General features: G+C 32.1%; 1 protein-coding gene across 1 annotated transcript; it reads right to left on the bottom strand.

Annotated features, from left to right (window-relative positions):
- Positions 1-16,161: 16,161 nt before the first annotated feature.
- LOC118199175 (uncharacterized) lies at positions 16,162-66,199 on the bottom strand. The gene is made up of 5 exons (XM_035370977.2): positions 65,968-66,199; positions 61,003-61,146; positions 59,334-60,878; positions 56,068-56,313; positions 16,162-16,670 (listed from the first exon to the last, which is right to left on the bottom strand). The coding sequence occupies exons 1-5, from the start codon at positions 66,197-66,199 to the stop codon at positions 16,531-16,533; spliced, it is 2,307 nt and encodes a 768-aa protein (XP_035226868.1). The 3' UTR covers positions 16,162-16,530.
- Positions 66,200-72,089: the final 5,890 nt, after the last annotated feature.

Raw genomic sequence — 72,089 nt, 5'->3', positions numbered from 1 at the left:
TATTTTGTCTTTCTTCTCTCCTATTAAGTACATTTGTGAAGAATTTTCACTTTCATCAAGCGCTGAAAGGAAATGAGCGTGGTAAACGTGCTTGCGATTAAATACATTAACCCGCTGAACTCAGTGACATTAAGAAATTTATTATGTTTTCAACTTTTATATTCTATGGTCACTTAATTAAAATATATATATACAATTATTATGATGTGAAAAACCTTTAGAGAGAAACGTCTTTAAGAAGACCACTCTTCCGGCCAGAAGGCATTGATCTACTGTAAAATTATGATTATTCTACCAATGGGATGCTTAAGGCTATTGCTTATTTATTTCTTTCCAAAGTCATTTTCAGAGGTCATCGTCTATGGAAAATATAACCTCTAATGAAGTTTCATTGCAGATTTTGTCGCATGTTTCTATTTGGCTTCTGTTTCTCACATAATATTTTGCTAATAAGTTCTTATGATCTAGGCATTCATAAATCTAATATCTTAATGTGATATTAAGTAATTTCTAAGTCATTATTCTGAACCGTTAATTTCCTTTAATTTGTTTGCTTTCTGTAGGAAGAAATGTAGAAGAAATCAGCGGTGCCCCCGAACGTCTTTTAAATAGAATTCTTATTGTTATGAGTAGCAAAATATTTTACCAGAAAACATTACAGAGAAATTTCGCTCAGTGGTCATTCTAGTCATCTTAAAAATGTATGGTTATCTTAGAGAGGATTTACTGAATTTTAAAAATCATATCCATTAAAGTTGGAATTGAAATAAATGTGTTATTACATAAGCAAAAAAATAATTAATGGGAATAATTTTACTAGTTTTTTTTTTTTTAACTGGTAGGTAAAAACAAGACAGTATATATTTAGTTCAATGGAGCTCTGTTCCTAAAGGACTATTGTTTTCGTTTCGCGATTTTGCGTTGGTTCACTATAAATGTCCGTTTCACTTTTCAAACTGTTGCCACCAAATGTTAGAGTCCTGCATTATATTTGAAAAAATTAAATAATGAAAAATCTGCATAAATGTATGTATATTTCTCGCACTGTGATAAAACAACGGTACATAGAGCCATCGAATTTTGAATGACATAATCCTACTGCTAATATGGGCATGTGGAAGCCCAAATTTGAAATTTGGAATTTGTTTTATGATCGATTTCATATTTTGTAAATCTTTAACGAATTTTTGATTAACAATCTCAAGGATTTCAAAGCGAACCATGGCAACGTTGTACAGAAAAAATTTTTTTATCTCCAGCGCGTGAGATTGCGTATCAGAAATTCTAAAGATATGCTCAACTTAAAATTATTTTGCGATATTGCTCTTGAACTGAATTTTATGGTTTAAGAGCGAAGAACGTGATATTTAATCAATAACGGTAGCAGACAAAATGTTAAAAAAACGCACCTTTGGACGTAATTTAAAATCTCAAAACCTTTCAGATTTTTATCGCTTTTTTATTTCACTGTAATAGAGAAACAAAAAGTAATAGAAATACACATAACATTAATGCACTTATATCTTTAATTTAAGATAAAGTTTGAATACCAATTAAGTGTCATCGTCTCCATGTAATAAAATTGTTTACTGACCTGAGGCCGTTATGCATTTTTAATTCCTTGTGCGAAGTAAAAAGGAAGTATTGTAATCGTGAAAAATTTCGGCTATGATATTTCAGCGGAATACCCATTTTGACCCTTTCCGAACCCATTTCGACTTTCTTTTTTTTTTTTTTTTTTTTTTGGCGTGACGTCTGTACGTATGGACAGAGTAAAGAACTCTTTTATTCCAAAACGGATTGTGAAATGGATATAATGGATTCATAAAGGATTTTTTTATTACGTTTGATGCGTGTACGGTATGTATAACTCAAACTAGAAGTTTATAGTGAACAACTTTGCCGTCTAAACTCAGAATGGATCAAAAAACGCCCACGATGGGTGAACATCAAGAAAGTGTTGTTTCATCATGATAACGCTAGGCAGCATACGGCTCGAACAAAATGAGTGAATTTAATTGGGAGCTTTTGCCACATCCTGCTTACTCCCCAGATACTGCCCCAAGTGATTTTCACTTATTTCGTGCCTTACAAAATATTTTACTGGGAAAAAAATTAAATTCTAAACAGGATGTACACAATGAACTTTCAAGTTTTTTTTGCATCAAAACCACTTTCTACAGCAATGGCATAAAAAAGCTGCCTGTAAGATGGCGAGACATTGCAGATAATGGAGGAAAATATATAATTGATTAAAATGTTAAATTGTGTTTTTTTTATATTATTTAAAAATTTACCAAAAAATGCGCCCGAATTTATGGACTGACCCAATATTAACTTAAACTATAAGTATGTTAAAAATATGCTAAAAAAGTTACAAGTATGTACAAAAAAAGTTGCAGGTATATAAATTACAAGTATGCGAAAAACATTCTCAAGCTATGTATATATATTCGATAAATTATTGTAATCAGTTGTTTTGTAAAAATAATATGTCTTCTCTCACAATTATTATTAAGATTCGAATATATTTGAAGAGTTATAAAAGAGTACGCTGAATAATTTATTCAGTTACATTGATGATTGTTTATTGGGAATCAAAATATTTAAATGTCACCCAACTGAATTTTTCGCCATAAATTTAATGTCTATTAAAATAATAAAAGCACAGCAAGGTGAGAGCCTTTAATCTACGGAGTTTATCGATTTATCGATTAAAAGCGTACAGGAAGCAGATGTTTCATTGAATAACCGCTACAGTCGCTCAAATGCCACAAAAAGAACTTCTAATATCACGATTTTCTGACACGGAAGGTTAAAAATGGCTATGTATTGACTTTTTTTTTTTTTCTTCTTTTAAACCCTTGGGAAGTTTAAATAAAGTAAACATGTTCTTCTCTTTAAGCATAAGTAGCAACGTGGTGATGACAGCTTATATCTAATTCAGTTAATGCTGAATAATGTCTTTAAATTAATATTATTGCATTTTTAAATGTACTATAACAATGATTTTCAACCAGAGGGTAATCCAGTAGTTTCAGGGAGACTTAATCAGCCTTTTATTTAGCTTGTACAGCTGTTATCTTAATTAAACTGTTATTGTGATTTAGAGCTTTACTATAACTTCTCCTTAACGCGCTTCTGCTTCTTGTAGGTCACGTTACTAGATTTCTGATAAGACTATAATTCTTTGACTTTGCGTTATTGCTACCGACATATAATTGTTACGCCTGTGAGAAAATTTCTGAGCCAACTTAGAACTGTGTAGTCTTTGACTACTAGGTTAAGTTTTAATTTGAATTTGACTGTTACTTTAAGCTACATCGCCACAAGTGATGGTCTATCCTGTTAGCGTGAAAAGTACTTTTATAATTCTGATGTAATAAAAAGCCTTCTTGAATCTCTGTCGTTAAATTCAGACACAGCGATAATTGTTCTAAGTCTGTTAGGAGTTTGATGTTAGTTTATGATATCATAGCAAGTTAAATTCTATAAGCCGTTAAGTATTTAGTTCTAGTTTGGGAGTAAAAAACTACTTTTATTCAGCTTTTGGTATTTACCAACATTTTATGTTCTTCTTTTGTTTGCAGAGACATTAGGTATTTTTGGAAGCAGGCAAGAGAGATTGAATAATTAGCAACTCCTTCGCCGGGAATCGAACCGCAGACCTCTGGAATACGTGCCCAGTGTGCATACCACCACACCTCTAAGGCATGCCAAGAAGGCGGGAGAAATACCTTATATGTTTAATTTATAAAACTCATTAAAAATAATCTAAATTCAAATAAATATATATATGTAATTTTAAAGTTTTGAAAAGGAGGAGGAAATGGTCTTCTAGCAATGGTGGAAAAGAGTGGATGGGCCAAAAATGATTGCAAACCACTGTTCTATAGAATTATTTACTGGCAAAAAAGTATTTTAAAGCAGTGGACTGGATGAGAGGTTCTCAACCTTTTGACTAACGCGAACCATCTAAAGAAAAATTGAAAACCTTTAGTACTACCACTACATCTTACAATGATTTTGTTCAATAAAAATACTTAAAAAATACATTTTGCTATTTGTATAACCTGTTGGCTGTTTGTATTACATATGCACACATAAAAATATTAGATTAAAAATTGTTTACCATTTTAATTATAAAAGTTTAAGTTAAATACCTTAATTCTAAAATTTGTTATGAAATTCGGAACTGTTTAAGAGAAATCAAATTATATGGTCATATTTCATTTAGCTTTAACCATAAAATAGGATCCATTTTTAATTTTGTTATTTTTTTTCCAAATATAACATGGAGAAAAATCCTTGTTCACATAAATAGGTTGTACAAAAAGGGTATAAAAATTTAATCACTTTATTTGAAATGCCTTTAAATTCTCTTTTTTCAGCTCGGTATAACGTGTTAACAAGTTATGCCGAACTGAAAAAATTTCACAAGTTAAGTTAACAAGTATGTTGTTTTTGAAATCTTCAGTTAGAGTTCAATCGCAGAAAATTTCTATCAATTGTTTTTTTTTTTTTTTTTCTTCACGAGATTTTTGAATTCAATAGCTAATAGGCGTTGCTCATTTTTTATCTCTCCGGCCTCGAAATAACCTAATGTCTCTACAAGTTATAGTTCCACAAAATAAAAAACGCAAAAAATACGGAAAATGTTAAAGATAATCGCCATATCTACCAAATAATACAGAAGGAACTTGTCAATGAATCTCCATGTGTATATAAAATTATTCTTGAAGAACTGCAGATGAAAAAATGAGTTTTTCGTTGGGTCCCCAGCAAAATTAACACAACAGCAAAAGCCGGATAGGTCAGAATCAGTAAAAAATCCTTAAAATTACTTATTGATGGTGGGTACTACATTATATCTGAAATCATAATTGGGAATGAAATTTATATACCGTTCTCTGACGTTTCAAAGCATTAAAAAATAAAGTATATATCTTTGAAGACGAGCCTTAACCAATAACGTTAAAAGACAATACACAATGATAAAAGTTGTAGAGATATTAGGCATTTTGGAGGCAAGAGAGATGAAAAATGAGCAAACGCCTTCGCCCAGAATCGAACCGCGGACCTCTGGAATACCGGCCCAGCGTGCAGAACCGCTACCCCACGAAGGCACGCTAGGAAAGCGGGAGAAATACCTTATATACTTCGCCTTATAAAGGGCGGCTGGAGTTTTTAGGGGACCCAATCTTCAAATCTTGGGTGAGGAGAATCATCATCCGACACCCTTTTAGTTCGGGCGCCACTGTCGAGACATTGGGATTTTTTTGGGAGGCCAGAAAGATGAAAAATGAGCAATCGCCTTCGCCAAGACTCCAACCACGGACCTCTGGAATACCGGACCAGCGTGCAGAACCACTACACCACGAAGGTACGCTAGCAAGGCGGGAGAAATATCTCGTAAAGTAATGTATGCTGTTTTCTTCAGAAGTACATGATGTGTGTGCATTATATCCTTTGACTCACAGCTCAGGCGTTTTAAGTTCGTAATTCTCTATCTAGCACAGTTTCAAAGAAAATTAGACTCAATCTTGATTATCATCACTCTTACCTATTACGTAACATTTTCGCTTCAGGTTTACTTTCCAAAGACTCAAAGCAGAATGGCTAAAAGAAAAAACGTGAGTGATTAATATCCTGGCTCAAGTGCAGAACACAGGTGCAGGGTTAATCATGTCTTCGCCAATTTATACCTTAGCTCATGTTCGATCCACGCATCTAAGTTCATTATGTAAAGAATATACTAAAGTATTCTAACAATGCAGGACTGATAAAAGCATATGGTTAGAGAGACAGTTACAGCTAACTGGTGCACCACCAAGTGTTTCAAGAAATTCTTCAAAAAATGAATATTAGGGAATTCTTACTTCACTGCGAAAATAGTCATTCAGCAAGACAGGAAGTCGTATTTCTTGAACAAAAATACATCAGAGTCATAGAACATCCACCCTATTCTCCTGATCTTGCAATGTTGGATCTTTGACTGTTTTTTAATCTAAAACAAATTTTATGTAGCCGTCGTTTTCATTCCGAAGATGAAGCTGATGAATAACACATGGCTTTTTACTCTCTGTTACTCAATATGTTAATCAATCAAGTCAAGCAGATGCAATTATTGCTCGCGTTAGTGTGATTGAATATGGGTATGATGAGTACTGTAGAATTATAAGCTAAAATTCTCATTATCTTCAGTGGTATACGGTGCTTTATAGATAGGCAGTACCGGAAAAAGTGTATCTGCCACTCTTCTTCTGGCGCTTTATAGGTGGTCGCGGCGCATACTTCTATTACCGATTTGAGGAAGTATTATAGGAATGGTCTATCTGGGCTATTTGTCGCCGTACCATGTTTACGAATCTATTTGCTGGTTTTCATGCAGGTAAATTTTCCTACAAAATCAGTCAACAATCATACTGCACATCAGATAAGCGAGTCAGATAGAGATTGAAATATTTTCCTCTTTAAGACACAATAACACGCCGAATAAATACTAATTCAGAAGTCAAACAACAAAAATCAGCGTTATATTTACAAAAATTTTCACAGGACAGTCCTGTGAAAATTTTGTAAATATAACGCTGATTTTTGTTATTTGGCTTTTGAATTAGTATTTTCCTCTTTCTTTGCCATTTGGGTTTGATTTGGAAATATTTCACTTTTTCAGTATGAAAAGGCAAATCTCATAAAATAAATTGATTTTTCACCTTCCGCATGGTTTGGTTCAAAGATCTTTCAAACTTTGAAGTAGCTAGGAATTTGAGTTTTGAATCTTAATTTTAAGGTGCCTAGTGTACTTTGCCATAATCAAACAAACAAACCAAATTAATTCCTATAATTGTCTCAGTTCCCCCCCCTCCAGAATCTCATTCGCTGCTTGGGGGGGAAATCTAAAAGATGCAGCTAACAGAAAATAGCTGAGCAGTTATTAAATGATGAGATTCAGAGTGACGCATATACGTAAGTGACTGGTTGTTTGATCGCTTTGATGCATTTATTTTCTCAATGGGTGACCAATGGGGTTTTCTCAATGGGATTAAATATCTCTCTCTCTATATATATATATAGATATATATATATATTTAATCCCATTAAGTTAACTATATACATATATAGTTCTTGAATATAAATTATATACCATTAACTATATATATAGTTATTAACTATATATATAGTTAATTTATTACAATGAAGCGTTCAAGGAATATTTTTTAAAGTATGAGTCCTGTAGACAAGGAAGGACTGTTTCCGGTACTGCAACCATCCCGTTCTTTGCTGGAATCGAAATAGAAATTGTGTTAAATTGTTGCGAATTTTGAGCAACGCTTACATTCGTATCTACCGCCAAGAGGTTATTTTTTTGGATATAAGGAAATAGAAAGGTCTGCTAGTAGAAATCACTTATTTTTTTCTGTGTCTTAGAATTTAGATATTTTTTACTTTGATGGTTTTTTTCTCTCTTTTACTTTTTCGTATTTAATTGACTTATTTTTGCTTTACTTATAAGTTCTTTTTGTAGTCAAAGTATTTAATAAATATGCTTTTTATTATTTTACATTTATCTCATATTTGAGGAGTTCGATTTTGTGTTATTAAATATTCCTTGAGCTCAGCTTTCGCGAAGCATTTCGATTTTCTCTTGAAATATGATACAAGATTTCAGCGAAATACAAAATCTGAATGAAGCTTCAATAGTACTTTTTTGATATTGATTTTCTCTTTGCTAGATCATGTGCTAATGAACAATGATATGAAATTCCATTCCTGCTTGAAAGGGTTTAGTCGGTGCTAAGTTTAGAGGAAATAAAAAGAGAAACCTCATGGAATTCTCGCCTTATTTTCTTATTACCATTTTCTTTCTTAACTCTGTGACTAAACCTGTTTTATGCAATCAAAACTAGCCTTATACTAGCTCTGTCCCCAAAGACACATTTTAAGATTCCATTCTAGAAATAGTTATGCTTAGGAATTTCTTCTCAGCACAAATTTAGATTTACTGAAATTTTTACATCCATGATAAAAATTTCACAAAAATAAAACATCTCTGAAAATTTTTACCAAAATTAAATTTCTTTAATTAATAATCAAAATCAGTTTTTATTCAAATGTTATTAAAAGATATTGAAAATCTCTAACTAGAATGATTCTCTAAAAAATTGAAAAAAAAATTTTAACATTGTTTTTTAACTGAAATAAGATGCCCAGAAAATTTCAGTCTAAGTTTCTAAATTTATATTGGTTAATTTATAATTTAACACTGAATCTCAAACACAGATATTCACTTTTATTGCGTATTTTTTGCCAACTAAACTGTGCTTTTTTATTCACATGGAATGAATATGTTTTAAATGTATTATTTCAAAATACACATTTCTAAATTATGATTAAATTACGATTACATATTTCAATAACAATTTAAAATACGAAAATAGAGCAATTTTCATAATGTGCATGTAGCATGTTAGTTCTAGTTAGATAATTTAATTGATTCTTCTCAGGAAAGAAAAATTGATTTGTGCCTTGGATAGATTTCTTTCGAATCAAACGTCTTGTAGTTCAGTTACGTTGCAGTGTATAATCCAGGTTAACCGAAATGCTGGCCATTTTGAATGAACAAGCCATAAAATAAGTCATTTCTACTTTTCAAAGCAATTTAATTTAAAAATTTATTTTTATTAACCCAAAGGACGTTAGCACAGAAGGACTATTAATTTCGTTTCGGCATTTTGCGTTGAAAACTTTAAATGTCGGTTTACTTTTCCTGTTTACTTTAAATGTCGGTTTAAGTGTTGCCACCAAATATTTCAGCCCTGTATTATATTTAAAGAAATTAAATTAAATAAGGCAGAATCTGCATAAATGTATGTATATTTCTCGCATGTGATAAAACGACGAAACCTAGAGCCATTAAATTTTGAATAGCGCGTACATTTCCACACAAATATCGACATCGGAAAGCGGAAATTTAAAATTTGTTTTATTATCTATTTCATATTTTATCAGATATTAAATACTTTTTTGATTAAGAAACTCAACGATTTTAAAGCGAGAAATGGCAACACTGTACGGGGAAAAATTATCTGCAGCTCGCGCGACTGTGTATCGGAAAATTTAAAGGTAAGCTCATTTTAAAATTATTTTGCGATACTGCCGTTGAATTGAATTTTATGGTTTAAGTGTGAAGAACATGATGTTTAAAAAATAAAGGTAAAAAACAACACATTAGAAAAACGATCTTTGGCCTTTGGAAACTTTTACTTCCTTGTACGAAGTAAAAAGGTAGTACTGTAATCGCGAAAAAGTTTAGGCAGCATATTTCAACGAAAATATCCATTTTGACCGCTATCGAACGCGCTTTAACGATGTTTTTGCATGACATCTGTACGTAAGGACAGAATAAAAGACTCTTTTCCTCCAAAAAAATTATAAAACTGTTTTAAATCGAAATCTGAAGAGAATTTTTCGTGGCGTCTGTACGTACCTACGTATCTCGCATAACTAAAAAACGAGTAGTTTCAGAACGTTGAAATTTTGTATATAGGACAGCTATAACATGTAGATGTGTACCTCGTATTTTGGTTGCAATCGGCCGCTCCAAACGTATATAAATATATTTATATATCTATCCACTGTGTTACCCGCCTCAGTGATCTCAGTTACTTTACTCTTATATGTTTGTAAATTGTACATTTTTTGCTTTAAAAATGATTGAATTATGTTGTTCTTATCTTAGTAAATTTTTATGCAATATTTTTAGAATTATCAACAATTTTAAAGTTGTTTAAATGCCGCTAAGCCTATTAATTTTTTTGATGGCGGCCGTTGCTTGTTTACATTTGAAACAGCAGAATAGTGGATTTGTTACCAATCTAGAGAAATTTAACTTGGCAACAACAAAGATAACGCCTTCATTTATTATTGCGAATTAAATCATGCTTAATCCTTTCTGGAAATTTTCCCTGAGATAAGTGTTTAAGATTTACTTCATAATTTTTAATACAGATATATTGAGTTTTTATGTATTTTTGTCTTGTTGCGAAGTGAGAACTTAATTAATTGAATGAGAAATACTCAATCGTCTGTGAAAAACTGTTTCTTTTTTGTTTTGTTTGTTTAATTTCTTTTATGCATCGTTTTAGCTTTACTATAGTATTTAAATATAACATGTGGCAACGATTAGATAATTCTTTAAATGATATAAATATTGTGCATTTTGAGTTATAATATGAAGCAAATATAATACTGTTAAGTAAACCTAGCCAGAGTGTCGCTATAGTAAACAAATATAGTGAATTTTAAAGAGTGCATTTATACTATTGTGGTTTATGCGCTGTCGACAAAGTAGATTTAATTCAATCCAATAAGTTTAAATGAAATGCAAGAAAATGTGCGTATAATTTAATATTCCGTACAAGGAAGTCGTGGTGTACTCATGAGATTTTGTTTTTATTTTTGGAGACTTTTTCTGTATTATTTCTATATTTTTCTTTTATTTGTTTCATTCTTATTTAAAATTGTGCACTGCAAACAAGTGATGTTTCTCTTCTGTAGATAAAAATGATGAAATGCGAAATATCTGTTAAAAAATGTCTTTCACGTGGGCCCATCAGTACACAGTTGCTAAAAGGAAAAACTGGTGAAAGGAGGCATTCGTAATTCTAAGCTCTAATAATATGTAAAATGCATTGTAATACAGTTATTGGAATGGCCTGTAATACATGGTTTTTCACATCTTTGTTATCCTTTTTTCATTTCTAAATTAAATCGAGGCGGATTTTATCCAAGAGGTATTGAAAAAAACATGACTGTTCCATTCCCTTTAGTTCGGATGAACAAATATAGTGAATTCTATAGATATGAGTTATATCAAACTGGTAACTTCCAGTAGTTCGTAAATAATTTCAAATTTATATTCAAATCCCGATGAATGAGGAATTGCATTTAAGCTTTCGTCGCGTTCCCGCACGTAACGTAAATACGAGACAGTTTTCCCTTAAATATTTTCCAGAAAGGCATTTTTTCTTACGACAGATAGTCCTTACGTGCTTTGCATAATCCAGGTAATACAACAACTTAGCTTTTTTTTTTCTTTGTTTTTTGTTAATGAGATTTATAAGAATAGTTTCTAATGCATCACTAAAAATTTTGGAAGTTGCAAAGAGAAGGAGAACTTACTTTCAGTTTACATCGCCGAGTCAGATTCCAGGTTGTAAGCCAAAATCTTATTTATGATCCAGTTGTTGCTCCTTAGCCAAAATGAGATCACATTGCAAACACTTCTTCATTGCGTTTGATGGGATTTTACAAGGGCAGTCTATTTATAAAAGTACTTTAAAATTCGGTTAAATCGTCATGACTTTTCGTGATGGTCAATCAAAACAAATTATCTGAATAACGCACTAAATAAATACCAAGTAAGCTTTCGGTCAATAAAAAAAGTGTGTTGTCTTTCACCACCATTACGCTTGACCGCGTTTAATAAGAGTAAATCATTTGATAACAAAATTCATGTGTCTACTCATTCAACAAATTACTATTTAGAGCTTTCGAATAATTTTTATTTGATAAAAGTTAAGGAGGTAGTTAGAACATCAGATATGGCTTCTTGGAACTTGAGTTAAGACTCATTTTTTTTCATAAAATGTCGAATATGAGGATAACAACTTCTACAAACACAAACAAAGCGTAAATTATTGAATAACGAAATCTTCATACGAACTGAAATACTATTTGAAAACCCAATGTGTATCTATCTATACATGCAAATTTTTTCTTTTAATAATCTATTAAACGTATACCAATGGCAACATCGCGGGTATAAAATATCAACTTTTTAGGTGGGATGGAAGTTAATTTACTCAGTTAGTATGTGTTATGTTGATAAAAGTTGTGGTGAGGCCTTTTACGTTTCGCAAATGCTTGTCATATACTTCTTGTTTGTTATAAAACTGCTTTAAATGAGGAAAATATTCATATTACAACACTTCAAAACTTTAAAAACCAATTTCCTAAAATTTACGAATTTTAACTTTCTCTACTACGGTTACCCTTGTTCAGTAACATTCATACTTATTCTAAAAAAAATAAATAAATAAAAAAAAAAAAAAAAAACTCCTGTTACGACAAAAATTGAAGAAGATATTTAAAGTCTGAGAGCATATTCGACGTCGTTTGCAAATGGAAGCTCGAAATATTTGCATTTGTACTAAACTGAAAAAGATATATCTATTTTGTAAATTCTTTCTGAAGTTAATAGGTTAAGTCACGAACATTGCTGTGCAGACTTTGTGATAAGCATTGATGACTATAAATGTTTTTCTAAAGAATAATCTTATCCACGAAATCATATGGAATCCATGTTCTAGAAAACAGGAGCAGGTTTCAGTATTAGCATACAGCCAAGTCCTAACATTATTTGTGCAAAGACAAAATAATAAAATATTTTGAGTTTAATTAATATTATATGTGATTATTAGATTATGATTCTAAAATAATAAAGCTGAAAGCTGTTTTTAGCATTCGAAAATTCATAAATTAAATGTGAGAAAGTATTGTCATTATAACATATTTTACAAAATTATAAATTAAAGAATGTTACACACTCATAAAATCATAAAAGAATGTTACTGAGTTGCGTTAAAGGGAGAAATAACCTTATATTATTCTAATTTAATTTTAATAACAATTAAAAATTTTGGGGGACATTGAAAAATCTGAAAAAAAATTTTCAGACTGAAAAAAAAAAAAAAAAAAAAAAAAAAATTACATGTCGGTCTGTTTTTATCGTCAATGTTGTGAGTTTAATTTTTTGTTTGTTTTTAGAATACTTTATAGGGTTCCTCACTTTGTAAAGGCTATGTTACTGTTGAACATGAAGAATTTTAAGAACTGATAAGCGAATAATCGCTTGAGTTCGTGTGACAGGAAACAACAAGATGGAAGGGTAAAAAACCCTTTATTATTCAACTAAGATTTAACAGAACTCCGTCATGGAGTGTACAGTAAAAGCCGACATTTGGGCTTGAACTTAAGAGACTAAGAAGTAAACTAAAACTAATCTAAACTAAAAAAAGAGATATAGCCGAAGCTATCAAAGATTTTAAATTAGTTGGCCCCTTAAACACGATATGACTGCGAAGGTATCAAGGGCCTGAGTACGGTCGAGCGTAATAACAGCTTTGAGAGAAAAATTGCCAAAAAGGCGGGCGCGCTCTAATCAGACACTCTGATTCTCTCTAACTCAGCAAGTAGAACTTCGCGGTTAAATACCGCTCTTCCTCATTATATGCTCAGACGTGATTTAAAACTACGTTCTGGCCGGAAGTAGTAAGTTGAAGTTAAGAATTTGACAGGAAAGAAGTTTAACTCAAAATTTAACTGCTAATAAAATTAACACAATCCTTACAACTTTAATACTAAATATATATAAGGATTATTTTAGGAAACCTAAAATTCTAAAATTTACGAATTTTAACTTTCTCTACTACGGCTACCCTTGTTCAGTAACATTCATACTTATTGTAAAAAAAAAAAAACTCCTGTTACGTAAAGTAAAATTTTTGTAATTTTTATAAAACTGAGTTTTAAATTAAAAAAATATCAAAACAGAAATATTTGGGGTATTTTAAAATAATTTTATAATAATAATCTACGACTAATGGTTGCGAAAATAAAGACTGCATATGAGGACTTTAGATTAACTGATAAAGGAAATGGAATTTAAAATTATTAAGATGAATGATAATGAAGGTCAACGGAAAAATTGAAACCTTTTAATATTGTATTTAATAAATAGAGTGTCTTTTTAATGTATTTAAATAAACACCGAACGAATAGTTAGAGGATGCATTCGTGCAAAAATATTACATCAAAATTCATTTTAAATCTTCACAAACAATTAATAAAAGTATTTATAACATCAAAAACACAATGTGCGGCTTTTAAAATGAATTGTTTTGATTATAGTAATATACAAGCATTAATTAAATTATTAAGAAGAATTTCTTAAAGTTACTATTCTCCTTATAAACCAGAATATCACGCATTTTACCCTTAGATTCTCTTGCTATGTATAAAAATTTGATGTGCATCGAAATCATACTAGCAGAAACAGTGGAGTTACCTGACTTTGGAGAAGGTAGTGCGGGACAAAAAGTCACAGCGGAAGTAAAACAGCAAGGCCAAAATTTTGAATTTTGAGACATCGCCACATAAAATGTCGTGATAAAATAAAACGGTCAATAAAACATTATAACATCCAAATAATGCTGTGCTAAAAAAACAAATATGATAAACATAAAAAAGGTTTTTTATCGGTCTTTTCACTTCTTAGAAGTATAAAAGAGGCATATTTCTGCTGTGATTTATTTCAACTTTGGTCTACCGGCGGCCAATTAAAGAAGACCATCGATCAGTACTAATTCCAGCAGGGGTTTAAACATTGGTGAACCGATTGATTGAATGAGCAACTTTTTCATTGTTCAACTACGTGTAATGTGAATAGGAGCCAGTTTACTTTAGAATGTCCTCCATAAAGGCATCCATTTATTAGATAAATATTTTTCCTACCGTGCTTTAATATAATCGATTAATAAGAAATTTATTATTGCTTGCTTTCAATCAGGATGTTTTGAAATTGCGAAGACTTTTTATTGCTTTCTACCATGATATTTTACGAAGATATTTCAAATTCGTGAAGTCCCCTCACGCCTTCTGCCGTCTAGCAAAATTTTTCCTTCGTGTTGTCATTCGTAATATTTTCATCTAGAATCGTAACTTTAGTATGACTTCCATTTTCTTCCTTTGTTTAAGAAGAAGACCTGACAAATTGCTTTCACATATATCTTCATGTACGTTTTTATGGAAATTTTTATATTTCCTTCCCACAAATATATGAAAAATTTTCTTGATTTTATAAAAGTAAGCAGGGCAATATTTAGACAAGAAAGGAATTAAGCTTATCAAAGATATAAAAATAAAAAAGGAAGAGATACATATTATCTCAGTCAATATCTTACTATTTCAGTACTTTCTATTATATCAGTTAGTTAGCTAAAGTGCGACCTTATTTCTCTTTGTTTAAAAAACCGCTAAAAATTTTTAAAATGGAATTCGCGTCTGCTTATCTGATGTTTTGTTCGAACTCGCCTTATTTTATTTGATACATAACTTAATGTGTATTTAATCTTAAGTAAGCATCTTCGGATCCTTGGTGCTCGAGCACAGCGTCTGCTGTAGATGTCTATTAAACTAGAGGCATGTGTGTCTGTGGGCTTTAGTCATTTTCAGTGAAAGTGTCGGGCACATTTTATCTTTAAAAAAAAAAAAAACCTCCCCCCCCCCAAAAAAAAAGCTCTAAAAGCTTTTAGATTTTACATTACGCCTAAAAGGGCGTATTTTTAACGTTTTGTGTCTTACCTTTATTTATTAAATATCATGTGTTTAATCTCTATGAAAATTAGAACTGTAAAAAAAATCTAGTAAAATACTCATTGATCAAAGCAGTATTAGACAAATTAATAAAATTTTAATTTGTCTAATACTGCTTTGATCAATGAGTATTTTTACATAAAAACGCGTTTTTCTCCAAACGTGATTTTTTTATACCCGATATACCTTTTCTGAGAAACTATTGCTCACAGGTATCTAAACTTTTTATGGCTTATTTATTAGGTTCCCTAATATTTACTGAAACGAGCTTTTTGTAAACTTAGGAAAAAAAAATTTAATTTTTTTGTGTGAGAAAAGTGCTAAATTTTACTATGCCTAACAAAATATTCTGTAATTTAATCTAAAATTCAAAATATTTCAAAAGCTCATTTCAGTATAATCAGATAGGTATACTTTAATTACAGAAAAAATTTCAAGCTTGTATCTACAGCAGGTTTTGAGAAAAGGTACATCGAAAATGGTGAATTTAACATTGTCGGTATAGGGGTTTCTGATACCCCTTAAAGAAGTTATGTTTTAGTTCTGGTTTCATCAACAGATGTCGCCAGTAGCTCATGTCCTGTCCAGGCTTCCTTATCTTATCTTATCTAATCATTATATCCTATCTGATTCATTTGCGCTTTTGCAGCTGAGGTTATGATGGTTCGGTAATACCAGTCCTATGAAAATTTGAATATATACTGCTGATTTTTGTTGTTTGACTTCTAAATTAATATTTAGGAGTTGTTTCAATGTTAGACAGAAATGATAAATATTTTTTTCTAGTTACATGTGAAAAAATCTGACACTTAGCAAGAACTTCGACATAAACTAAAATTCTAAATAAGAGGATTCGACACAAAGAGAGTTTATTGCATGTTATAGACTTGGAGTCAGCCATTTGATGTCCGTTGTGTCAAAGAAACTTAGTTAAATCATTTGACAACAGATAACTTGCTCAGATATTCAATAGAGTTAAACATTATTTGGATATTTCATTTTTTATTACTTTGAAATTATTTTAATAAAACACAATCTTTAAAAAATGCTTAAATAAATATGTACAGAATAATGAAGCTTGTCATAAATTTGTCAAGGCTGAAACAATTTTCTTGTTCTGAACTTGTTGTAGAGATATGGAGCTACAAGCCATATGAGACTACATGTTAGGGAAGTGATTCCTAGAAGGTAAAATACACCAGAATAACATCCGATCTGATCACGGAAATGCCCTGCAATTAAAAACAAAAAATCTTATTGCACAAAAGTCACAAATAAGCTAATGCTATTTCTTTACAATTTATATCAAATTAAAGTGAAACAGCCCTAAGATGACCACCAACGATTCCAACCAATTTTGAATTAAAGTGGTCGTTTTAGGTAGGTGATGGTCGCCGATATTTACTCATTTGCTAAGAAATACTGAGCACTTTCCAGAGATAGTTTTCTATGGGAGATGGTCGCTTGACTGGACTTAAGTTCAATGTTAACTTTTGCAGGTTGGATTTTCCTGCTTTCAGTAAATTAATTGCTTTCATAATAGCTGAAAATAATTCAAAATTACGAATGCATTTATAATTTCAGAATTTATACATGAAAATTATAAAAGTATAGACAGTTTGAGTGTATTATAGATGAGTAGCGCATGCGACTGTATACCGAATATATGACAGTTTTTACTAGTTCTAATGCCACCATTTTCTTATAACTTTCTGACTTTTAAATAAGATAGCATTAAAAAGGATTGAAAATATTAGCCTAGTATAATATTCAAATGCGGGTCATCCGACCTTCCGTTTATTCTGACGTGGTTGACAGAAAAAAAGTAGGTAAAAAATTAAAAATTGTTGAACGTTACATGAGTAAACAATATTCCCGTTTTATTCTTGATCTAGATTCTATTAGCTTAAGTCTCTACTCGGTGCGTTAATTTCAGTTCCAAGCCGGATTTCGCAAAGAGTTGACGTTTTGTTTATTCTCTGTTCTTATGGCCAGTCGGGTTTACAGAACAGTATTTTTATCTTGTATTTACGTATTCTGTTCTGTGGTGCGTTGTGATGGCTTCAAAAAGGAAAAAAAAAAGTGTCCGTTTGTGTGGAAGAAAATCTGAAAGCTTTGAAGAGGTTGGACAAAAGTGAAACGTAACGAAAAAAATGGAACGGAATCATAACGTAGGAGACTTGAAAAGGAACAAAAAAAAAAAAAAAAAAAAAAAAAAAGACATAAAAAAGTGGTGTTCCCTACAAATGATAACTAATGCTATGAAACAAAGCAAATCAATGTAAAAATACGAGCATGAGAACGTTAAAGAAGCTTTGCTTATTTTGTTTGCTAAACAAAGATATAAAGGTGTCCCAATATCTGAACCAATCTGAAGAAAAATGCTTTGAAATTCCAAAAGGAATTTAATGACACCCTAATGTAGTGTTGGGTGGCTTGACGGGCGGAAGAAAACGTATGATGTAGGGCTGGTAACCAACCAATGTTGTCGGTTTCAAACGATATAAAATTTCTAGCGCATTTTGGACAGGCTACAGCATATATTGCTCACAATTTATGCTCCGGAAGCGCCAGTGTAGTGGTGCCATCTATTATTACTATTTTAAACATTTAAAAAAATTATTTTTAGCACCGCAAGGAATATTTTCATTGAAGTGAGATGAAATCTAATCGAACAGAATCTCATTAATTCTTTTAGAGTTGATCGATTAATTAACATTTCTACACTTTATTAGCCACCATTTCTGGGATCATCTTGCTCTATTTTGAATTAGAATCACTTTTTCACTTTTTGGAGGACTGTCCCGCGTCTCGCCGATTTTTAAAAATGACCCGCTTTTTAGAAAACATCTGCATTTCTTATTTTAAATGTACTGTAAAAATATATTACCTATTATTTATTAATTACTATAGTAAATATAAAGAAACAAAAAATACATAACATAAAAAAAAAAAAAAACCCATAAAATGTACGCAGAGTAAACTAAATTAGGTGATGTAACGAGTTAGATTATTAGGCGATTCTAATTCGTTAATAATACCATTAAATCTAATTCGTAAAATTAGATTTAATGGTGTTGGATCATTGTCGTTGTGTCTCGTCAAGGAATATGTATTGTCAATGGAGGAACAGCTAGCATTAACTGATGGGCTGTTTGTTTTCCACACCATAAACCACAATCAAAGTTTCAGATGAATTGATTGTACGTCGCAAATGATCAAAACATTGTGCGACCAAAAATTTGCATGTGCAAAACCAAAAAACGAAGCAATTATTTGTAATGTTTTTTCACCATATTCGTTTTTGCAATTGCAGAAAGAATTAGATTTAAATGCGCATTTATATCCATATATTATGATGCTTCCAACCACAAAGTTTTAAAATTATTTCCCCCAATTTTTGATCCAGAAACAGGAAAAAAAAATATTAGATTTTGTTTCATTGATAGGTGAAACTTCATAAATAATTTTTGATTCAATAAGTACTAGAAAAAATAATTTGATTAAAAAGAATAATTTGAACAATACTATTATTGCCTATTGTGAGGACAACACTAACGCAAATTTTGGTGGAAAAGTTAGAAGAGGCTTCAATAACATTTTAACATTTGAACCAAAAAGTTTGTGTAGTAAAATTCAGGATTTTACGAATTAAATAATTTCTTATTTTGCTGAATTAATTAGATATTAATTTTAATTTTTTTGTCTCTAGAAAGAAGCATATATACGTGTATATTTACTTTAAAGAGACTGTTCTTTTTATTTTTTCACTTAATTCTTAATTTGTTGGGATACAGTCTTCGAACCAGTGCCTCGAGTAAAATGTACGTAAAAATATAAAGAGAAGAATTTAACGAACTGTAATGGATTCATTGTGAAATGTTAAGTTTGATTTAAGGTGTTGATGTAAAAGAACAGGATGTAAATACGCATATACATTCTTTGTCGCTAAAACTCAATTCAAATCAATATATAAAGAAATCTCACTTACCTGTCAGACGCATTCTCGACTTTTATCATTTTCTCTATATTTTATTGACGACATAATTAAATACATTAACAATAAAGAGAGACACATATAAACTTTGGTTAATGTTTCGCGTTGGTGTTACATCTTTCGCAATCATCAAGGTTCTGCACTAGTCCGAAGAATTCAAGCGCACACAAGCGCCATCTAGTGCAATACAGTTTCTACGGACTGCCCCCGAATGACCAGGGGTTCATTCAAACACTTACATTAATATAAATTTAACAAAAGAAACTTTTACAATGTAAAGTTCAATCAATTCACATATTAAAGAAACTACGCTTTATTTACTATATAAACAAATCATTCATCTTTAAACAATTTGTAAAGTTACGTGCAATAAAGTATAATAAAGATAATAAGCTGGCAACTCAATACCTGTACATACATTAAACTTTCATCACATATATGGAATAGTCCTGTAACAATAATACAGATTAATAAACTTATAATAAACAATTAAATTTATTCATTTATTTCAAGATTGTATAAAAGCTGCACAGGTCTTTTAATAACTGATGTACCTGTTTTAATTTCACAAGACCTTACTTTTCCATCTCTGCCAGGAAATACTGTTACAACTCTTCCTAATTTCTAAAAATGTCTAGGTAGCTTTTCATCATGAATTAATACAATATCATTAACTTTAAATTCAGTAATTTTACCTGAAGGTTAAAACACAATGAACAGATCTCAGCATTAATAAGTATTCATTTTTCCATTTATTCGAAAACATACTTACCAACCTTTCTCGATAATTAAATCTTTTAATTAGCATTTTCCTATTAACTAAATTAGAATCAAAATGAAGCCTGGCAGGAGGCAAACTATTCACCCTGCGCCCCAATAGCACATGAGCTGAAGTTAGAGGCATAGGTTCCTGTAATTCAGAATAAACATAAGTTAAAGGACGAGAGTTAAGAACACCTTCAATTTCAATAATTAGAGTTTCTAACTCTTCTCGAGATAAAGTGGTTTTTCTTAGAGTTTTCGTAAAGCATGTTTTACAGATTTAATTAGTCTTTCATAGAAGCCACCCTACCACGCAGCTTTCTCAGCGATGTAGCACCATTGGATTTTGTGGGAGGCGTAAAAGTCTTTTACTGTTGGATGACTAATTACAGTCCACAAATTTTTAAGTTCAAGTTCTGATCGTTTGAAAGTTTTGGCATTGTCCGTCAAAACTTGAGAACATAGACGAGCAATGAATCGTCGAAAAGCAAGAAGAAATGTTTTTGTGGTCATGCTACCAACAAACTCTAAATGAAGAGCTCGCGTTACTCCACAAGTAGACAACACGATGTAGTTTTTCTCATCACTGTCTTTGGTATAAAGTGATCCACCGAAATCTATATCTACTACAGAAAAAGGACGTAATTCTTCTGTTCTATTTACTGGTAAAGGAGCAGTAATTTGCACACCAGGAGATGAATTAAATCGTTTACACAGAATACATTTTCTTAAGATATTTTTAACAGTTTGTCTTCCTTTAATTATCCAGTATCTTTCCCGTATTTCTATCAAAGTTTCAGAAATTCCACCGTGAAACACTTTGCTGTGTGCATCCCACACTAATAAATTCACAAAGTGATGTTTTAAGGGCATAATAATTGGGTGTCTTTGAAGGTAAGAAAGTCTTGACTTCTAAAGTCTTCCACCAACATGCATTATCCTGTCATTATTAAGAAAGGAATTCAGTTCTAGAATAGAGGAAGTCTTAGAAATTGTTTTACCCTGTCTCAAAGAGGACAGCTCTTCCACAAAAGCTTCACTTTGAACAGTTTTTGTCCAGATAATTTCAGCCTCGTTAAGTTCTTCAGTGCTTAGTTCACCACATCGTTTAGTTTTAAATTTAAGGTTGCATATAAATCGTAGTATCCAACTTGTAACACGGTATAATTTTCTTTAACTACTATATCTATTCAAATCCATTAAATGTGTCAAATTCGATTGCACTTCGCACACAAAAGACGATACTTCTTCCAGTTTACTTCTTTTTTCGCAATATACTTCTGGAGAAATCTCTCGACAAATTTCATAATTAGAGCCTTTTGGCCAATCCCTTTTCTTCAACCGAAGCCATTCTTGACCTTGCATCCAAATCGAACTGGACATAAACTTTTCCACTGTAGTTCCTCGAGATATGAAATCTGCAGGATTATCCTGCCCACTACAGTGATTCCAATTAGCAGGATCAGTTCTAGAATGGATTTCGGATACACGGTTCGATACAAAATGTTTCCATTTTGAAGCTTTCCCTTTAATGCAATGAAGAGCGATTAAGGAATCTGTCCACATATATACCCTAAGCACAGGAAATTTAAAATTTGTTTTCAAATATTGGAAAAGTCTAGAAGAAATAACAGCTCCCATAAGTTCAAGCCTCGGTAATGTCAACCTTTTAAGCGATGCGATTCTAGATCTCGCAGTGATAAAACTTGTATAAATACAATCATCACTTGACACGTAACGGAAGCACGCAACTGCTCCGAAAGCTTTAGGAGAAGCGTCAGAAAATATATGTAGTTCTAATTCTTTCACCAACTTCCATAGTATGGAGAAATATTTTCTTTCGATTGTCAAATCTTTCAACAGATAAATCTGAGAGCACCAATTATCCCATTTTTTCTTCAAGTCAGTTGATAATAGCTCATCATCCCATCCTAAACCAAGTTCCCATATTTCTTGCATTAATAATTTTATGAGAACAATAAAAGGTGATGCAATTCCCATAGGATCAAATAACTTCGAAGCTGTCTGAAGTACACTACGTTTTGAATTCTTCCTATCACAGGTCATGTCCAGTAGAGGTTTTACATCTAACTTAAAAGTATCGAATATGTGTTTCGCATTCTTCGGTGTTCCATATTATGTCTAAAACCTTCGAAGGACGTTCTTTAATTTCTGTCACATCAGACAAACCTCGTTCACTCCATAAATTTCTCAACTCATCCAAATTAGTATTAAATTTTCTTAAATTCATGTTCGCATCTTTAAGAATTTTTGCAGCGCTCTGTAAAAGTTCTAAAGTTTTCTGTATTGTATTTGCTCCGTAAAAAAGATCATCTACATAAAGTGCCGAGTCAAGCATTTCACAAGTTTCGCTTTGTTCAAGTTTATATTTTCTAATGTGGTATTTAATAGTCGCAGCAAGGATAAATGGGCTTGATGTCACTCCAAAGGGAACGCGAGTCATTCGTAAAATTTTGTAAGTTTTTAAATCACTTTCATCTGGAAACCAGAAAAAACGTAAATTGTCTCTATCCTCTTCCGCTATTCCTATGGTCAAAAATGCTCCCTGAATATCACAGCTGAATGCATATTCATATTCGCGAAATCGCAAGATTACATCCAAAATTCTGGGATTCAACGGTGGCCCAGAATTTGATTAAACGGTGGCCATTCATTAAGAGATTTGCACCCATTACCTTTTGACGATGCATCGAAAACCAATCTGACTTTCGTAGTGTCAGTATCCGATCTTACTACAGCTGAATGAGGCATATAATAAGAATTCTCTTCTAAGCCGAAAGGACATTCTTCAATGATATTTAGTTTTAATTGCTCCTTAACTATATTCTTATATTCATTATAAACCCAATCATTTTCTTTCATTTTTACACTTAAGTTACGAAATCTTCGTTTTGCTACCGCGAAATTGTTAGACAAGTTTTCTGGTTTACCGTCAATTACAACAATTTAGTTGGATACATTCCATTTTCATATTTTAAATTACTTTCGAATTGAGAATTAAATTCCTCTTTAAATTTAAAATCTCCATGTATCATTTATGACCATTGAATCTAACTGCCAAAACTGCGTTAGTTTTTCATTTAATGCGGCGTAACATTCAATTTTCATAATAGAAATATCCCGATCCGCATTTAAATCTGATGGAGGAGTTCGACCTTCAACAACCTTTCCAAACAGAGTATGAATCAAATACAAAGATTTGTTTAATCGCTGTTTTTTTCCCGTATGAATATCCCAAAAATACTGTGCTCCAATAAGCAGAGACAATTCATTTCCTGACGATTTACTTAAGTTTGACAACTGAATGTTTTTCCTCGAAAGTATTTGCATTAATTTGTTATGTGATACTTTAAACTGCGATCCAGAAATACAGTCAGTCAAAAGTGCTTCAATCGTTATTTTCTTGTCCGAATCACATAAATTACAAAGTGATTGTATTGGCACTTTAGAACCGAAAGTGTAAACAGCTAGACTTTCTTGTCTAATTATGGGTAGTTTCATTTCTATGGCTACTTCGTTTTTCAAAAAACATCTCTGTGACGCATTATCTAACAAAATATTAATCTCTTTACTTTTATTGTTGCCTATTAATACTGCCGAGCAAGTTTCAAGTAGTATGTCTCAATCATTGGATTCATTCACACATGCTACCGAAGACACAACATTTAATTTATTCGCGTCGACGGTCTGACGAGACTCCAGAGCGAGGGAAGAAGAATAAACATTGGGTTGATCTCAAATAAATTCGTGATGCATAAAACGTTTACAAATTCCACAAATAGATTTCTTTTTACACTGCTTATGTACGTGCCCCCTGCTTATGTACGTGCCCCTTCGAAAAGCAAGCATAACATATACCATATTTTCTACCGATAAGGGACAAGAGGTAGAATCGTGGTCTATTTTCGGTTTTGTACAAAATATACATTTTTTCACATCAACAATAAATGCAGAAGTAGTAGGAATGTTCGAATTTAATTTATTTTTCCCGCTATAATCAACCTTGGTTTTATTAAATCTCCCATACTTTTTTGATTAGGTTTTTGTAAAGGATTAAATTTAGTTTCCAATCGCGAATCTGAAGTGTTCAAATTAAAATCTCTACTTAAGTACTCGTTACGTTCACGACACTGAATTTCAATCTTTAAAAATTCCAACAAATCAGATATTTTGTTTTCATCTTCCGAATGTGTTTTACGAGAAATTTCTAAGGACAAATCTTTGGGTATCGATTTTAACAACACTGGATACAATAGACAACTGTAACTATTAGGATTAATTCCGTTATTTTCTAATCCTCGAATATGTGTTTCGCATTCTGAGTAAATTCTACGCAACGCTACAATGTCATGATTTTCGTACTGGACTTAAGTTTAAAAGTCTTGCCATATGCGCATCGATAATGATATCTTTTCGACCAAAGAGTTCTTTTAATATGTTCAAGGCAATTTCATAGTTTTCAGAGCTTAATGCTAAACTACGTAGAGCTACCTCAGCTTCGTCTGTTAAGTACGATTTTAAATAACTAAACTTCTTTACATTACTAAGATTCACATTTTTATGGATAGCTACTTCAAACTGAAAATAAAATTCGTTAAACTTTAATATATTGCCATCGTATTGAGGTATCTGCAAGCGAGGAAGTTTTACTGTATTCTGCTGCTCACTTCTGGTTTCTACAACATTTGTTCTTTCAGTTTCGCGAACAACTTCGCTTTCTTTCATTTTCAGGATTCTATTCGCGCGAATTTTCCAAGTAATAATATTATCTTTATATTCTTGCTGTTTTTCAATTTCCCTTTCTATTTCTTCCGTTTTACATAGTTTTAGAATTTCCTCGTTAAGATACTTTAAATTAGCTTCTTTATCTAAAAGTTTCGCTAAAAGTTCATCAATTAAATCAACTGATCTTTCCTGTTTTTATTTCAGTTTCTAACAGTTTCATAGTGTCAGTTGCCGCGCGTCTGACAGGTACTCTAATCTTTTTTAAAGCTTATCCATCATAAAAATTTAAATTATTCAATTCGCTAAATACGTTTTTCAGTATTCACTTCGCAATTTATTTCATCAAAAGGTCTCTTCCGGATTATCGGCACCAAAAAGATTTATAAATACGCATATACATTCTTTGTCGCTAAAACTCAATTCAAATCAATATATAAAGAAATCTCACTTATCTGTCAGACGTATTCTCGACTTTTATCATTTTCTCTATATTTTATTGACACAATCAAATACATTTACAACAAAGAGAGGCACATATAAACTTTGGTTAATGTTTCGCGTTGGTGTTACATCTTTCGCAATCATCAAGGTTCTGCACTAGTCCGAAGAATTCAAGCGCACACAGTGCCATCTGGTGCAATACAGTTTCTACACAGGGTCGCCTGATTTTCGTCATAGTTAAATAAACGAAACCAAACCTATTCCGTTTGAAACTACGCCATCTACGTCTGTTAGAATGTACTTTTAATAAGGTTAGAATTTTTAAAATACTTCGTATTGTTTCGAGTGGCCTTTCTCACTGCATTGGAATATTTTGCATAGATAATTATGCACGTTTTTTACTGTGCCATATTCTTATATAGCTATTCTGGAGAGAAAGGAATTTGGATGATTCCTCGGAATTATATCACATGCTGTAATTCAGTTTGCCTCATCATTCTTTTTATTACTTCTAATATCTTGATAACTTTAAATACTTACTAATGCTGAATGTAGTTTCGGTGTATTATCACACGTATCAGTGAAATAATTTTTAAAATACGTGGTAAAGCTTCATTTCATCAAATTAAAATCTAATTAGCGTGCCTTTAAAAATAAGCTTTGGAAGCTTTGTCTTTGTTTTCTGTCCTTTTAAGTAATATTTCAATAATAGAAATTAACCCTAGCTGAAAAAATCCATTACTTTTTACAAACATTAGAAAAGAAGGGCTTCACAAATCTTAGTACGGTAATACATACATATATAATACTCAGTCCGTATTCACTTTCGTTCTAATTAAAAACTTAAAATCAAATTAAATTGGGTAAAATAAAAATAAATAAAAAATAGTATACAAAATAAATTTTAATGCACAAGTGATCGATTTTTGTTTTATCGTATAATCAAGATTTTTTGTAAGATTTTAAAGTTATGTGATACAGTGCATATTTCAGTTTTTTCTGGGGTTCCCAGTGTTTTATGTGTATACCAGGGATGGGCAAACATTTTCGGTTGCGGGCAAAAAGTAGAAAAAAAAAAAAAAGTTGGCATGCCAAGATAAATTTTTCTAAAATTTTTAAAACAATATACAAGTATTACAATTTACCTATGTTAATGAGCTAAAGAAATTGAGATTTCATTTTGAAAAGTTTCTTATATTGGAGTTCGAAATGAGATGTACTGATTCTTAGGAACGAGGCTAAATGTTCTTCTGTCAGTCTACTTCTGAAATAATTCTTTGTAAGGTTTATGGTTGAAAACACTTGTTAACATATCTAAGATGAAGGCAACATAGCATTGATTTTTTGGGCGTGAGATATTAAATTTAGGAAACTTACTTTATCAATAATGATTTGTAAAACTCTAACTTTGGCATATTTAGAAACAGCTGCTTGAGATGATTGTTAGATTGCAACTCAATTAATTCAAGTTGCAAATCTGACCTCACTGCTTCACAATTTACATTGAAAGTATGGTAAAAAAATCCAGTTCTGTTTGATTGGCACTGAAATCTTGAAATCTTCGCTCGAACTCAAAACGCAGTTTTTTCAAGCCATCTTCATAATTCTCTTCATTTACTGAGTGTATGGAATTTAACTTTGGGAAATGAGACTAGTTAGCTGCCCAGCAAACAGATTAAGTTGTATTAAGCTTCAAGTTAAGAATAAATGTTTTCTAAGAGGTCTAATTCACCTGTAATTGGATTCCCATATGTCTGCTTCCCGAGAAAGCGGTTGTTGGCGCCAACCTACAGCTATAACTAACAAAGGACTTCCGCTGTTAACACTTGACCTATTGAAAGCTGTCTGTGCTTGCTATTTCCGTCAATTTGTGTTTTGTAGCACAAAAATAGAGAAAGTAAAAAAATCATCAGTCCTTTGGAAAAAAAAAAAGGGGGGGGGGAAGAAAAAATAATATTTAACGTAGAAATAAGTAGAAAAGGAGATAGATATATAATACATAAATATATATTTCTTTTAATTTGCCTCGGACAGGCAAATTAAAATTCTATCCGCGGGCCGAATTGAACCTTGCGGAGGGCCGTAGTTTGCCCATGCCTGGTGTATACTATATGCTCCGACCTCGTTCTTGAACTGCAACAGCTGTAGCTGGGCAACCGTTAAATAACTACCATTCTTGTCATTATTAAAGCTATAAAAATTACTGGAATGATTTTTGAAATTTTGTCAGAGCATATTAATATAGATGAAAACAAAGCTGAACGATAAAAGATATAGTTAGTTGCTACAGAGAAATGAATAAAGTGAAAAAGGCCAAAGAAACATCTGCAGACATCGGTATTGAAATATTTAGGCAATGAAATGTGAACTTCGATAAACATGCGTTTTTAAAAATTATTCATAATAAGGAAATTTGAGTTTATAGATTGTCTTTTATTTATTAAAAAACAAGAAGGAAAAGAAACAGATTTTTTGGAACCTTTTTTGTATGCATTTAGTTTTTCAGTTAGTTCGATTTTAAATAGGTTGGGTAAGTGGTGGACCGGTTAGCCAGGCTATTCAAGGTATATCTTAGTTTTAAGAGAATGTGTGTGAAAGATTTTTGTTTTCAATTTAAGTTTAAATTACATTTTATTGTTAATCAGTTTCAAATATATGTGAATTTTTTCCCACCATTATCGGATAAGTTCATGCTTGAAAGAGTATTACAAACCTTACTTTTTATCTTCCTTTTTAATTTTAAATGATATTTAATTTTAAACATAGTTAAATTCATATGAATTGTATTTGTTGTTCGACTGTTCTATAGACGCCAAATTTAGAAAATTATCGTCAAATTCGCGAACAAACTAAGGAAATCGAAAGTTCGGGGACAGTTGTGCGTTTGCACGGGGTGTTTGGGGGGTCAGAATTTCGGCTAAAAATCCACAATTTTCTTTTTCGGCTCAACTTCCACGACTAAAAGTGGACATCACCATATTTACAGACATTCGTTTTTTTTTGGAGTGATTGATGAAACTTTCTGGCCACAAAGCAGAGGATTACAGGTTACAGTAAAGGCTAACAGTAAGGGTGCAGACAAATACGCAAATAACCCGCACCCTCTCTTGCTAAATATCGCCAATAAAAATTAACACTAAAAGCGTGAGCAACTAGTTCAGTATACCAAACATAGAGTGCACCACGAGACTAAGTAGGTCTAAATAACAACCGACAAACAAACACCTAGCAACGACCTTCCGCTTCAATCAAAATACCTATTTATAAGATAAGTTTTTAGTAAATAGAGTTTCTGCCAGTTTTTAGTAATTTTTTCCCTCGTTCTTTTAGTATTTTTTTTTTTTTTTTTTTTCTTTACATCATTTGTCATGGAACAAGTTTGATGAAGAAAGAGATTGAAGTGCACTGGAAACCAGCTTTCTGAATAATTTTGAGAATCCTTTTATTTCTTCCTTTCGCAGATTTTAACATTAAAGAATTTTTTCTCATTTTTATAATAAGCGCACCAGTTTCTTTTTTAAACTTTTCGAAAGCACTTCTGTTTTCTATGTTATTTCTACAAATTTCATTTGATGAAAAATTCTTCTGTACTTTGCCTAATACAAAGAGAGAAATATAAATATATATATTGATGGCTTTTGGTGATAAAATGTTATTCTGTATCACAATGTAATTAAAATATATCTACGAAATTTTTTGTTGTTACATTATATTATGCTTTTTCTTTTCTTTTTATTATTATTATTATTATTATTATTATTTTGGTTGTTGTTGTTGCTCTAATGAGGCCATACGTGAAATAAATTCAAGACCTTATGTTTTGCTTAAAGTTCGGAAGATCATGCGGATGATGAATGCGTAGTAGCATAGTGTACCGTAATGTTATGGTTTAAAAGTTTGGAAAGACTCCTTTGTAACGGGTTTCTATTATCAAACCAGTCATTATGTAAAATTTATTATTAAATGGTTTAAAATTTGTTATTAATATTTTTACAGGTTAGTATGAGAATCATTTAAATTATTCGAGATATTTCACTTATTACTTTTGAGTTTAGAAATTCCTCTTATTTCAAAATAAGATAAAACTGTTTAGAAAATAATTATGAACAATTTTTATATAAGGCAGTCAATATTTCCTGTTTATACATAAATTTATTCTTACTGCGTTGATAAATAAACATTGAAAGAATACTCTAAATGTTTAATTTAGACTAGTCCCTTTATATGTATTAGTAATTAGATTAAGAAATCTTGTAAGCAATACAAAGCGCTTCAGAACAATAAAGATTAAGCGAAGGTAATTTTCATTAACAATAAAGCAGCTTTGCACAATCAACAACATTAAACTGTTAATTACAATTCAGAGTAATAACTAAAATAGATAAAATCTTATATTAATACCTACAAAGTACATAAAAAATTTTTCCTTACTCCGGAAAGTAAATCTCAGCAGTTTGAGGGCATACTTTCCGAGTGAGATTTCACTCTTTTGCTGCCCTTGATTGAATCATAAAAGCTTACAAGTTATAACATTTGTAAGCCAAGAAATTTAATAAATCCTTGCTTTCTAATAATGAATACTAGAACTTAAATAATTAAACATAAAAAATTCTGAAAGGTTTCAGATTTTAAATTACGCCCAAAGGTGTGTATTTTTAACTTTAGTGTGTTACCTTTGTTTATTAAATATCATGTTCTACGTACTCAAACCATAAAATTCAGTGCAACAGCAATATCACAAAATCATTTTAAAATGAACAACATATCTTTAGAATTTCCGATACTGAGTCTCGCGGCGCTGGAGATAAAAATGTTTTTCTTTCTCCGTACAGTGTTGCCATTGCTCCCTTTGAAATCATTTAGTTTTTTGATCGAAAATTTGTTGAAGTGTTACAAAATCTGAAATCGGTCATAAAACAAATTTCAAATTCAAATTAGGGCTTCCACATGCCCATATTCTATGCAAGATTATGTTATTCAAATTTTCATGTTTCGAACTTTTTTGATTGAAATTTTGATGGTTAAGTACCGTTGCTTTTATCACAATGCGAGAAACATGAGTACATTCATGCAGATTCTTCATTATTTAATTTCTTTAAATATGATACAGGGCTTTAATACTTTGTCGCAACAAGTTGAAAATTGATTCAGCGTTATCAACGCAAAATGCCAAAATGAAATTAATAATCTTTCAGGGCAAATTGCACCTTTTGACTAATAATAAATACTAGAATAATACAAAGGCTGAACGATAAACACTAATAAATAATAATAATAAATCAATAATAACCAAACAATAAATATTAGAATAAAGAAAAGTAGGGTATTTTTTTTTTTTTTTTTTTTTTTTTTTTTTTTTTTTTTTTCTTTACAAGTACAATGTAGATTCTAACATTATAAATGTGAATGACAGCAACAGTAATAATTTTTTCATTAAAGCCTAGAGAAATTTTGGTAAATATACGAAAAATGAAAAAATAAAAAAAATGTTTCAATCAAAGATATCCTCATAGTACACAATATCCGATTTTCATGTTCGCTATAGCAGTAATGTAAGGATTATGTTAATTTTATTAACAGTTAAATTTTAAGTTAAAGTTCCTTTCCTGTCGAATTCTTAACTTCAACTTACTACTTCCGGCCAGAACGTAGTTTTGGAATCTTGCTGAATATTTAATGAGGAGGAGCGGTATTTAAACTACGAAGTTACTTACTGAGTCAGAGAGAATCAGAGTTTCTGATTTACGCGCGTCTGCCTTTTTGGCCACTCTCTCTCTCTGTTATTGCGCTCGGCCGTACTCAGGCCCTTGCTAAGCTTCTTAGTCAAATAAGTTAAGCGGCCAACTCGATTTGAACCTTGATAGCTTCAGTTATACTTCTTTAGTTAATCTTAGTTTTAGTTTAACTCTTTTTAACTCTTAGTCTTTTAAGTTCAAGCCCAAGTGCGGGCTTTGCTTGTACACTTCAAAGCGGAGTTTTGTTAAATCTTATTGGAATAATAAAGGGTTAGTTACCCTTCTATTTTGTTGTTTCTTGTCACTGAACTCAAGCGTTTATTCGCTTATTAGTTCTTAGGTTCTTCTCTTCCAACATTAAATTAGAATTCCAAAGTGAGGAACTCTACATTTGGCGCCCGAAAAGTTTTTTTAACGGACCACGTCGTTAGAATCCAGAAAGTTTAAGTTGACCCCTTCGACCTTTCAGGTCCCACTTACATCCACGAATCCATAGAAGGGTTTGGATTCCTCGTGGAAACGTTGCGTGCATCTAGAAACCAACAGCAACATTTGACGGCAACGCCTCAGTCCTGACATTTTTGGAGCAATTGGACCTACATTTCACCTTACACCCTGTGAATCAGGTGATCATAGCTACTACAGCCTTAAAAGGTAAAGCGCTTAGCTGGCAGAAGAGTATAGGAAAGTTCTTGTTGGGGGACTCATGATCTGAATCATATAACTGGGAAAATTTCAAGTCTGTATTACTAAAAGCATTTCCAGTCGTTAAAGATCGTGCGAATCAGAATTGTATAGTAAATACCAAGGCGGTTTCGAGGATTTGACGGAGTTCATTTTAAGAAAAGTTCATATTTTTAATCTATTATATGGGAAAAGGCCCGATAAAGAAATTATCGAAGTGATTCTACCGCGTCTTCTACCGTCAGCGCAAGATTTCCTTGAAGTGCGTAATCCGCAAACATTAGAAGTTCTATTTCAGCTTGTAGTGAAATTCCAAAGTAGAAGAAACTCGGAGAAAGGGCGTGCAAGTCAGTCTGGTCAGTACTCAAGATTTACTCTCCAAAAGAAACCACAAGTTCAGTACAAGGTGTATCGGCAGACTGGAAAAAGTGAAAAGTTCAATAACAATAGCGCAGATAAATCTAAGGGCGGTGGATATAAAAATCAGCGAAAAGAGGCGGCAGGTAACAAGAATTTAAAAGCAAACCGGTGATCAAGAAGGGGCAACGGTCACCGAGTGGGAAAGAGGACCCTTCAGAAATTTGTTTAAATACAGTGGTGGTACAAAATCTAGCTATGCCGGAGGTACAGATTCTGGTAAATAATATACCAACCACTGCACTCCTGGACACAGGGGCACAATGTTCATTCCTATCAGAAATTTTTTTAAAAAACATTTTCGTCGTTACAGACTGTTTAAAGCCACGGGACAGAAAGTAATTGCCGCCCAAGGCAAACAGTGCGTATGTTTGGGCAAAACCGCACTGCATGTTCAGATTAAAAACGAGGTCCTAAAAGTTAATTTTTTATTCATGAAAAATTTGCTCACGTCCGTTATATTGGGGGTCGATTTTTTACGCGCATCCGGCGCAAAGCTTAATTTTCAGAATTCTACGTTTCAGGTGCACATGTACCCGGAAGTTTCCATGGAATTGGCTCTAGAACATTTGAATCTTGAAGAGAAAAAGAAGATTGAAGGACTGGTAAGGAAATTTAATTCTTTGTTTAACGACAAACCTGGTTTTTGTCAGGTAGTTAACCATTCTATTGATCCTGGAAACGCCTCTCCAGTCCGGTCGAAGCCCTATAGATATGATAAAACGAAAGAAAAAAATATCGAGAAGCATATTGAAAAAATGCTAGAAAACAAAATAATCGTGCCTAGCACGAGTTCGTACGCAAGTCCGGTGGTCCTTTGTAGAAAAAAGAACGGACTACCGCCTGAACACCCGGACGCGTATAGATTTTGCAGCTGATTATCGTAAGTTGAACAGTATAACAAAATATCCCACACATCCCCTACCAATAATTGACGAAATGATTAGAAAAATTCGATCGACTAAATTCATGACAACCCTAGACCTCACTTCGGGTTACTTCCAAATCGCCGTTAAGCCGGAGGATGTCCAGAAGACCGCGTTCATTACAAAATCAGGCGTCTATGCCCTTTTAAGAATGCCCTTTGGTTTAAGTGGAGCGCCAGCTACGTTCTAAAAAGCTATGGACATAGTCTTGAAGCCAGTTTTAGGTACAAGTACAATTATTTTTATTGACGATATCATAGTTACCAGCGAAACATTATAGGAACATTTGAAACATTTGGAAGAAGTTTTTGCCTTACTTAACGAGGCCGGTTTCAAAATAAATGCAAGAAAATGCAAGTTCGCGGCAAAGGAATTACGATACCTCGGATACAAAATATCCGATAAGGGCATAGAAACTGATGATTCAAAAATTAAGTCAATTAAAAGGTATTCTCCCCCAAATACGGAAGAAATTGTCTTCATTTTTGGGCTTATGTTCCTATTATAGAATGTTTATAAAGGACTTTGCGAAAATAGTTGAGCCTCTTCTAGTGCTAAAAAGAAAGAAAAGTAGATTTCCTTGGACAGCCGAGGCGAACACCGCATTTGAACAATTAAAGAATGCCCTAATCAATGCCCCAGTCCTTAAATTCCCAGAAGGCGAGCAAGGTCTAGAAATTTCAGCGGATGTATCCGATTATGCAGTTGGAGCGGTGCTCTCCCAAAATGGGCAACCTATAGCTTCCTTTTCGAAGACCTTGAATGCTACACAAAGGAACTATTCCGCTACTGAGCGAGAAACGCTCGCTGTGTTATTAGCAGTTCAGAAGTTTCGGGTCTACTTCGGAAGTTCACCGATAACGGTCTACTCAGATCATGCGGCAGTGGGTCGCTTGTATTCAGGAAAAAATTTATCGCCTCGCTTGATACGTTGGACTTTAAAATTACAAGAGTTCAACCTAATTATAAAACACACTACAGGAAACGATAACGTAGTCGCCGATGCCCTTTCCCTAATAAAAATTGATGAAGAAGGAAACACAATGAAGTGTGCTATGCTCACCTCAAGAGTTATTGAGTCCCGTGAAACAATAGTCGAAGAATTGGAAAAGGACCCGAAATTTAAAGATATTTACGCATACCTGGAAGAGCCTGAAAACTTTGAACATATAGATTTAACGGCTATTCGCAATAGGGCACAGCATTACGAAATAATCAACAAATTGTTATTTTATACAAAGGTAACAAATGAAAATCAGGAATACCGACCAGTCTACGTTTAAGTATCTTAGAGGAGTTGCACGGTCTACCATCTGCTGGAAATTTCGGAATACGAAAAACACTAAAGAGGGTACACGAAGAGGTTTATTTTTCGCAGTTACAGAAAGTTGTTACGGCGTATGTTAAGTCGTGCCATATGTGCCAATTAATGAACGATGTTAATTACAGCCCGGCCGGGTATTTAAAAAACATAAAGGCCACTTTTCCAAATGAAATAGTTGGCATAGATTTGCTCGGACACTACCCTAGGACAAAAATAAATAAAACCAGATATCTTTTAACAATCGTTGACTTTTCAAAATGGGTAGAAATAGTCCCTCTTAAACGAGCTTCAGCTAAAATAGTCGCAGATTCGTTCTTAAATAAATATATTTTAAAATACGGGGCTCCACTAAAAGTAATATCAGATAACAGAAAACAGTTTGTTAGCAGTATATTTAAAAATTTGTGCACAGGACGTGGCATACGCCATCTAAAAATGGTACCATATAGACCGCAGTCGAATGTAGCGGAACGCGTAAATAAGAATATAGTAAAAATTATCAGGAGATATGTGAAAAATATTCATGACCGCTGGGACAGCTGTGTCAATGAGTTAGGTTTTGCCTTGAGAACCGCAAAGCACGATACTACGCAGAAGACCCCGGCGGAGTTATTTTTAGGAAGAAAAATCATAACGCCTTTGGATAAGCTGTTCTTTGTACAACAGAGACAAGAAGAATTCAAGTTAAAAGACAATCAGAAAATTATCGACGAAGCAATTAAAAGCTCTGATATAGCAAGACAAAAACAAAAAATCTATTACGATAGAAATAGAAGGGAATTCGAATATAAAGTGGGACAGAAAGTTCTTAAGTTGAAATATTCGTTATCATCAGCACCAGAAAACAGACTTGCGAAGTTTGAGCCCAGGTTTGAAGGGCCGTACATGGTGGAAAGAATAAGAGAAGGCTGGAAATGGCCAACAACTGGCTGGAAAAGGCTGGAAATGGCCAACAACTGGTTGCAAATATGGATCAGTTAAAATCTTATTACAGCCTCACTGACTTTAAAATATTGCAGGATTTATTACAGGATCCTGGAAGTGAGGAACGAAGCCCGCCAGCTCAAGAGCACAGCTGGAGACCCCCAACACAAAAAAGAAAGCAGAACCAGCAAACTTCGAGCAGGGAAATCCATTCCAGTAATGCTACAAGCGCACAAAAAAGGAGGAAGTTAGCACCGACAGATCAACGAGTCAGAACCGAGGATTCTGTAAAAACTCAAGTACCATCGACCAGAAGAGGGAGGCCTGCTGAAAAGGTTCCAGGAAAGGAGAAAATTCAACGATGAATGGAAACTAGACGTAAAGCACAGTTTACAGCATCAACAACTAAAAGGGAGGCCCAAGGAGGACCAGCATGGAGACCGAAAAGCCAGAAAAGACCTGTAGACACAACCGTGCCGGACCAACTAGTTACAAGGGCCAAGAGAAGATTGAAAGACCCTGAAGGACGGATATCCCCGCCGGAGCAAAAAAGGAAATTGGCATTCCAGAATCCGCAGCCCGCCCGCAAGAGTCCCAGATTCCTAGACAAGGGAAAAAAAAGGAAATGATCAGAAGTAAACGAAGCGGAACATCAAGGCTCGAGAAGAAGATTGGAGGTCATCAGATTCCCTACATTGGAACAATTCTCTAACATCAGAATGCAGGAATACAGAAAAAGATAAGTGAAAATTTCTTTGCTGATTTTTCTTTGAAGTTCAAATTATATCATCTTGCTCTAAGTTGCTAAAGATGTTTAGAAAAGTTAAATCGCAGAAAGCGAAAGATTGGTTGCAAATGTTCGTAATCATAGATTTTTATGTTAGTAATTTGGTGAGAAGCTACTAGCGTTAAATACTTGTTGTTAAGAACTCGCAAGTTACGAGATGTAAATTGTGAATAAGTTTAGTCGGAAGACTATTAGAATACTAAAATCTGTTAACGTAAAGTTAAGGTTTCGTGTAAATATTGGTAAATTGTAATTAAGCAACTATGACTGTTGATGTAAAATGAATTCAAAAGTAATGTCTAAATATTTAAATGTTCATGTTCATGTAGAAATGTTTGATCTTTGTGTGGAAATATCGTAAAGATTAAAAAAACATAGAAAATAAATTTTTATTTCTGTGTATGGGAGTACGGAAGAATGCAATATTGATATATATGTGTTTAATGTTAGGCTCTCCAGTTAACACGTTTAAAAGTAAAATATAACTTTCGCTTACTACATTAGGAAAGAGTTTTCGTGTAGGGAGTCTTGTAAGGTCGGATGTGTCAAATTTAACAAAGTTAGGTGTTGTGTAGCGGTAGTTTTGTTCGCGGTAACACAACATAGAAGACCCTAAGTACATTTCAGTACATTTGCTGGAGAGCATGGGTGAAATAAAACTCTAGTATGAATGAAAGTGCATGAGGGCCAAATGATGAAATTAAAGCGAAAGTTAGGATTTAAAGAAAAGCTTTGTAAAATGCCTTACTAATGACATTTCCTTCCAGATATGGAAGGATCAAGACCTGACATAGTTATAGCAGAATAAAGAGTCCATTCATGAAGATGTATGTCAAGATATATGTCCAGAACGGATGAATTGTAAATTTTATTTTTCCTAGCTTTACTCTAGCTTTTAGAATTGTTGTAAAGTTGGCCCTAAAAAACGAAACTTTAAGGTCATTTAGTTAATTTAAAAGTTTGAAGAGTGTATTTAACGTAAGTTTTTCAGACTTTAAAGTCTTAAACAACGTCGTTTTGAGACCTTATTTTTCGAGTATTTAAAGTCTGGTCGGAAGCTATGTAAGGATTATGTTAATTTTATTAACAGTTAAATTTTAAGTTCCTTTCTTGTCAAATTCTTAACTTCAACTTACTACTTCCGGCCAGAACGTAGTTTTGGAATCTTCCTGAATATTTAATGACGAGGAGCGGTATTTAAACCACGAAGTTACTTACTGAGTCAGAGAGAATCAGAGTTTCTGATTTACGCACGTCTGCCTTTTTGGCCACTCTCTCTCTCAAAGCTGTTATTACGCTCGGCCGTACTCAGGCCCTTGCTAAGCTTCGTAGTCAAATGAGTTAAGGGGCCAACTCGATTTGAACCTTGATAGCTTCGGCTATACTTCTTTAGTTAATTTTAGTTTTAGTTTAATTCTTAGTCTTTTAAGTTCAAGCCCAAGTGCGGGTTTTGCTTGTACACTCCCAGGCGGAGTTTTGTAAAATCTTATTGAAATAATAAAAGGTTAGTTATCTTTCTATCTTGTTGTTTCTTGTCACCGAACTCAAGCGATTATTCGCTTATCAATTCTTAGATTCTTCACTTCCAACATTAACTTAGAATTCCAAAGTGAGGAACTCTACAGTATAAAATAGCATTAAGAAAAGAGTAAGAAAGAGTAAGAAAAGAGTGTAAGAAGTGCATTAACCCTTTCCGGCACGCTACCTTTTAAAGTCGGAGTTTTGATTTAAAAAAAAAAAAAAAAAAAAAAAAAAAAAAAAAAGCAGTCTAATTAGGCCTAGAGGAGTACAAAAGTAAAATTTTGTGAAGATAGCACTTATCGTTTTAATTTTGTGGGTGTGCCCAAAGGGGACCACTGATTGAATAGAGCTTCGAAAAGAATGCTGAAAAGAACATTGTTGTCAATGAACTGACCGATGAAGTACGAAGAAACAAAGAATACAGACTCTCAGTTATCCTAGATGATCGGTGAGCCCGGTCTGGGCGCACCTAGGGTTCGCCGTTTGATTTTAGGGAAGATTTCAAGGTAAAAATTTAAAACTAATATAGAATAAGGAGATTAGCATACAGCCAAAAAATAACATAGAAATTTCTTTTCAAACAATTCCTTTTATATCCTAAAAATATCTAGAAGATTTCTTTGAAAAATGAGGGTCTTAATAAACTAAACATGGCTAAAACAAGATATATGGACTGGTTTGTGTTGAGCTGCCATGTACTATAAATAAAGAAGGTTCAAAATAACCTACAGTAACCTATATATTTTTTTTCATTCAATTTTTCTGTGCGTACAGAAGGAAATTTTTAGGTGTGTCCAGACCGAACACACTGTGCCGCAAAGGATTAAGAGTGTAAGATGGGACCAGAAAGTTCGCTTGCTATAAGCCGGGTTCATTATAGCGGTCGATTGTATTGTAAAATAACAATAATAAAAAAGTCTAAGAAAAGGGTACTTAATGTTGTAAAACATTTTATAGCCTCGAAAATTTCACAACAAATTAATAAATATAGAGAGCAAAATGATTCTTCTTACGTTGTATCCAGCGCAGTATCAAGCGAGATCATACCTAATTAACTTGTAACCCAAAATAGGTGTAGACGGAAATTGTAATATCACAAAACACATTCTTTATTAATACATGAAAAACAGATAAAAATTCGTTAGTATTCCAAATACATATTGAAAAAGGAGTTATATTATAGAGACTGTCATATCACTGTCCTTTCCTGAAGGAGTGAGAAAATAAGTGTAAAGTATAAACGAGTTACACAATTAACTCTTTTGCAGGGTTTCCATTTTATACATTTTATCGTGCTATTGGCAACAGTCCATCACTATATGCATACCAACACCCCTACTTGATGGGCAGGATCGACATTTGCAGCGATTCTCGAAGTTTCTCGAACACAGGTTTGCCAAGTGGTTTGGTGAGTAGATCCGCAATCATGTCGGAGCTTCTGCAGTAGTCTAGGCTCAGGATCCCGTTTTGTTGAAGTTCACGCAAGTAGTGGTATTTCACGTCTATATGTTTTGTTCTGGAGCTATTTTTCTCTTTGTGATAGTTTGATGCATGATTTGTTATCTTCATAAAGAGTAATCGGCAGATTTTGTTTTAGTCCTAGATCTTTAAGAAAATTTAACATCCGCTGTGCTTCTTGTGCTGTATTAGCTGCCGCAATATATTCTGCTTCAGTTGAAGATAGTGCAATGCAGTTTTGACGTTTGCTGCTCCATGAAATGCAGTTATTTCCTAGTTTGATTATGTATCCGCTAATGGATTTTCTCGTTGTTCTGTCATTTGCCCAATCTGCATCCGAATATGCAGTTAGTATAGGTTCTTGAACTCTGCTGAAGACCAATTTAAAGTCTTTAGTTGTATATAAGTATCGAATGACTTTCTTTACAGCATTCCAATCTCTGTTCCGAGGATTTTCGTTTCTTCTACTCAGTAGATTGACTGCACATGCTATATCTGGTCTGCTGATTGTTGCAATATATAATATTGCCCCTACTGCTTGTCTATATTCTGTATTATCTTCTAGAAGATCATCTTCAGCTTCTAGTTTGCAGTAATTTGTTTCCATTGGCGTATATGTTGGTTTTTCGTTCTGAAGTCCAAATTTTTGAACTATTTCTTCGATTTTATTCTTTTGGTTTATGGCAAAAGTTCCCTCCTTAAATCTTTCAATGTTTATGCGGAGGTAGTAGGTGACTTCTCCTAGGTTTTTGATTTCGAATTTAGCTTTCAAATGTTGGATTGTTTCCATTACATCTTCTTCTCTTTCCCTTCCTACAAGCATATCATCTACATATAATATTATATACGTGAATTTTCCATTGATGTTTTTGAAAAACAAGCATGGGTCTACTTTACTTTGTTTAAATGACATGTTTAGAAGTATTTTTCCAATTTTCAGATTCCAAGCTCTAGCGGCTTGTTTTAAACCATATATTGATTTCTTCAGCTTGCAAACTTTATTTTCATTTCCAGATTTTGAGTATCCTTCGGGTTGAGTCATGTAAATTTCTTAATTTCTTCTTCTAGTTCTCCATGAAGGAAAGCTGTTTACATCTTTTTGGGTCTGACAGACACATAGGAAGGCTCGTAGCGTTGTGTATTTTACTACAGGAGCAAAGGTTTCATCATAGTCAGATCCAAACTTCTGGCTAAATCCTTTTGCGACTAATCTGCCTTTGTATCTTTCAATTTTTCCTTCTGCATTGAGCTTTGTCTCGAAAGACCATTTGCATCCTATTGGTTTTCTTCCTTTTGGTAAATCAACTAATTCCCAAGTGTTGTTTTCTTCTAGTGAATTAATTTCTTCTCGAACAGCTGTTAGCCATTTTCTTTTTTCATTTTCTTCCAAACTTTGAATTTCCTTCCAAGTTTTGGGTTCGGAGGTGATTGGATATTTGGCATGGAATCCGTAGCGATCAGGAGGTTTACCTTTTGTGAGTCTGTTCGATCTTCTGACTTCCAAAGGTTCTTCTTCGTGTTCTGATATTTCTCCCTCTTCGGGTTCTCTTTTTATTTCTTCCCGTTCTGAGCTTTCTTCCTTAGAATTTTCTTCATCATGGTTTAAAGAGATGCTTACAGGGTCGTTAGTTTCAGTGTCTTCAATAAATCGCACTGATCGACTTATTATAATTTTGTCTCCAGGAATTAAAATTCTGTAGCCTTTACTTCTGCTGTCGTAGCCGACGAGTATTCCTTCTATAGCAGTATCATCCAATTTACCTCTTTTAGATTTATGGATGTAAGCAAAAGCCTTGCACCCGAAAGTCCTCAGATGAGAGAGGTTGGGTTTCTTGTTATTCCATAATTCATATAGAGTTTTTGCATTTGGTTTTGTAGACATACGATTCTGTAAATAATTTGCAGTCAGCACTGCTTCGGCCCAGTATCTGTGAGGTTGATCTGAGTCAGCTAAAAGACATCTTGTCATCTCCATCAAAGACCTATTTTTGCGTTCACTGACTCCATTTTGTGCTGGACAGTACGGTACAGTAAGCTGGTAATTTATACATTGTTTTATAAGATATTCTTCAAGTTCCTTACTTGTGTACTCACCACCGTTATCACTTCTTAGCGTTTTTACCTTTCTCCCGAATTTATTGTTTGTAAGAGCAATGAATTGTTTTAGTTAGAAATTACTTCATTTTTCTTTTTCATTAGGTAAATCATTGTGAACCTGCTGTAATCATCAATAAAAGTTACGAAGTATAGGTATCCACTGACAGACGGTGTTTGTACTGGTCCTAAAACATCAGTGTGAACGAGTTCTAGCTGTTTAGATGCTCTGAGTTTCGATTCTTTGGGATACGGAAAATCAGTTAGTTTACATTTTATGCACTGAATGCATTTGGTATCATGTTTACAATTATCTAATTCAATTCCTTCGGCGAGTTCTTTGTTTACAAGTTGCTTGATTGCATCATCGTTTCTGTGACCGGCGTCTATGCCAAAGTTGAGCACAGTTCTCATTTTTGCACTGAAATGCTACATGAACTGATGTTTCATTATTCCTGAACTGATGGTTCATTATTTGGTAATGAACTGATGGTTCATTATTTGGTAAAGATTGTTAATTGCATGACATCCTAGAATAATCTGATCTCCTTTCGCGATCATACATTTATTTCCTTCAAACAGAACCGAAAGTCCTTTTTCCGTTATTTTCCTAATTGAGATTAAATTCGTTTCTAATTCAGGAGCGTATAAAACTTCCGATAAGAGAACTTCAGTTATTTTTTGTTTAGCATTTAATGTTTTAAAACGGACAGTTCGTATCACCGTTGATTTAACACATTGCCCATTCGCAGTTACAATATTTGACGGATTTATGGGTTTACATACCGTGAAATATTTCTTATTATTTACCAGGTGGCTACTTGCTCCACTGTCGAAAATAAAACTCTCGGATGATTGATGTACGGTGTAGTTAATAGACAGAGCGACGCTGTCACATCTGGCTTCGATTTCCGGTGTTTTAATTTTTGTTTGTTGTTGATTCATCGCGAGGTTACCGACATTCTTTGCTTGGCGTGTTTTAGAATCCGCGTATGTTTTCTTTGAGTTTTGGCGCGGTTCATTTCTTTGTTTCGATTTTAGACGATAACACTCTGATCTAAAATGGTTATTTTTATGACAATATGAGCAAAACTTTTCTCTCTTTGTCTTGTTTTGAAATGAGGCTTTAAATGCCTTTGAATCTGATGAATTATTTTCAACTCTCTTGTTAAATTCGTCAATTAATTTCCCTTTTAAGAATTCTGGATTCAGTTCCGATTCTGCTCTGGCTTCAAGAGCCGTAATGAGCGTATCGTAAGAACTAGGCATTGAAGAAAGCAAAAGTGCCGAAACGTGTTCGTCTTTTATGTTCTCACCTATTGATTTGAGTTTATCGACTAACTCTGTGTTGTATTTTATATGTGTTGGGTACGTGCTCAGTACACAAACATCGTTTATTCTACATTACTCATCTACTATACTATATTACAGTTAGAGTTAAAGATAATAATAGATACAGTTACAGTTACATATATAACAACTCCCTTTTTTATAAAAAATAATAATAGTAGTAAAATTAAACATATTCTTTTAAATAATAAGGTTTCTTAACAGTCCTACCAGATCGAGTGACGTAGTTATGTCCATTTGAAAAATTTGATGATACTATACCTCTTTTGCTATTTGGTGACACAACACTTCTGTTAGATTTTGAAGGACTTACAGGCACATCTAAATTTGTAGTGCTCCTACTGTTTTCATGTATCTCGGGTTCATCTATAACTTCATTCTCATAGTTGTTTTGTATTGCAAACTCTTCTTGATTAGTTCCTTTAAGAAGGTCTCTTCTGTTCCTTTCTACAATTCTTCCATCTGTTCTTATAATCCTATATGAACGTGGTCTTTCTGCTTCTTCTATAATTTTCCCTCTTTCATTTAGTTTTTTCCCTTTCTCTTTTATGTAAACATGATCTCCTGTTTTCAGTGGTTTTAATGGTCTTGCATTCCTATCATAATAACTTTTTTGTAAGGTTTGTCTCTTCAGTAAATGTTGTTTATGGTCTTCATATCGTTTAGCTTGGACAAAATTCTTTTTTATAGGCATCAATCCATTTACTTTTCTTCCAAACATCAATTCAGAAGGTGACTTAATTTCATCTGAAATAGGAGAGTTACGATATTCCAGTAAAACTAAATATGGATCTTTGTTGTCAACTACAGCTTTTTCTAACATTCGCTTGACAGTTTGAATATGTCTTTCAACCATTCCATTAGACTGTGGGTATTTTGGACTTGAAGTTCTGGTTTCAAAATTCCATCTTCTTGCAAAATCTTTATATTTTCTGCAATTATATTGTGGACCATTATCCGAATATACTATTTTCGGAATACCATGTCTTGCAAAAATTGATTTCAATTGCTTTATCACTGCTACACTTGACAAATCTTCCAAATGTACAATTTCAACATATTTGCTAAAATAATCTATAACTATTAGATAATCCCTTCCTTGAAAGTAAAAGAGATCTGTTCCCAATACTTCCCATGGACCATTAGGTATTTCTTTAGATATCATTGGTTCTTTTGTATTAGCTTTTTGTAAACTTAAACATGTTTGACAATTCAGTACCAAATCTTCAATTTCTTTGGACATTCCTGGCCAATATAATATTTCTCTTGCTTTGATCTTGCATTTTACTACTCCTAAATGACCATAATTCTGCTTAACATATCTTTTCGTAAACTTCTTGGTACAACAACACAGGAATTTTTAAATATTAATCCATTTGCTTCTGATAGTTCTTCTCTGAAGTTAAAATATGGTTTTGCCAGTTCTGGAACCATACATTTTTCATCTGGCCATCCAGTTTTAATTAATTTTCTTAAAACTTGTAGTTCTTCATCTTTTTCTGTTTCCAGTTGAAAAACTTCCATTTTACCATTAGACATTGGTATACATTCTACAACTAATCCAACGTGAGCTTCTATTTCTCCTTCAAAGAAATCGGATCCTTTATCAGTGAATGATCTTGATAATGCATCCGCTATAAAAAGTTCTTTTCCTGGTTTATATTTTATCTCAAACTGATATGGCTGTAATCTTATACGCATTCTTTGTAGTCCTACAGGGCATTTATTTAATGGCTTTTTAAAAATTGATTCCAGTGGTTCATGATCACTTTCCACAGTAATATTTTTTCCAAATATATATTGGTGAAATTTCTCACACGCAAATACAATAGCTAAAGTTTCCTTTTCAATTTGAGCATAATTCTTCTGTGTATTTGTTAATGCCTTAGATGCATATGCCATTGGTAAATTATTCTGCAGTAAGACTGCTCCTAGTCCTTCTTGAGATGCATCTACAGATAAAACTACTGGCATGTTTATATCATAATACTGTAAAACTGGTTTATTTACCAAGACATCTTTTAGTCTTCTAAATGCTTTTTCATGTGTTGCATTCCAGTTCCAGATAACTTGTTTTTTCAACAAATCTCTTAAACATGATGTCAATTCTGATACATTAGGTATAAATCTAGAAACATATGTAATCATTCCTAGGAAAGTTTCTAATTCTTTCACATTTTTTGGTGGTTTTATATCTAGAATAGCCTTAATTTTGTCTTCATCTGGTTTTAAACCATCTTTAGAAAATATATGTCCCATATATTTCACTTCATTCAGCCCAAATTTACATTTATTTAAATTAAATTTAACATTCTTTTCTCTGGCTCTGTCCAACAACTTCTTTAATCTTGAATCATGTTCTTTTTTATCTTTACCCCAAACTAATAAGTCATCTATATATATTTGAACTCCTTCTAAATCACTAAAAATTTCAGAAAAACTTCTGTGGAAAACTTCTGGTGATGAACTCAGTCCATATGGCAACCTCAAAAAACAATATCTACCAAACGGAGTGTTAAATGTAGTAAATTCACAACTTGAATCTGACAGTTTAATTTGCCAAAATGCTTTGTTTGCATCTAAAATACTAAAGACCTTTGCATTTGTCATTTGAGATGAAATTTCTTCAAAGGTTGGTATGTGATAATGTTCTCTCAGTATATTTTGGTTAAGGTGCTGAGGATCTAAACACACTCTTAAATTTCCATCCTTTTTCCTTACTACCACTAATGAATTCACGAATTCTGTTGGTTGGTTAACTTTCTTTTTAATACCATCTTTTTCCAGTCTTGCTAATTCCTTTTTTAATGGATTTAATAAGCTAAGTGGAATTTTCCTACAGGGTTCTATTTTACCAACAGCTCCTGGTTTTAATTTAATATGATATGTATATCCAGTTAAATTCCCAGTTCCTTTAAACAAATTTTGATATCCTTTTAAAAGTTCTGGTAACTTTTCATTAGAATCAGGATTTACTGTACAAATCCTTTGTATTAGGTTTAATTTTTGCAATGTAGGTAAACCTAAAATAGCTGGAACAGTTTTATCACATGCTACGACTTGAAATTCTACTTCATCCTTGTCCCCTTTTGATGTTTCAAATAATTTACATTTTCCAACTACATCAATCGTAGTACCATTGTAATTATTTAAAGTAACTTTTGATTTAGTTAAACATTTCTCTCTTAAATTTAATTGTTTAAATTTAGGCAATGATAGCACATTACACTGAGCTCCAGTATCCAACTTAACAAATAAATATTTAGATATGTTTACTTTTAGTTTTTCAAACCATTCGGTTTTATTTTTAGAAAATGGATTTATATCTTCTACTGACCCTAAAATATATTCATTACCATTATTATGCAACTCATGCTCTAAATTATTCTGTACAACATTAACATTTTTATAAGTGCACATTTTAGAAAAGTGATTTTTCTTTTTACAGTACAAGCAAATCTTATTATAAGCAGGACAGTTGTATAACTTATGAAAAGTTCCACATTTTCTACATGGTTTTGGATTATTGTACTTATTTCCTTGATAGTTTGAAGAAGATTTAGTACTTTGTTGCTTTTGTTTTACATGAAAGTCTTTCTTACAAGGCTGACTTTTTTCCTCTGAAGGTCGAAATTTATTACGTTTGATAGCTTCTATTTTATTTTCTTCAGTTAAAGTTTTCAGCTGAAGTTCTGCTAATTCAGAAGTTTTACACATTTTAATACATTTCTAATGTTAACTGATCTTCCCTTAATAATCTATCTTTGAGATTTTTATTTAAAATTCCACTTACTATTCTATCCCTTATTAAACTATCTTTTAATTCTGCAAATCCACAGTTGCTACTTAATTTCTTTAAATCGGTTAAGAAATCATCAAACGATTCACCTACATGTTGTGTTCGACAGAAAAATATATGTTTATCAACACTTTCGTTTGCTTTCGGTATGCAAAAATTTTCGAAAGCTTCAATTACTTTGTCAACATCCTTCTTATCTTATTCACTTAAATTAAAAGTATTAAATTTTTCAAGTGCTTCTTCACCAATTATATGCAATAAAATAGCTACTTTAATTTCAGGTGATTTAGTAATACCACCAGACGCTAACATATAAATTTGGAATTTTTGTTTCCATTTCTTCCAATTTTCGCTTAAATTTCCTTCGAAACTTATACTTGGTGGCTTTAATCCATCCATATTTAATTTAGGACTTTAAATAGTTTATATATTTTTAGCCACTTCCAATAAAAATAAACAACTCACTTACCAGCGATATAAGTTTCGATTTCACTTTAAACAACTTCCCATGATGTTTTTGTTTAGAACATCTTTACCGAGGCTGCATGGTTCTTCAAAAAAGATTTTCTTTTTTAATCAACGACGAGCTGCGCCATGCGTTGTATTTTATATGTGTTGGGTATGTGCTCAGTGATGATTACAAGATGTACACAAACATCGTTTATTCTACATTACTCATCTACTATACTATATTACAGTTATAGTTAAAGATAATAATAGATACAGTTACAGTTACATATATAACAAACTCCAGTAATGTATTTACATGTGTTTGCATATTTCCGTCTTCTTCAAACTGTAAAGCTTTCGCAAAAGAAATAGTTTACTTGAAAGATTAGACCTTTCATGTACCTGCCTGAGTTTTTCCCAGGTGGCTTTAGCAGTAGTTTCATGTTTAATGTGAATTATTTGGCTGTCTTCGATAAATAAATTTATCATCGCACGACATTGCCGATCCCGTTTATTATATTGTTCTGTAATGGGGCTTGGAGGTACATCTTCGATTACATCGTAAAGATCCTCCTTTATTAGTAGCATTTGCATTTTGAATTTCCATGTTGAGTAATTGCTGGAATTCAGTTTTGCAATTTGCATTTGACTCGAATTCAACATTTTTGTATCGTCGAAAAAATTTATTTTCGGTTTTGATATCAAACTATAGTTTAACTTTATAGTTTTTTTTCTTTATTATTATTTAATTAGCTATGATCTTTTCTTCAGTCTAATGATCTTTCGTTGTAAAACATTTTATAGCCTCGAAAATTTCACAACAAATTAATAAAAATAGAGAGCAAAATGATTCTTCTTACCTTGTATACAGCGCAGCATCAAGCGAGATCATACCTAATTAACTTGTAATCCAAAATAGGTGTAGATGGAAATTGTAAGATCACAAAACACATTCTTTATTAGATAAAAATTCGTTAGTATTACAAATACATATTGAAAAAAGGAGTTATATTATAGAGAGTGTCATATCACTGTCCTTTCCTGAAGGAGTGAGAAAAGTAAGTGTAAAGAATAAGCGAGTTACACAATTAACTCTTTTGCAGGGTTTCCAGTTTATACAGTTTATCGTGCTATTGGCAACAGTCCATCACTATATGCATACCAACACATAATCTATGCAATTTTCCAGTTTCCTTAAATATATCATGATTATTATTAATGAATAATTAGTAGTCATAAATTATTATTATTATTATTATTATCGTCATCAACAATAACAATGTGATTGCAATAATTATTATTGTTCATTTTCTAGACTTAACTTCTTAAATACATATTAGGAATGTTTGAAGGCAGTTTTTTATAAGCACATAAATATTATTTTGTGTTCTTCGATTGAAAAAATCTGGATTCAAAACAAAAATTTATAACTCAGTTTGCGGAGAGAAAGATAAAATTCAGGTAAATCAGCTTCAGGTAAATGAATTTTATTTATCAATACAATATATTGCAAAGTTGCCAACCAAAAAATATTAATAAGTTGGTTGAAAAGTGTAAAGCAGTTGAATTTCACTTCTGAGTTGCAGTTCTGGGAAAATGTTCTTTCCAGATTTAATTTTTTGCTTAATATTTAAACTCTTAATTTACTCTACTAATACATTATTATCAGAACTAATAATATTATCTAAGCACCAGCACAGAATAAATTCAAATAGAATGGGGCTTTGACATTAAGAAAGCATTTTAACTTGATAATTAATAACCTTTTTTATCTCCATGTAGAGATATTAGGTATTTTTTGGAAGGAGGAAACATGAAAAAGGAGCAACGCCTTCGCCGGGAATCGAACCACGAACCTCTGGAATACGTGCCCAGCGTGCAGACCACCACACGACGAAGGCGGGAGAAATACCTTATATACTCCCCCTTTTAAAGGGCGACTGGGATTTTTAGCGAACCCAATCGCCAAATCCTGGGTGTGGAAAATCATCATTCACCAATCCTTTTAGTTCGGGCGCCAGTGTAGAGACATTAGATTATTTTGAAGCAAGAGAGGTGAAAAATGAGCAACGACCTCCCCGAAAATCGAACCACGGATCTCTGGAATACGCCGCCAGCGTGCAGAACACCATACCACGAAGGCACGCTAAGAAGGCGGGAGAAATATCTTATGTCCAGATGTGTCGTACTTGTAAACGAAGTGTGAACTCTTAAACACACTTAATGTTCAATGTTAGATGTGACGCATTTGTGGAAGCTGATTTTTTTTTATGTTTTCGGGATTGACTTTCTCTGAGTTTGCTTACAGTTTTTTCGATTATCGCACTAACTTCATTTATAAAGGTACCTTTTAATATTTTATATACGCTTTATGAACAATAAATTTATAGAATTATGCTTAAATCATGGTTTTCAAAAAACAAAACTATTATTTTATGTAAATTTAGCATTGCATGCCAAAACGTATTCAAATGGACAATGAACAGCAGCTCATTCAGTTAGAGTTCTTCCTTCTAAAGAGGACATTTCATATAACATTAGCATTCAGGATATTTCAATTATTAGAGCAAAATCTTTTCAATCTCTCTCATCATTAAAATTTCCATACTATATTACATTTTGACATACGATTGATGAATTCAAAATGCAGCGAAGTGAACACAATGCTTTCTAGAGCAGAATTTGAGGAAAATGAAATTCAAGAGCATTTTTATTGCAATAAAAATTTCGTTATTTGTATGAGTGACGGCAACAAGGAAACATTTCCTCCTTCATCGTTCTACTTCGGTGTGTTTTGGAAGACATTCCAAAAGGGTATTACAGTCTTTAACTTCTTAAATTAATTTCTAGATATGTATTTACAGTTACAAAAATTCTAGAAAGGTACAGGATTTTATAAAGTAAGTACTTGTTTGCTAGCTTTAAAAACCCATTAATAATTTTTGACGTGAGTTTTCTTGCTACATCTCGCTGAAACTTACTCCACTCCTCTTATGTTACTATTTTCAACTGTTATTTTAAAGAAATAATTTGTCTTAGAATTTTTTATTCCAGTTCTTGCCTAATATTTCCGTTAAAATTTAAATCTCTTATGAGCAGTCAAAATTTTACTCCTATAACAGTATTTACACGACATTGTCTTTTTAGAATCTGAAGTAATATTGAAATAATTTCTTCAAAAAGTATAACTTTACTCCAGTACTCAAGCTTATTATATAGCACACGTTCAGAGAGGATGTATAATTTTCCCATTCTTTCATTACTAAAAAATATTTACATATATCATTTCATTACTCGACTGTTATATCTAGAAGACTGGATCATTATTTTAAGTGCCTCTGGATTAGATATTATTTCATACAATCTTCACAGATTTACTGAAAGTTTGGTGCTTTGATTATTTAAATTCTTATGAAAATACAGTGTTTTATTTCCCTTTTTATTCTATGACATTTTGAACAACATTTAACGTATTAAAAACACGTTCAGTGATTTAAAATAACAATTTCAACATCTTTTTACTAGATTTGCATTTTTATAGCTGCAGGTTATGAAATAATGCATGAATTTTGGATGGCGTATGTTTTCTTGAAGCATCGACATCAACGAAACTTCGAAATAATTTAAGGACATTTTGTTAAAGTATTCAGGAAGAAGTTTTTAGATACTGCCCATTGCTACGATCTAAAATATCTCCTGAATCTGCATACTGTATTTATTGCTGTAGCTTACTTTCAGTCTCAATATTGTTCGAAATCATTTGTTATAGAATTTTCTGTCTTAAGACATACTGAGCTTCTGTCTTAAAACAGAAGCTCAGTATTTTATTTTCAAGGAAGATATTTAGAATAAAAATATATGCGTAAACATACATTTGAAAGAAAATCATGTTTTGTAGTATTAGTATAAGGCATTTAAACAATGTAACATTTATTTTTGAAAACTGAAAGTATTTAATCAATTTCTAAGACAATGGACTGTATTAAAATACATTACATAGCCGATAATAATCAGCCAGTCATAGAAATGCATTTATCTAAAGAGCAAAGGAAACCAATACAATACAAATCGGAGAATCAAAGGTGTATTAACTTGCGCCCATCGAGGAAGAGTTTAAGTTCTTATAAATATCTACAGGTATTTTACACCGTTCCTTCTTAAGCATAACGAACAGCTCTGTTTGGAGCGATTTGACTTGACTCGCAGCCACATCTCCGGTTAATATCAAGCATGCTTAAGTTGGATTGAAAACGATTAGTCAGTCGAGTTCACTCATTTCCATTTCCTCAGACCATTCACTTGTAAGCTCGGTTTTATGAAAGAGCATGCTTTCGTTCTGAAAGAGGTATTGAACAGTTTTAAACTGTTGCCACAGTTCAAACAGAATTGATTTGTGTATTATGGTTTCGCAGCTCTCAGTATTTAAGTTTCCTTGCATTAAAATTAGTGAATCAAGACCAAACTAAAAAATGTAGGGCATACACGAAAATTTCTCCTCCTCCTAACTTCGTAGCGTTGATACTACATTCCGGTAAATAACGTGTACAGTCCAGTAGATCAACTTTTGTATGAAAACTGGAGTAGCAGGAAACTAGACAAGAGAAGGGTTATAGTACCCTTTATTGGCTCCTTAACATTTACAATGCGTCAGCTCGACGCTAACAAACTTCGCCTCTGCTTGGGCGGTAACTGAAAATCAAATAACGAAACTAAAATTTGAAGATATTAACAAATGATAGCACTAAACTACAGGGCTCAGTGAAGTGCCTTAACATAAACCCCTTCGAAACTAGTGGCAGCAAATAAATGCAATTAAGACACTTACCAGCAATAAGCAAACCTATCTACGGCAGAGGTGGCGGCTAGAGCCTAACTTTCTCTTTCTCCTACCGAAACTCGGCTTTTAAATACTTCCCGCAAAGTAGAAATTTGCATTCCTTCACGCGCTCGACAACATTTAAGTATTCTGGCACTGACAATTAGGGGAATGAAGATGCTTATAGGAAAGTGTTTAAAATTAAATTTTAACTTGTTAGTTAAAATAAATATAAATCCCTACAAACGTTTAGCTAATGTTCACCAAGTCAGCACAAGCCCATTAGATTTCCGCAGCATCTAGCGTGATTCATCACCTCAAAAGAATCGTCATTTATCCATCGTCTATTGGTTAATCGTTTGACACCACTGTAATCGACGCAACGAGCAGCATTCTATGTATGATCTCGGCTTATATGTGGTCAGCAGCATCTAGCGTGATTCATCACTTCAGAAGAATCGTCATTTACCCATTATCCACTGGTTAATCATTTAACACCACTGTAATCGATGCAACGAGTAGTATATCTTGGCTGATATGTATTATGGCTTGCCCATAAAAGCTAATGGCAAAAACCTCTTGACGGATAGTACGAGATCTGGCTTCAAATCTGGTCGAAAACCTCTAGCTATATTTTCTAACAAGTCCACTGATATATTTTTATCACAAGCTGAAGATATTGATGGCTTCGATCTGTTATTTGTTTTGGATTCTTAGCCCGACGTTATAAATTTATAATTCTTTCACGTTTCTGTTTTGCTACTACAAACATCCGTTTTTGGATAGAGCGCCTGGAAATTTCCCAAAATTTCAGGGATTGAATGACCGATTAGGTAGGTGCCAATATGAATGCCATGCCAAGCTTCACTCAACTGGCGTCTTAAATGTGTTCTTTCGATGGCAGCAGTTGGCATATATTTCAACACTGGAGGCTCATTGATCTTTTGCTCGTACCGATATCTTTTGCTAGTACCGATGTGCACCAATATCTCGAGAGACATTATCAGATTTGTCAGAAAGTAAAGCAGGAGTTTGGATTGCCTATATTTAAGTGCACATAACAAATCAAAAGGCTCTGCAAACGGATTTTTTTTATAAATTATTACAGCTTTGATACCTTTCCTTTTAGTACCCTGTTCAATGGAATTAATATTTATTTTATAAGTAATCGATGCCATGCTGTAAGCTACATATTCTTTATCCTAGTGTTCGTGAATTTCGCTTACATGGAAATGATGCAACAGTTAATCGTAAGACGTTTTCTGTATGCTAAGTTGCTGTCAGTAAATATCAGTGCTAAAGGATTTAAAAGTTCTCAGGGGGAAATGTTATCCTTGAAGACAAGCCTAGAACTAGGTAACCAAAGAAGATAAAAAATGATAACATGAAGATACTGATTAAGTCAAAAAAGTGAGTGAAGAAAATTCATATCACTAGTAATAAAATAATTCCTGAGAAATGAAAATCATCCAATTTTTTTTTTCTATAGGTACTTGTGTTCCAGATTAAGTCGCAGGGAAAAAAGCATCAGCAACGAGAATATTTGTGCTTCTCTGAGTATAAAAAAATAAGTGGAACCTTTCTTAAAACGTGTTAATACAACAGGTAAAATTTATTTTAGTCATGATGTAACTAGAAAAAAGTTAGGATTGAAAAAGAAAGACAGATATCTCAAAAAAAAAAAAAAAAAAAAAAAGAAAAAAGAAAAAGAAAAAAAGAAAATCCAAGGTCAGCATTCTAAGGAGAGGTTCCTTGCATATGACGGTTTGTTTCCTATTTGCTTATTGGGTAAAAACGTGCAAATTGTTTCTCGTTATTGGCAGTTTCAAGTTGTAAATTCAAATAAATCCCAAAGGTCCGCCCTAAAAAAAAACCTGAAATTAATTTGATCTATTTCTGCTCGTTAGCAACAGCGAAGCTTCTCTATTATTTCGTTTCTAATGACGGAAATTGTGGTTTATTCTTAAGTGTTAGGAAATAAACAAATAGTTAATGAAAATATCTGTTGCACAGTAAATATCTATTGCTATCCGATTGACCTTCATCAAGAGATGTTAGGTGATTTTTCAGCAGGATCACGCTATTTTGAGTATTGCAAAAGGGATTCGACGAAAGCGTCATAATAAGAAATTCTTACTGATCCGCCTAAGATAGTCCAGATGTGTCCCTTCCAGTTATTACCTATTTTAGTAACTGTAGCATTTTCTTACTAGAAATATAAAAATTAATATTTTGAATCGAAAATAATGCATCCTTCCCCCCAAAAAAGTATTCAAAAATCATAGAAAATGGTAGATATTTTGCAATAACTATTAATTTTATGCAAAAATATTTTTTTTTCCTACTTGAAGTTGTTTATAGACATATAGAGACATTAGGATATTTTTTTTAAAAGCAGACAAGATGAAAAATTAGCAACCGCCTTTGCCGGGAATCGAACCACGGACCGCTGGAATACCGACCCAGAGTGCAGAACCACTACACCACGAAGGCACGCTAGGAAAGCGGGAGAAATACCTTATAAGCCTACTATTAATTTTTGATAAAACTGATACTACTGTTTTAATGAGTATCTACACTTTAGTGAGGCAAGAAAGCTGCTGAGGCAGGCGATGAGATATGCGAAGGTGCTGATTGCTTAAAAGAACGCTTGTGTCAGAATCGGTTCAAAAAGTTTCTTTGTGGAGATTTTTCATTTGACGGTGACCAGCGTTCTGGTCGGCCTCCCGAAGTTGATGATGATAACATTAAGTCCATGATCGAGTCGAATCGTCGTATAGCTATGTGAACGATTGCAAAAGAGTTAAGGGGTGTTGGAACACCAAAATCTTCAAAAAATTGTGATTTCGAATTTTTGCATTTTCAAATTCTCTAACACTTTTATCATTTTCAAACACTTTTATCTTTCTAAAAATACCATTCTTTAATCTCTATGAAAATTAGAACTGTAAAAAAAATCTAGTTTTAATTTGTCTAATACTGCTTTGATCAATGAGGAGTTTTACATAAAAACGCGTTTTTCTCGAAACGTGATTTTTTTATACTCGATGTACTTTTTCTCAGGAACTACTACTCACAGGTATCTAAACTTTTTATGGCTTATTTATTAGGTTCCCTAATATTTACTGAAATGAGCTTTTTGTAATAAACTTAGAAAACAAAATTTTTTTTTGTGTGGGGAAAAGTGCTAAATTTTACTATGCCTAACAAATTATTCTGTAATTTACTCTAAAATTCAAAATGCTTCAAAACCTCATTTCAGTATAATCAGATAGGTATACTTTAATTACAGAAAAAATTTCAAGCTTGTATCTACAGCAGATTTGGAGAAAATGTACATCGAAAATGGCCAATTTAACATTGTCGGTATAGGGATTTCTGATACCCCTTAAGTGTATCACACACAACAACTGAAAATCACTTGAGATATCTTGGCTCATTAAGAAGTTCGATACTTGGGTTCTTCATGAATTTAAAGAAATTCGCTTAGCACAACGAATGAATATTTGCAATACGCATTTCAGACATAATGAAATTAATTATCACAGGTATTTAAAAAAGTCTCTTACAATAACATTAATTGAAAAAGATCATGGTCCAACCATGCTGAAACAGCACAAATCACATCGAAATCTAAATAGCATCAGAAAAGATTATGTTGTCAATTTGGCAGGATTACAAAGGTGTTGTACATTTGAGCTGTTTCTAAGCAAACCAATCGATCAGTTCATATGTCTGTTGCCAGAAGCTTATGAAACTGGAGGAAACAATCAAAGAGAAAAGGCCAGAGTTGGTAAATCGAGAAGGTATCATGTTCCACTACGACAATACGAGGCCTCACATTAGCATTACGCTCGGAATTCTTGGAGCTTGATTGGAAAGTGATGCCGCATCACCAGTATAGCCTCGACCTCGCACCATCGGATTATTTAGAAGTTTGCGAAACTTCTTAAATGGTAAAACTTTCATAATAACGATGGTTTCAAATCGCACTAGCTTGTGTTTTTTGCTGATAAATATCAGAAATTCTATGAGTGCAGAATCATGAAGTTACCAGAAAGATGGCAAAAAGGGGATCGAATAGAATGGAAGATATTTGACTGATTAAAGCTCATTTTTTACATCGAAAAATTGAGTTTTATTTCACATTAAAAACCGAAATTACTTTTTGGTTAACTCAATATAATAGAATCCATTTGAAATTTTATGAATATATAACAAGAGTTTATTGCATTACTTTAGCATAATACATCATGTCATTCGTTTTAATAGTTTATCGAATAATTTTAACAAATATTTCCATAACTCATTTCCTACATATGCAAACTGATGAGGAAAAATATTAATATTATAACACAACTTTGAATAAATCAGTTTTATTTTTGATTTAAAGCTTACCTATTACAAAAGGGACCAAAAGCACTGTCGGTGATGAAAGAATATTGCTTGATGCAATAGCAACAGCTTGTTTCTTGATGTGGATGAATTGTCCTATTAGCAATGGAAATGTAATAATGACACCAGATTCAAATATTCCATACACAGCTACTAAGATCAACAGCATTGTGTAACTGTATGCGAAAGATATTGAAATCACAGAAACTGCCATGCCGAAAAAGCAGAGTACGATGAAATGGCACCTTGCTGAAAAGCAGAATAAAAAGAAATGTTAGAGGAACATGATGTTTATGTTTGTGCGTTTATTTAAAAATTAGTATACGCAAGCAATTGTAACTCATAGACAGTAATGTAATAACTTCAGTTAATTTGTAAAAATTACAAAAACATAATTTAAAATTAATTGGATATTTACTGATTAAAAGCCTGTTGATATATAAATTTATAAGGACCATATAAAAATGATAGATAAATCTGATACATTTCAAGATTAATAAATTCTTTCCTATTCTTTTTGACAAACTTCATATATTATTATAAATAATTATCTCGTAGAACTAGTATAGGTAAGATATTGAACAAAATAATTTCATTAGTTAATTAAAATTTGCTTTATGAATTTCATTGATTTTTAAAATTTTGATTAGGGCATTTTTATTATTGCTTTCTAATGTGTCACGAAGTACGTTTAATGTGAATGTGCGATATTTAATATTAAGTGTTGCAAAACACATACTTCAAACTTTCACTTGAAATAAGTATATTAAAAATAATTTTTTTTTTTGTATAATATAACTTGATAGCGACTGCTTTAGAAAAGTTGAAAAATTACTTTTCAGAAGTACCCATACACAATCGAAATTCTTATTGTTAAAGCAATTTTATTGAATTTAGCAGTACGGGGAACGCTCATGCGCGAAAATAAGCAAGAATAACTTTGATAATTAATATTTTCAGGATTAGAGGTGAAATGATGAATTCTTTAATTTCTGGAACTTTTGGTTTTTGACAGCCGCAGATTTACAATCAGTAAAGAGGGAATCTAAGAGGGAATTCATTTTAATGTAGTTTTGATAAAGTTCTTCAGCAATATTTTTTTTACTAAAGGAGAATATTTTGGGCTATTTTGGGCAACACATTATTTTCCATAAATAATCCGTAAAAAAATACTTTCAGCAATTAAATTATAAATACATACTCAGCAAAGATGCACTTTATGTCGCGTTTACGTAAAAACATAATTTAAAATGATGAGTGATATTTTGAATTTTATTTTCCTTTGCAACGTTTACAAGCAGTTATGTTCCTAGCGAGGACCCTGTTTGATAAGCAGAATGAGTGATCTAATGAACAGAGATTCTGTTTCAATATTGAGGTTTCTTACTTTCATTTTAAAACATTAAACGTCTAATACATTAAAAACAACTGATATAAAATAGCTATAACTTAATCCTAATTTTATTATCATGTATTTATAGGAACTAATCTGGGTAATTCTACTGTTTTTGAAGTCATTAGAAAGAAAATAATAAACCAATGCTAAGTGCTTAACGCAGGTAGGCTATGGTTTGTTATATTCAATATTAAAGAGACTAATTATTATATAGTAAGTAACTAAGTAATTAAGAAATTATATAGTAGCATTTAAGAAAGTAATTATTATATAGCCAAATAATTAGAATAATAAATATATGTACTGAAATAGAAGATTTAAAGGAAGAAATAATAAAATTAATTATTGTTCAAGTAAACCAGATTCCAACACAATTTATTAATTTCTATATTAAAAGGCAGACATTAACTTTTCTTTTTAATTTTTTAACTCTTTATGGTATGATAATGTTACCTTAATTATTGGCTGGAGGGTAATGGGGGATTTTGAAAAGTTAAAGGATTATACTTGTAAATATAAATTAATTATTTGTAAAAATGTACAATTTAATCTATACTATATTCTTTCCTTTTACTAATGAAGGGCCAACTCTTTTCAAAAGTCTCAAGTATAGCCCGAATTGAGTGAGGATTTTTATATAGTTTTTCTAATTTTCCTTACCTTTGGCCAGTATTTAGTTAAAGTTTTAATTAAACTTGTAGAACTTCAGCTTTAAATAATGCAGTCTAGTGCAAAAAAATTTCTTACAATAATTCTCTATTATTTCAATTTGTGATTTAAAAAAAATTAAAAGTAGTTTTAAAAAAATTAAAAATAATTTTCAACTTAAAATTAAATTAAATTAATTCAATTAAAATGTTTATTCGAACTTTTAATTTTACTTCAAAATTTTTTTTACATCCTTAGCAGTTTGCAACATCTATTTTCACAACAGTAGCAGTTAACAACTTTTACAATTTTTTACACAGTTTTACAACGCCTCAAGTCAGCAACATTTTTGCACACAAATAAGCATTTTACATTTTATATTACCTAATGTTTACGGCATAGGTTTTTACAATAGCTCTCGCAGGTAGCAGCTAAACACTCAACTTTACACTGTATTAGCCCTCTATTTATTTTGTTAGCAGTAACAAACTACTCAATCTGACTTGATTTAGCAAATGCTAATCCACTCTCAGGAATTCAAATGTGTAGTTGTAGGTAAGTTATATTAAAACTTGCTATTTACTAACCTTTTCAATATTATTTTTATATTTTGATAGATTGTATATAGTTTATTACATGCATAATTCGTGTAGGGGAAGTTTTTCAATAGGCAAGACTTTCTAAATTACTTTGGTTTTCTGAAAAACCTGGTTTTATTCTCTTATTTATATTGATATTTAATTAATATTTTAATTCCTAGTCAATTTACTTGCTAAATTTCTCAAAATTTCTACTAGTTTATTTTTTGGTAATTCACAACATTTGATTTTACTTTTGGTTCTGAATTTTACTATACCCTTGCCTATATGGATGAGGAAACACGAATTGAGTAATTGAAGAGTTAGGTTTTGGAGGCAACTTCCCGTTGAAAATTCTGTCTCCTGCCTGCTCAACAATTATCTACTTATGCAAATGAATTTGGTCTTAAAAATTCCTTAAAAAATTTTTGAGATTAATTTTTTGGAATTATATATTTTTTCGTTGGTTTAGATACGGGCACTTAATTTACATATGCTCTTAGAATTTAAATGATATTGTTCGCAGCACTAATTAATTTTTTATTTTTGCAATTAAAATTTCTTAATTAAATTTTAAATTTTATATTAGCTTTATACAAATAGAGAATATTTGTTAAATTTAAAGAAAGTAATAGTGTTTTACTTACAAATAAATCCTCTGTCTGTGATTATTCCCAACGTCAATGTTCCCAAAAGATCAGCTGTGGATAGAACCATCAGAACGTAATGAACTTGGCCTTCAGGAATATGAATATCTTTGGCAAAATCTTCAATGATTGTGATCACACACACTATGATGAACGTGTATAAGGACATTGTACCACTGATAACCACAAACATTGGTTCCGCGTACATTCGACACCATCCCAGAAAGCAGTGTTTCGTTTCTTTTACTAATGCGGAGTTAGTATTTGTTAATTTAAAACGTTCGCAGCTTAAAACTCGATGTCTGCTGTTCCGAAAGCTATTAGAGCTGAATTTGTGACTTTTGAGTGATCTTAATGCTTTTGATTTAGATGTTTCATGTGGTATAACTTGTTTATGACAATAAATTAAATTTTCTGGAAATGATTCTGAATTATTAGAATTCAGTTTTTGTTGGAGAGAAGTATTATATCTTTTTATTGGCACAAGTTGATGATTTCTTATATCAAGACGTTCTGCATTTTCTTGCGAATTCACAGCTTTAGAGTATAGTTCTTTTTTCTCATCCCTATTGCTAAGCAACAAATCATCCGATACAAGAGTTTTAGAAGTCTTTACACTTTTTTGGTCATATGAATAATCTTCATTATTGTTTAGTGTAGTCTGAGAACAATTTAAAACTTTGTAATGGCGCAGATTGACAATGTTGGGACATAGAATGAAGTGGAAACAACTGTAAGATATCAGCTTAACGTTCTCCTTTTGTACTGATAAACTCTTTGCATGTAAATTGAAAGAATACTTTTTATTTAAAAGAGGAGAAAATAGCAATTTCTTAAGCTTTGCTAGTTTTACTTTGTATTTATGCTTGGATTTTCTTCTTGAAAATATGGACCTGTCTATAAACCTTCCGTTTTCATAGTCTATTTTAGGGACATTGCACCATACTGGAAGTAGGTTGGTATTACTGTTCTTATTATCTGAAATATTTATACTTGTATGTAAATCTGGGATACTGTTATTCTTATAAGAGGAAATATCGGCTGTCTCTTCTACGTAATTATTTGAAGCATATGTCTTATATTCAGTGTCAAGGTTTAATGGCAATGCCTTAATTAGACAAATCGGTGGAATGACACTATTCTTCTCGAAACCTCGTTTCTTTAAAAATAAGTTTTGAGGCTTGATATGTTGATAGATTTTACGCCAAAATTTAGAACACTGTTTATCCTTTTCTTTGTTGTTGCAATGCAATTCATCATGAAGTATTTCCGTTTTATTAATATGCAAATTGTCTCTAATCTCATTGGAAGGTGGCTCTCGAAATAGCAAAGCAGCTGCCATTATGTTCAAAACGCTGCCGGATATAATGAGAAACGTTCCTTGTAAACCATAATTTTCTAATAGAAGAACTATAATTGGAGGAAACACAAATGATCCAATGTATGAGCCAGAATAGGATATTCCCGATGCAGTTCCACGATGTCTGACAAAATGCTGGTTTATAGCGAGTGGAAGAAGACAAGTTGAAAGTCCAAAGCCAGTACCTGAAAACATACGTTTATGAAATTCTTATTTATGAAACTGCTCGAAGAAGAAGGCTTTGAATAATATATTTACTAATTCATTCATTAAAAAATCGAGTATTTCACAAGTTGTATATGCCCTTACCAAATATCGCTCCCCAGCATATTGTGATCCACAAGATATCCGAAGTGAAATAGCAGAGACCGGCTCCTATTGAAGCTAAAATGCAGCCAGTTGCAACAATAAGTCGTACGCCAAATCGTTGTCCTAAGTGTCCAACAAACACACCTAAAAAAATTGTCTAATTACCTTTGATATAAGAATTAAGTATATTTAAAATCATTCGCAGTCATACTTTAGAATTTTATTCCAGTTTAATACATATCCAGCATAGAATATGTTAAGAAAATCTTAAAAGAGATACACGTTATTCAAGTTCTTTCAAAAAATTCTTAACACCTTACACAGTGGAAGTGTGCATGTTGGTGGATCTATGTTTTTTCTTCATGACATGAGAATATGTACCGAAGATGTAAAAATTTGGTGAAAAGAAAACTTCTATTTCACTTCCTTCTCTAGATTTCAAGTTGATTCTCTAAATAAACGTTTTTATAGTCCAAAGGGGCTTTGTCCCTGAAGAACTATTGTTTTTGTTTTGCGATTTTGCGTCGAATCACTCTGAATGTCCGTTTCACTGTTCAAACTGTTGCCACCAAATTTTATCACCTTGTATTATATTTGAAGAAATTAAATAAAGAAGAATCTACATAAATGTATGTATGTTTCTCGCATTGGGATAAAACAACGGTACCTAGAGATATCTAATTTTGAATAACGTAATCCTACTGCGAATATGGGCATCTGGATGACCAAATTTGAAATTTGGAATTTGTTTTACTATCGGTTTCATATTTTGTAAAACTTTAACGATTTTTTTTATTAACAAACTCAACGATTTGAAAGCGAGCAATGGCAACACTTTTAAAAGGAGATTAAAAAAACCTTTTTATCTCCAGCGCGCGGATTTGAGTGTGGGGAATTCTAAAGATATGCTCATTTTAAAATTATTTTGCGAAATTGCAGTTGAACTGAATTTGATGGTTTAAGTGCAAAGAGCATTGTAATAAATAAATAAAGGTAACACACAAAACGTTAAAAAACACCTCTTTGGACGTAATTTAAAATCTGAAATCTTTCAGACTTTTTTTTAAATTTAAATTTTATTTTTGAAGAATTTTTTTTTTCAGTAGCTTTCTAATATTTTATCTGTGAGAAGCAGAAGGAAATATTGCAATTATTCTTTACTTAATTAAAAAATTATTAGTCCGGAAAATTCGAAAAAGTAGAGAATTACTTTGTGAAAGAATTACTGTGTGGGACGTAATTACATTCTATGACATTTATGTTTTAATATTCTGCATTCTGATCTATAATGTTTACAATTAGTAATGAACTAATTGCAGCTAAGATTTGACGATTCATATGACAAGATATTTCACTACTATTAGTTCTACCTCAATGAATAATACTAAAAGCTTATATTTCCAGAATGATCGTTAAACTTATTTATCCAATTCATACTTGTTAGCTCAGGGGTGGTAGCCTAGAAGGACTATTAGCCTGAAAAAGGTATTTTGGGCATTTCACTATAAACGGAGAATCACTTTTTAAAGTGCTCCCACCAAATAATATCGCTTTGCATTATATTTAAAGAAATTGAATAATAGAGAATATGAATGACTGTAAGTATATTTCTCGCACTGTGAAAAAACGACGGTAACTAGAGCTATCAAATTTTGAATAACGAATCGTCCACCCTAACAAGAGCACCGGAAAGCCCGAATTTGGAATTTGTTTTATTACCTAGTTCCTATTTTGTAAAACGTTAACGAATTTCGACTAATAAACTCAACGATTTCAAAGCGAGAAGTGGCAACACTGTACGGAAAAGCAGTTTTATCTCCAGTGTGCGAAACCTTCTATCGGAAATTCTAAAGATATGCTGTTTTTAAATATCTTGTGATATTGATGTTGAACTGAATTTTATGTGGTTTAAGTATGAAGAATATGATATTTAATAAATAAAGATAACACACAAAATGTTTTAAAAAGTCCGTTTGGGCATAATATAAAATCTGAAAGCTTTCAGGTTTTTTTTACTAATTCTAACAAAATTGGCTACTTTTCCGTTTCCCGATAATAGTTGCCAATAATAATACAACTGATGCCAAACGGAATATTCTCGCTGGTAACCTTTTGCACCTCATTTTCAAAACAAATCGCAGCCGCTTGTTATCAGATTGATTGTTTCTTTCAATACCGGCATAAAATTACATAGAATGTTTACCAGACAGTTCAATTTTATGCCCACTCGCGGTAATTAAGATGCCATCACCCCGTTCACCCGAAAGCGAAAATGTAGAAAAGGCAAAGTGAAGGGTTAAATTCATCCATTATAATGAGAATGCACTAGCGAAATAAAGCACTGCGAGTTTACATAAATTATTCATACGAATTGAAGTAATTCTTGCATTTAAACTTGTATTCCAAATTAAGATTTAACTTGAAATTGATGTAGATAACTGAGAGAATTAGATTTTTGTAGCATAGTTTACGAGAGATGAGATCGTTTGGGTCACGTGATACGAACCGGCGAATCAGGATGTTGAACTATGAAAGTATAGTAAATTCTTAAACTAATGTTATTTTACAAATTTATTGTCTTTATTCATTGGCTTTTTACAAAATTTTAAACGATATTAATATGCTTATACCTTCAAAATAAAAAATTCTTAGAACTAACATTTGTTAACATTTTTTATGTGTATACTGTATGTTGTCGCCAATAAAGTCTACTTGGCGAGATTTGCGCCGGCGAAACGGACATTTACCCAAAATTGTGCTCAGGTAATGAAGTCTTTTTCTCTTTTATTCTGCAATATTTTCAAGTTTTAACTGTGATAATGAAGTGCACCGCATTCACGTAAAATGTATTTGAGAAAATGACTCGGAAAGTAAGAAAGTAAGCGTAATCAGAACAAAAGTAAGTCTCTCTTAAAAGCGAAGAGATATTAATACAAGAGAAGAGAAGAAGAAAAAAGTTAAAACAAGAATATATAATATGCCTGACAATAACAAAGGCCTTAAAAGTATTCTTAGCAGCTTTGCCAAGACATTTAATACTGAATTCGAAGCACGCATTCCTTTATTTAGCAGTATTCTTCCGAAGAAAACTTCTGTTTCAGTTACTTAGATAGATTTTCAAACTTTTGAAAATTCGTAATAAAAATCAAATCTTATACTAAATAGGCAGTAGAAAAGTTAGAGCGCTTTTCTTGAATATATTTTCTTTGAGAAAATGGGTAAATTAGTAAAACAGAATATCAGTGCCGAAAACTGTTTTCTATGGTAAGAAACTCTAATGAAGAAGCAAAGGTTGTGTGCACATTTTTTAGGAATTGTTGGCTTTCTGTTTTCATATATAAATATTAATAGAACTCGGTACGGTTTGTAAATTAGTGGCTCGCTAATATTTTGGGTAAATATGATCCATTGCCGACATTTACAATAGTAAAACATCAGCAGCAATTTGTTCGTGCTGCGCGTAAGCTAATAGACCCAGGGCTACGAAATTTGCTTTTTTAGGTGCATCTAGACAAGAGCCAGTGAACCTCGAAGCGATTTTTTAAAAAAAATTCGAATCATGTTTTTTTTTTATTTTATCTTTTATATTTTATCACATCATTTTCAATGTTTTAGAAATGTGGTTTTGGCAACAGGTTTTCATTCAGTTGTATACTGGACTGCTGAATGTTGAATATCAGCACTGTTGCCATTTGGAAAAATGAGGACGATAATTCTGTGCACTTTTTAAATTTAATGTTTCTCTTGGATAAACGTTTGTTGACGTTTGTTAAACGTTTGTTGAGAGAAAGCAACAGGAGGATGGTTAATTTATTTATTAGGGTAATTAATATTTGTATTAAGGAATATTGCTTCTTTCATTGCAATTTTTTTATATGTAATACTTTATAAAAAAATAATTTGTGGGGTTTCTAGTCCAATGGGGCTTGTCCCTGAAGGACTATTGTTTTCGTTTTGAGATTTTGCTTTGGTTCATTATAAATGTCCGTTTCACTTTTCAAACTTTTGCCACCAAATGTTAGAGTTCTGCATTATATTTGAAGAAATTAAATAATGAAAAATCTGCATAAATGTATGTATGTTTCTGGCATTGTGGTAAAACAACGGCACCTAGAGCCATCCAATTTTGAATAACGTAATCCTACTGCGAATATGGACATCTGGAAGACCAAATTTGGAATTTGTCTTATTATCGATTTCATATTTTGTAAAACTTTAACGAATTTTTGATTAACAAACTCGAGGATTTCAAAGCGAGCCATGGCAACGTTGTACAGAAAAAACATTCTTATCTCCAGCGCACGAGACGAATTCTAAAGATATGCTCAATCTAAAACTATTTTGCGATATTGCTCTTGAACTGAATTTTATGGTTTCAGTGTGAAGAACGTGATATTTAATAAATAAAGATAACGGAAAAAATATTAAATAAACGCCCCTTTGTACGTAATTAAAAATCTGAAATCTTTCAGATTTTTATTTTTTATTTTATTAATCTTTTTATGAAGTTGTTCTGCAGAGTAAACCCAGTTTCTAAATTTAACGTTTGGTGTTCTTTTCAGGCACTTTTCCGGTACATTTAAAAGCCAGACGAAGGCTGGCCATGTAGCTGCTAGTAATTAATATCTCGGCTGATTACATTCGTACGAAGATGAAAATGATGGTCGAAATGGTTTTCCAAGAATTTAAGGAATCCGGGGGTATCTCGCTCGAAATTCAACTCCCTGCTGTTCTGAAGAAGATGATGCCTCAAACAAACAGACAGAGATACACAGATTTTAATAGTATGGATTGAAGCCTATGCAGTATGATCTATCGACTATTTTTTTCATTTGACTGTTTTTTCATAATTCAACTAAAAAAAAAAATCTGTCTCTATGAATGCATCGGATAAAATGCAATAAAAATGTATGAATATTTTCAGAATACTAAATTAATAAATTAGTTTTAAATAATTATAATTACCAGATAAGTTTCTTACAGATGTGCTGACACTGAAAGGAAGTGCAGCGCTAGCCCTTGTTACGTTAAATGTATCCACAGCAGCAACCAGTAACAGTCCTGAAAGCCTTGCCACCCCATACAAAAGGCAGTTGATAAAACAGCACGCAAATGCTATGACCCAGCTCCAGCCGTGGTCCGTTCTCTTCCGGGTTTGTCTGGGAGCCATTTCTAAACTTTGGCCCCTCTTTTTCATCCTTCACATCTGTATGGAACTAATCTTCCTGACATATTGGACACTTCCCTGCAAGAATGAAACTTGAATAAATGAGCGTAAAGTTGAAAGAAAATAGATGTAAAATAAATGAAAGAAAGTATATAAGGGATTACAGTTGTATTTGCTTCATTTAAATATGCAATTTTGAATTTTTAATAAAAATTTTGGTTAATTAGTATTTGCTATAAATGGTATGCAACATGAAATAAAAAATGCATAATATTTTATAATAGCAGAAATGTCGATTGACATCTATTAAAACAAAGGAAAAAATCGATTCCTTTGTTTTATAGATTTGGAATCACTAAACAGCAAATTACAATACCGTGCCTCTCTTTCACGGCTTTTTGCAATCAATAATTCATAATTGTGTTTAATTTTGAGCATACATGACTGATTGTGAATGAAAGAACTTTAAAATCTTAAAGACTGTAAATACGCGTAAAATTCTTTTTCAGAATATCAGTTATTTAGTAGTAGTAAAACATATATTTATATTTTTACAGAAATTTTAAACACTTTCTGATATTAGATATTAACATGAATAATTTTTACCATTGTAATAAATGTTGTTCTTTTAAGCATAAAATTTTTTCCGGTTAAAAGAAAAATAAAAACACTCGGCGGAAAATTTTACCTTTGTCTTTCATATTATAACAATGTAATATTCTTCAGCGAAACAAATTGAGCTATTTTAATACAATATACGAATAAAATAATACTTAAATTAAATTTTTATCGTTTTAGATAGCGAGGAGATTATTAACATAATATCTGATATTTAAGCTTTGGATTTCACTATTATTTTCATGTAAAATAGCATACGAAGATTTCTAACTTTAATGAATATTTATACCATTATTAGAAAGTCAATAGAAAAGATTCTAAAATCATGTCATCCTTACTTCGATTAATGCAGGAAACTCTTAATAACTGTCTATTTATGCTTTACTATCTGAATTCTTAAATTCAGTTTAATAATATTAAATAAATTCTTAATAACAAATACACACATTTTTTAACATCAAGCAGACAAAGTTTTATGTACTAAGAATTTTAGTTTATGCACTAAGACTTTTAGTTTATGCACTAAGCCTGGAACTTAAAAGTTTATGCACTGAAGATAAAGACTTTATTTCTATAGATTGCAAGAGTCAGTATTCTAACAATTCGAAAAGGAAAACGTAATTTGTGAATGATTTTCTAAAATCTCGAACAGACTTTACTAGATTTAAAATGGTAACTGACTTTTGCTTCAATGTTATTATCTAGTATATTCAGTTGGTACGTTTCAGGTCTCCAACGAGTTACATAATAAATTACAAGGAAAGACCACAATAGCCGATTTATATTTCATAATGCTAATCTGATCTTCTAATGATTCAATTTCCTTATAGTATTCATTCTGGAAAATTTAAATTAAATCATGTCATCGATATAAACCTCATTTTATATGGGCAAACAAATTTTCTTTTTGAAACCTGGTGTCAAATAATTTTACGTTATTAAATAAAACAACGACTTAATAAAAAAAGTAAAAATACACGAAGTGCAGAAATTTAACAGATTTATTCTATACAGAAACATAATAAAGAGAAATTTACTAGTGCAGAAATTTAATAGAAAAGAAAGGGACACATGCGAAATCATTGTCTCTGTTACACTGTGGTTTGCTTAGCTCATGGAGGTAGGAAAGGGAGGAGGGGGCATTCCGCGCTAGAAGTGAAGCACTGCTTTGAGGCTTGGGTCACCAGACGGGGTGTTCTTTGTTTACATTCAGAAGCTCGCTTGACAAGATTCTGATAGTATTTCGACACACGACAGTTCCATAGAAATCGAAAAAGGGACACTCTCGCATGAAAGAAACATTCATAGTGTGATGGATAATAGCAGTTTGTATAGTTTACTGACATTTACGCAAAAATCTTGGTTATTTTTCGATAACTAACAACAGCGATTTTGATTATGAATTTGTTTTATAAAATTCTAAGCTGTTGCACTACAAAAATATAGATTTTAAGAAAATTGCTAAAAAAGATCTGCCAAAATTTATTTTCTAGAAGATTTGAAAATTTTGAAACTTGATGGCTAAATGTAAATATAAAATTATGTATGTTAAAATATTTGTAATTAGGCACATAGGTCAGATTAAGTTTTCATTAAATAGAGTAACGCATGCAAGGGCTATCTGCCTAAAGAGAGAGATGCCATTGTGGAGGAATTTTGAAGAAAAACTGACCTTTGAGTGGGTATTAAAAATAATACTTATAATTTTCATTCAAATTATATTCATATATATTTTTTATGTAAAACTTTCGGGTGTATGCTAAATTAGTGTAAATTACTTTACACGAAAAATATAGTGAATGCACAGAAATTAAAGATTTGCACATGCTGTAAATGATAAATAGGAAATATGTATGGGTATTTATGCAGTATTTCGCTAATTCCCAATAATTCTCTAATTTAAAATGAACCGAATAGAGCATTAATTATAAATTGACTTACATTTTTCGATTTAAAAGAAGCCAAAAATTCATGTCATATTTAAGAAAGTATTTTAGGAAGAAGCTCTATAAATAGAAAAGAAATAATGCATAATTTTAATATTAATAATACAATAAACTTTGATCTTAATTTTTGTACCTTAACCGAATAAAATCAAATTACCGTAATTTTTTTTTCTAATTTAATTAACGAAAACTTGTGAAAATATTTCATTCAAATTAAACGATTCTGAGAAAACTGTCCTGTGAAAAGTATAGCATTTAATTCCGTTCAGAATGAAATGTTGTTTAAAAATATGTTGTTTTCACATACTTAGGACTCTGAAGTGTTGTAGAAAAAGAAAATATATACATTTATATGTATATTTGCGACGTAATTACAAAATATTTACACCCGAACGCGTCAAATCCCATAGAACTCAATGGTAAATGACCCAATGTTTTGGTCACCATGTAGGGATCGCCGGTGCTTCAGACCAGGGTACGGAAAAACTTGTTTAGGGCGACTTCTTACTTCCTACCTCCATGGCTTAGCTGGAAATAAGAACTCAAAACGTTTTGTGCGTCGAAGAAGACTGGAGCGGAACGAGCTTGACACCTTTAGTTTTCTTTGTATGACGACTTAATTTCTATTGACTTTTTTCGTGTGGCGTTCGCCGGATATGATTCCTTTAGATTTCTTTCTGTATAGGTTTGTAAAAGAAAGAGTACATAGAAAATCTGCGGTCTATGCTGCAGATTTGCTTGCCCATATTATGGAGGCGACAGGGATGCTTTAAAACAAGTAGAATTAGCATCGCTCATACATAGCCAGAGCCGCAATCACATACATGTGTACTAAATTTTTTGAGTAATTATTTCCAGTTATGTAAACTACAGTTGCAATAAATACATTAATTTTTTGATGCATTTTAATCACAATTTTCCCGGACACCCTGTATTTAACTTCTTAAAACGAAACTGTCAGAAAGTTTTAAAGGGCTAACTACTTTAATTACCGAATCCTTGTTAAATGTTTATTCTTTACCTACTTTTAACCGCTTAATAGCTCCAGACCAAATTAATTAAATAAATATAGAAAATGGAACTAAACTTTTTGAAAAACTCATTTGAGTGTATCAATCGAAATATTTGGCCTACAGTCATTGCTAGTTTACAGTAATTTTATGCTCTCAGGAAATATTTACCGTTCAAAGCAACTCTCTTTACATTAACGACTAGTAACTAAATTAATATCTGGTATAATATTTAATTAATAGTTCCCGCTTTCTTCATTCGTCGTCGTAGTGCAATTACCTTTTTTGTTTCATAACTTTTTTAAACAATTCTGACTGCTACGAGTCATCTATATAAAAGAAAAGACTGTTTTTACTTCCTTGTACGAAGTAAAAAGGAGGTATTGTAATCACAAAAAAGTTTTAGGCATCATATTTCAACGCAAAAATCCATTTTCACCGCTATCAAATGCAATTTAAGGATGTTTTTGGCTGACATCTATCTGTACGTAAGGACAGAATAAATGACTCTCCCCCCCCGAAAAAATTGTAAAACTAATTTAAAATGAATTCTGAAGATAATTTTTCGCGGCGTCTGTGCGTACGTACGTACGTACGTATGTATCTCGCATAACTCAAAAACGAGTAACCTCAGAACGTTGAAATTTTGTATATAGGACTTCTATAACATGTAGATGTGCACCTCGTATTTTGGTTGCAATCGGCCGCACCAAACGTATATAAATATATGTGTATATATAGCCAGTCTGTTACTCGGTTCAGTGATCTCAGTTTCTTTATTCTTATATGTTTGTAAATTGTGCATTTTTTGCTTTAAAAATGATTGAATTATGCTTATCTTCCGGTTAAGGTTTTTATGCCTTTAATAAATCTGTAGGCAATATATTTAGAATTATGAACAATTTAAAGTTGTTTAAGTGCCGCTAAGCCTAATAATTTTTTTGATGGCGGCCATTGCTTGTTTACATTTGAATCAGCAGAATAGTAGATTTGTTGCCAATCTAGAGAAGAAAGTAAGCTTCGCAATAACAAAGATAACGCCTTGTTTTATTTTTGCGAACTAAATCATGCTTAATCCATTCTGGAATTTATTCGAGGAAATAAGTGTTTAAGATTTACTTCATAATTTTCAATACAGACATTTTGAGTTTTTATGTATTTTTGCCTTATCCCGAAGTATGGACTGAATTGACTGAATGAGAAATACTGAATAGTCTGTGAAAAACTCTTTCTTTCTTTCTTTCTTTTTTTTTTTTTTTTCTATTCTTTGCTTAATTTCTTTTATACATCGTTTTAGATTTATTATAGTTTTTGAATAGAACATGTGGAAGATTAGACAATTCTTAAGATGATATAAATTTTGTGCATTCTGAGTTAAAAAATGAACGAAATGTAACGCTGTTCAGTGAACTTAGGACCAGAGTGTCGCTATGCTAAACAAATATAGTGAATTTTAAAGAATGCATTTATTATACTGAGGTTTATGCGCTATCGACGAGGTAGATTTAATTCAATCCAATAAGTTTAAATGAAATGCAGGAAAAAATGCATATAATTTAATATTCCGTACAAGGATAAAAAGTCATGTGGTGCAGACATCAGATTTTTTTAAATAGGTGAAATGTAAGAAATAATAATTGATCTTTCCGATTATTGAACAAATATTTGTATGAAGAATTGACCATCTATTATCACCCAAAACCTGGATTGTGAATACGTTGGGTTCTTCAAATATCAATACAAAATGAGTAACAAATAATGAAATGTTGAAAAAAAGGCTCAAAATTTTAAATTGTAGAGCCAATGGAAAAACCAGTTTTCAGAACTGTCGTGGGAAAATTGACACAAATTACATTTTCAAGGTAGATTCTGATGACATTAAAAAAATGTACTTTGGCATTCTGCAGTTGTGAATACTGATGGGAACTCGAAATTGACGAAGTCTTTTATCCAGCTGCGCTTCTAAGATTTTTCCGGGAAGTGCTCGTTATATTAATGACGAGCAGTGATAAACGGCCAGTGAACATGAACTTCTCAATCTCACGCAGCTTGAAGCCATTTTCTTTTGAAAATATGTTCGAACGTAGGAAATTAGATTTTTAAATTTTTCTTTCCCATCCCTTTCCTTTCTTCTAGAGGCTGAAACTCTTTCTAGCAGTTGTAAAGTGTGAGTATGATTGTCTTGTAGAAGCACATTTAATAAATGGAGCATTTCAAAATATAACAGATATATGCAAATTTCAAAATAGTAATTATGTTCCCACGAATCCGTCTTTTTTAACAAAAAGCAGCTATGCGTAGCTTGAGAAACTGCGATTTTAGGATATGCATCGTAGTCACAAACGC

Source organism: Stegodyphus dumicola, chromosome 1 (assembly GCF_044657685.1).
Source record: "Stegodyphus dumicola isolate Sdum_Otavi_A_Nest chromosome 1, ASM4465768v1".
Classification (NCBI taxonomy): domain Eukaryota; kingdom Metazoa; phylum Arthropoda; class Arachnida; order Araneae; family Eresidae; genus Stegodyphus; species Stegodyphus dumicola.
The sequence above is the reverse complement of the archived record's forward strand: the minus strand, read 5'-3'. Positions and strand labels throughout refer to the sequence as shown.

Bases quoted from the DNA above. Each gene is read 5' to 3' on its own strand.
- LOC118199175 (XM_035370977.2), bottom strand. From the start codon at position 66,199: ATGAAAAAGAGGGGCCAAAGTTTAGAAATGGCTCCCAGACAAACCCGG. The intron at 61,147-65,967 runs GTAATTATAATT...CAATTTTTTTAG, and splicing joins ATCTGTAAGAAACTTATCTG to GTGTGTTTGTTGGACACTTA. The intron at 16,671-56,067 runs GTAAGCTTTAAA...TTTTAATTGCAG, and splicing joins TTTGGTCCCTTTTGTAATAG to GGCATTTCCGTGATCAGATC.